Below are 67,694 nucleotides of genomic sequence, written 5' to 3' on the forward strand. Positions count from 1 at the left end.
ACAACACTTAACACTATTTCCATTATTGTGTGATAATTAGGAATGTTGAATTCTTAAGAGTTAAGATGCCACAGGCTACCACGTCACGCATGCTTACATCAAATAAGGGCATCTCTATCTCTCTAAAGCACACCACCCTACCACTTCACTCATTATTATTCTCTAAGAGCGATTACTTGCTCCTTTATCTTAAAAGAATATATGTTGCAACAATATAAATGTTGCTATTAATTGGTATTCAACAAATATTTTCCGTTTAAATATTAAGGATGATTTTCAAGCAAATTCTGACGTCAATTCAATTTAGAAATAATTTCCGTATCCATTTTGTTTAACTATAAATCGAAGCCAACTGCATGCCAAATTCTTTGTTTTCTTCTTTTTTTTTCTTCTTTTTTTTTTCCTTTTTTTCACATATAGATAATATATACACTCGATCTTGTTTCCCTTAAAAATGCATAGAGATATGGTTCTCTGTATAGCAACATCATAAATTCGTAATCAACTATAAAGTGAATAATTTAAGGTTTTTTTTTTTTTTTTTTTTGATAATCGGGGTGTCCTAGTTAGCTTATGCGTACTTCAACTAATCCCTGAAATCCATTAAACATCTTACAAACCCAAATGACCAAGTATGACACAATGTTAATATGGTAGGTAGCCCCAAAGTTTGAACCCAAGAATTCAAGGAATTGAGCAAATTTTCTTTACTGTCATGCCAACCCCTTGGGCTTGAATAATTTAAGGTTGGAATATAAAGCTTTGATAGAAAGGGATTGGTCAAAAAGCACTGAATTATTGGTAAAGTTTAGATAGAAAGGGATTGGTCAAAAGCACCACCTTAAAGTTTGGCTACATACTTTATAAAGTGAAGAATTTCACAATGGCGGTGACTGGCCAATTAATAAATTATTATCGTAAATTGAGTTTGAGGGAACGGAAGATTGGAATCTGATTGTTTTATGATTTTATCTGCTCAAAACATGAAAAACATTGTTGTAGATGTGCATCTAAATACTACTACAACCAAAAAGTGATGTCAAGGTGGCAAAGTTACTGTTAGTTTTTTACGGTTATTGTTCAGTTTATGTTCAGTTTTTAAGCAGTTTTTTTGCAGTTTTTTTTATATGCTCTGTAACTTTTAAATGCTTTCTAGTGTGAGAGTGTAGTAGAAAAGTGCAGTTTTATTAATGGTGAATTAGTTTTTGTGCAATTAATCTTCTTAATATGCTATTATCTTTGCTTTAATTTTTCTATGCTACAACAAATTGGTATCAGAGCTTAATTCTCTAGGGACTTGTGAGAGGTGTGTGAGTAAGAATGGCTTCTAATTCATTCAATCTAGTTGCTCCACCAGTGTTTAATGGTGAGCATTATCATATTTGGGCTGTAAAAATGACCACGTTTCTACAGGCTGTAGATCTTTGGGAAGCTGTAGAAGAAGACTATGAAATAGAGCCTTTCCCGGATAATCCTACAATGCAGCAGATTAAAGCTCACAAGGAGAGGGTTACAAAGAAGTACAAGGCTAAAACGTGTCTTCATTCAGCGATTTCACAAGGCTTATTCACAAAGATAATGAATTTTCAATCGACTTATCATATTTTGCAATATCGCAAGGTAGAGTTTTAGGGTAATGAAAGAACAAGGAGCATGAATGTGTTGAACCTACGAAGAGAGTTCGAACTCCAAAGAATGAAGGAGTCTGAAACTGTCAAGGAGTATGTAGACAGACTTCAAGGGATTGTCAGCCAAATTCGACTTCTCAAAGAAGAGTTATCGGATAGGAGAATTATAAAGAAACTCCTAGTTACTTTGCCTGATAAATTTGAGGTTAAGATATCATCCTTGGAAGAGACCAACGATATGGCGACGGTTTCATTAGCAGAGCTTTTGAGTGCTTTGAAAGCGCATGAACAAAGATTGACAATGAGAGAGGTGGGCTCTATTGAAGGTGCATTAAAGGCCAAATTACAGATTTGTGATAGCAATAAAGATAAGAAGAAGAAAAAAAAAATGGAGGAAAAATAAAGAAGCTGGTGCTAGTAGCAATAACACTAGCTTTGGCAGATTGCCTCCATGTTGCCATTGTGGAAAAACTAATCATCTAGAAATCAGATGTTGGAGGAGACCTGATTTAATTTGCAAGAGATGCAAAGAGAAGGGTCATATAGAGAGGTTTTACAAAGGCGAAGTTGTGTAACAAGAGAAGTAACGAGGAAATGAAGCTCGAGTTGCAAACCAATAAGAGCCACAAGAGGAAGATCAGTTGTTCGCAGCTACTTATTCTGCTAGCAATAGTTCAAGTGAGTGTTGGCTTATTGATAGTGGCTATACCAATCGCTTACGACAAGGAGATTTTCAAAGAGCTAATAAGTCTTTAATTTCCAAAGTTAAAATTGGAAATGGAGATTTTATTAAAGTCAAGGGGAAAGGAACGGTTGTCATTAATAGTGTATCAGGTACTAAAGTTATTCATGATGTGCTTTATGTTCCTGAAATTGATCAAAATTTGTTAAGTGTTGGGAAATTACTTGAAAAAGGTTTTAAAGTAATTTTTGAAGACAAAAAGTGTAGAATTTATGAAGAGAATGGTCAGGAGTTGTTCACTATTAGAATGAGAGGCAAGAGCTTCTCATTTAATCCAATTGAGGAGGAGCATATTACTTGTTTGAGTCATGTGAGTAGTGGAGAAATTTGGCATAAAAAATGGGTCACTTTCATCATAGGGCTCTTCTTTATATGCAAAGGAATGAGTTGGTTAAAGACTTACAAACTCTGAAAGAGGATGTTCCTACTTGTAAAGCTTGTCAGTTTGGCAAGCTAGTTCAGACACCATTTCCAAAATATGTGTGGAAAGCATCTTAGAAGCTGGAATTAATTCATACTGATCTTGGAGGACAAATAAAGACACCATCTTTGAAAGGAAGTAAGTATTACATTCTGTTTATTGATAACTTTACCAAAATGTGTTGGGTTTATTTTCTTAGAGTTAAATCAGAAGTGGCTGGTGTGTTCTGGAGGTTCAAGGCTTGGATTGAGAATCTAAGTGGTCGTAGTATTCAAGTGTTAAGATCAGATAACGGTAAAGAGTATACTTCAAGGATGTTTAATAGATTTTGTGAGGAAGCTGGAATTGAGCATCAGTTAATGATTCCTTACACTCCACAACAAAATGGAATGAGTGAAAGGAAAAATAAGATGCTTATGGAAATGGCTAGGTGTATGCGCATGAGAAGAATTTGCCTAAAAAATTATGGGCTAAGGCTGTGAGTACAGCAGTGTTTTTGTTGAATAGACTTCCATCAAGAAGTTTGAAAATGAAGACTCCATATGAGGCATGGTACGGGTTCAAACCATCAATGAAGAATTTAAAGGTGTTTGGGTGTTTGTGCTTTACTCGTATACCTAAAGAGAAGAGAGATAAGCTAGATGTGAAGGCTGAAAAAGGTGTTTTTATAGGCTATAGTAATGTTTCAAAAGCTTATAAAATATTTCAGCCACAGTCAAAGAAGGTTCTTGTAATTAGGAATGTTGTTTTTCTTGAAGATGAATAGTGGAATTGGGTTGAAGAAGAGAAGAATGATAGCCCTAAATTCGTTCAGCAAATTGAAGACAATGTTGATGAAGAACCTGTTAGAGGAACCAGGTCATTGTCTGAAATTTATCAACAATGTAACATGGCTGTTTTGGAGCCAGTTGGATTTAAAGAAGCTGAGTAGGAGAAGAAGTGAATGGAAGCTATGAAGGAAGAGCTAAAAATGATTGAGAAGAATCACACTTGGGAGCTTGTTAAGAGACCTCAAAATAGGAAAATTATTGGGGTCAAGTGGGTGTATAGAACCAAGATGAATGCTAATGTTTCTATTAACAAGCATAAAGCAAGGCTTGTGGTGAAGGGTTATGCACAAGTATTTGGTGTAGATTTTTCTGAAACATTTGCACCTGTTGCTAGGCTAAATACGATAAGGATGTTATTAGCAATTTCAGTTCAAAAGAGGTGGATTGTGTACCAATTAGATGTGAAATAAGCATTCTTGAATAGATTTCTAGAAGAGGAGATCTATGTAGAACAACCTAAAGGGTTTGTTAAAAAGGAGTATGAGAGTCATGTATATTAATTAAAAAAAGCTCTCTATGTGCTTAAACAAGCTCCAAGAGCGGCAGGATTGATGAACATCTATTGGGACTAGGATTTGTGAAGAGTCCTAGTGAGACGACTTTGTATGTAAAGAAGGTGAGGAATGAAGTTGCTGATATACTTTTTGTAGCCATTTATGTTGATGATTTGCTTGTGATAGGAGGTAATGAGATGCTTATCAATGAGTTTAAAGTTGAAATGTTGAAGGTTTTTGAGATGACTGATCTTGGGAGAATGATTTTTTTCTTGGGATAGAGGTGAAACAAAGTCAGGAGGAGATTTTTGTATGCCAACAAAAGTATGCTAAGGAGATTCTTAATAGGTTTCAGATGAGTGAGTGTAAGGCTACAAATACTCCTATGAATCCTAAAGAAAAATTCAGCAAGGAAGATGGAGCTGAAAAGGTTGATGAGGGGCTATATAAAAGCTTGATTGGGTGTTTAATGTATCTCACTGCAACAATGCCTGATATAATGTATGCAGTGAGTTTGTTATCCAGGTTCTTGCATTGTGTTAGTGAGGTTCATCTACAAGCAGCAAAAAGAGTTGTCAAATATATTAAAGGCACAATTGATTATGGTATCAGATTTTCCTATTGTCAAAATTTTAAGTTTCATGGATTTTCTGATAGTGAATGGGCAGGTTCAGTAGATGACATGAGGAGTACAATAGGTTTTTGTTTTTGTTTTGGTTTGGGAGTGTTCTCTTGGTGTTCAAAGAAGTAAGAACTTGTTGCACAAAGTACTGCAGAGACTGAATATGTAGCAGCTACAGCAGTAATAAACCAAGCTTTATGGTTTAGAAAAGTGTTAGCTGATTTAGATATGGTGCAAGAAGAAGCCACTCAAGTGTTTGCGGATAATCAAGCTACCATTGCAATCTCTAATAATCCTGTGTTTTATGGTAGAACTAAGCACTTCAAAATAAAACTCTATTTTCTTAGAGATGTACAAAAGAAAGGGTTGGTTCAACTTAAATATTGTAAGTCTGAACATCAAGTAGCTGATATATTCACAAAAGCGTTGTCCAAGATCAGATCTAAATTTTTGAGACTAAAGTTAGGGGTTTGTAGCAGCTTAGATGCAAGAAGGAGTGTTGTAGATGTGCATCTAAATACTACAACAACCAAAAAGTGATGCCAAGGTGGCAAAGTTGCTGTTAGTTTTTTACGGTTATTGTTGAGTTTATGTTCAGTTTTTAAGCAGTTTTTTTGCAGTTTTTTTTTTATATACTTTGTAACTTTTAAATGTTTTCTAGTGTGAGATTGTAGTAGAAAAAGTGCAGTTTTATTAATGGTGAATCAGTTTTTTCTGCAATTAATCTTCTTAATTTGCTATTAACTTTGCTTTAATTGTTATGTGCTACAACAAACATGGACATGCCAATTAGAAAGTTATTATATCATATGGTTTTTATGAGTTTATTTAAAACTTGCCATGCAGGATCCATGCTCCAGGAATATGAACTAACTCTTCTAAGAAAACAGCATATTCTGTTAGAGATATATCAGCTATAGAGGATTCTGTAGTTATAACTTATCAGCAGTATTTGAATTCTAAACATGAGAAGATCATGGAAGTTGATAATGCAGCATCATAACAAGCCATTATTTAGATATATTATAGCTGTATTCTTATCTTCTCAGTAACCACTTTATAAATTCAAATACATGTATTACTTCTATAAATATAATGCAATACACGACTGGTAACATATAGGAAACAGTGAACTTTGCAAATTCGAGAGAACTTGTTGAAAGAAAAACAGAAAATCTAAAGAGTAAGCTTTTCAATCTTTACTAATTGAATGAATGAATTACAAAGTGTGAAACCCTTAAAAGAGAAAGCTATAGAGCTGCTACAAAGAGCTGCTACGATTTGGATAAAGTAAGAGATGGTGAGCTGGAGCAAATTCTTACACATTTAAGTGACACTTAAAACGACGTCACTTTGGTATAAGATCAAGCAGACCCTTGATTCTTTGCCATCTGACATTTTGATTCACATGCCCACTCAAACTGAACTTGGGTTAAGTTTCAAACATACCGTATCCTTGGTTCTTGTCATCTGACCTTTTGATTCACATGTCCACTCAAACTAAACCAACTCATCAGTTTTCATTCAATATTGCAGCAAAATAATCTTCATTTATGCAGCAAACTACACAGACCTCATTAGTCAAACTAAATCAACTCACCAGTCTTCATTCATTATTGCAGCAAGATAATCCTCATTTATGCAGCAAACTACACAAACCTCATTAGTCAAACTAAACCAACTCATCAGTCTTCATTCAATATTGCAGCAAGATAATCTTTATTTATGCAGCAAACTACACGGACCTCATCAGTTCTGCATTCAGTAACCTCATCAGTTCTTCAGCAAAAATAATCTCATCAGTTCTTCATTCAGTAACAGAAATTCCAGCTGCGAAACTCAGTCACAAATATCAGCTGCAAATCACTCACAAAATCCAGCTGCCAAACTCACAACAGCCAGATTTTATTCCCTCATCAACTACACAGAATTCAACTGCAAACCACACATGAATTCCAGAAAATCCAGATTGCATTCTCACAACAAATACACAAATTTCAACTTCAACATAAAATCCAGATTTTCAGAAGAAAAAAATCCAGATTTCATTCCCTCAACAACTACACAGAATTCAACTATACAAATTTCCAGAAAATCCAGATTTCCAAAAAATTCAGATTACATTCCCACAACAACTACACAGAATTCAACTACACAAATTTCCAGAAAATCCAAATTTCCAGAAAATCCAGATTGCATTCCCACAACAACAACACAGAATTCAACTGCAAATCACACAGCAAAACATGCAAATTTCAACTGCAATGCATTCCCACAGCAAATTGCATTCCACTGCAAACACTAAAATCCGGATTGCATTCCACTGCAAACACTAAAATCCGGATTGCATTCCCACAACAACAACAGAGAATTCAACTGCAAATCACATAGCAAAACACACAGATTTCAACTACAATGCATTCCCATAACAGATTGCATTCTCATTGCAAAACACTTAGATACTAGAAGAAATGTAGCTCAATCAGCAATCAACAGAAGTGTCCACATAAATTGAGTCATTTAAGATATTGCAGTAACACAAATACAATCCAGGAAGCAATTAGTTAGGGCAGGAGACAGGAATAACATCAAGTTTCTCTTTTAGCTCTTGAAACTGAGCAGTTGAAAGTGTTTTGGTCAAGACATCTGCTATCTGTAGTTTTATAGGTACATATTGAACCAAAAGTTGTTTAGCCAAGACTTGGTCTCTTATATAGTGAGCATCAATCTCGATGTGCTTGGTTCGAGCATGAAAAACAGGGTTGGCAGCCAAGGCTCCTGCACTAAGGTTATCACACCAAATAACAGGTGCTTGAGGGAAGTTAATACCCAATTCAGAGAAGATACTCTTTAACCAGGATACTTCTGTTGCTGTATGAGCTAATGCTCTATATTCAGCCTCTGTAGAAGACAAAGCCACAAGTTTTGCTTCCGGGAACTCCTCTGAATCAGTTTGGGACCCAGGAATACACAAAAACCACTAGTTGATCTTCTATCATCAAGGTTACTGCCCCAATCTGCATCAGCATAACACTCAACACACATTGATACCGTTGGTCAGAATTGAAGTCCATGATCTTGACTGCCTTTAAGATATCGAAGCACTCTCTTGCAGGCTTGCCACTGAATCTCAGTGGGAGCTTGCAAATACTGACTTAGCTTATTAACAATGAAGCTAATGTCTGGTCTTGTAAAAGTAAGGTATTGCAAAGCCCCCACTGTGTTCCTATACAGAGTTGGATCTTTAAAGGGTTCACTATCTCCAGAAAAAATTTTAATCCCCACAGCTAAAGGAGTTGGACAGGAATGTGCATCTGCCATTCTGGTTTTAACCAACATATCAAGAATATAATTGGTTTGTTTGAGATGAATTCCTTGATTGGTTCTTGTGGCCTTTATGCCAAGAAAGTAATGAACTGATCCAAGGTGCTTGAGAGAGAACTGATCATTAAGATCTTGAATCAACTTGTGAATAAACTCCTTATTTCCACTAGTGATCAAGATATCATCAACATAGATGAGTATATAAGTCACATGATCACCCAACTTTGAAACAAATAAGCTAGAATCTGATACTGAGTTGCTGAAACCTTTAGCAAGTAAAGCTTGCTTCAACTTATCAAACCAAGCCCTAGGTGCTTGTTTAAGTCCATACAAGGCCTTTTGCAACTTGCACACAAAACTAGGAAATTATGGATGCTCAAAACCTTCATGTTTTTCATAAAAACATCTCTGTTAAGGTACCATTTAGAAACGCATTGTTAACTTCTATTTGTTAAATATCCCAGCCATGAGTTATGGCTAAGTTAAGAACAATTCTGATGGTCAAAGGTTTTATCATGGGGCTAAAGGTTTCAAAGAGTCAAGACCGAGAGTTTGTTGAAACCCCTTGGCAACCAAACTTGCTTTGTATTTTTGGATAGAACCATCTGAGTTATATTTGGTTCTAGAAACCCACTTATTTCCTACTATATTCATATCAGCAATAAGAGAGACTAAAGACCAGGTGTTATTTTTAAGTAAGGCAGTGAACTCATTTTGCATGGCTGTTTGCCACTCAAAAGAACTCAATGTTTTTTTAACAGTACATGGTTCAGGAATAATGGGTAGAGATGAGCTAGAGGTAAGTAGAACAGCTTTGGATGGGGGAGGATTGTTGGATTTGGCTCTAGTTACCATGGGATGGATGTTTTGAGTAACCTGTGGAACATTAAGTGCAGAAGAGGACTGCAATGAACCTGTAATAGCTTCAGGACAGTAGGATGAATTGGAGTAGTTAGTATAATCTATGGTTGGGTAGTGAGATCAACAATTAGAGGACAACCTGAAGAAAAACCAGGTTGGCATGGAATGGAGTTGGATTTTGCAGTGAGATCAACTACCAAAGGACAGGTGGGAGGAGAATTAGATGTGTTATGTATTGTGTTTGATGGAGAATCTGTATCAGCTTTTGGAGAGGTCAAATTTGGTGAATCAAAAGCTGAAATTGAATTAGTCTTGCCTATTGCTAAGCAGGGACTAGGACTAATACAAGGGGCTGCAGTAGGACAGGATCCTTCAGTGTGAGTTGTATCAGAAGAAAACGAGTGTTTGACAGACACAAATGGAAAATTAGCTATAGAATTAATAGATTGAGGTGTAACTAAAGGTGTAGGAGCAGAAGTGGACAGATTAAACTGGGAGGCAAAAGGAAATTCTAATTCATTAAACTTAACATTTGGAGTAATGTATATTTTTCCATTTTGACTCAAACACTTGAATCCTTTATGAACTAAGCTATATCCTAGAAAAACACACTTTTCAGAATGAAAATTAAACTTATGCTGATGATAGTCTCTTAAGTAAGGATAACAAGTGCACCCAAAAACTTTCAATGTAGAGTAAAGAGGTAAACGGTGAAACAGGACTTGATAGGGTGAGGCAAACTTTAAAACAGAAGAGGGCATTCTATTAATTAGAAAAACAGCTGTATCAAAGGCATTCCACCAAAATTCTAAAGACATGGATGCATGTGCAAGCAAAGTCAAACCTGTTTCTACAACATGTCTATGCTTCTCTCACTGCTATCATTTTGCTAATGCACATAGGCATGAGAGTGTCTAAATTGAATTCCAGAATTAGAAAGATAAGAAATAAGTCCTCTATATTCTCCTCCTTGATCAGACTGTAAACACTTAAGTTTTGTGTTAAATTGTCGTTCAACTAAATGATGAAACCTGATGAAAACTGACCTAACTTCACTTTTAGTTCTTAAAGGAAAGAGCCAGGTGAATCTACTGAAGTCATCAATCAACTGAACATAGTATCTAAACCCTTCAAATGACACAATAGGAGCTGGTCCCCAAACATCACTGTGAACCAGTTCTAAGGGTGAAGCAGCCCTGGACTGAGAAATAGGAAAGTTATTCCTATGCATCTTTCCTAGGTGACAGGCATCACAAAAAGGAAGTGAACCAGTTTTGGGTAACGAGGATGACACCTTAGGTATATGAGCCATAATTTTGTGGAACACTTCATTGTGAGGATGTCCTAACCTTTTGTGCCAATCTAAAGCAATAGTGCCATTGGTTTTACGAGTTTGAGACACAAGGACTACAGGTTGTGACATATGATCATTCAAAATATCATACAAATTATTACCACGTAAATGATCAGGATTAGAATTCATATGAGCAGAATGTAATACAGCAGGAAAAGTATTAGTAGATAAATTAGCAGAATTCATATGACCAGAATTAGAATCCATAGTATGCATATAATCAGAATTAGAATACATGTGATCAGGATTAAAGGCAGTAGGAAAGATATTAGTAGACAAGTGAGCAGAAATATCACTGGAATGCATATGATCAGAGTTAGTAACAGGATGTGTAAAATCAGAATTGAAAGCAGTAACAGTAGCAAATAAATCTTCAGCTTTATTGATGAAAGAAGAGTTACAATTATTGCTAATAGGTTCAACACTACTTGACTTAGCAACATTTTCAGTAAATGACTTAGACTTGGATTGAACAGAACTTGTTAGAACTATATTACAATCACCACTAGCAATGTTATTTTGAGTTTCATTAAGAGTCCTAAAATGATCAGAATTGTTTAAGGAATTGGTGGACTTAATGGGATTATTAGAACACAACTGAGCAGGAGACTTAAGACAAGCTAAAGAGACATTAACCGAAGAAATTTGTGGAGGGAAAACAGAGACAGGGGATAGGTTCAACTGATACAATCCAGCCTTAAGATCTCCCTGCAGTAGCACTTGATTAGTAACCTTGTCCTTAACCACACAGCAATGAGCAGAAAATTCAACAACATTATTATCCTTAGTAAATTTAAAGATAGTAAGCAAATTTTTAGTTATACGAGGAACACAAAACATTTTTCAGATATAAAGACTTGGATTGCAATGTACTAGGCAAAAGGGAAAAACCAACATGAGAGATATTTAGCAACTCACCATTGCTTACCTGAAGCTATTCAGTTCCATCATAGTTTCTGCTTACACTCAATTGGTTCAGATCAGCAGTGACATTATCAGTATCACCAGAATCCATATACCAAGTTGGATCTTGAATGGAGGTTGAAGAAAAACTAGGGTTTAAACTAGGTAGAGGATGAGAAGCAACAAAATAAGCTTGACTAGGACTTGAGGCTGATGTTTGTTGACTAGGAATTGTGAAAGTTGAGGGTGTATGGTTAAAGTTTGGTACTGATTGCTATTGTTGTTGATAACCACCAGCATTAGTTTCATACTTTTGATGTCCACCAACATTAGGACCAGTGCCACCTGGATAACCTCCATGAACTTTGCTACCAAAAGGTGGAGGGGAATCATTATAGTGAGAATTATATCTGTGGTAACACTGCACTGCAGTGTGTCCAATCTCATTGCACACATGGCAAATAGGTTTTCCTTTTGGATTTCCTCTTCCTCTCCCTCGTCCATAAGAAGAGAAACCAAATGGTCTGAAATGTGGATAAGGCACTCCATACTGCCCAATATTTACTGAGGCATGGAACTGATGGGAAAGTGAATTCCAATGTGTGAGGGATACTGAGGATGCATGAGATGATTGGGAACATTTGAGACAAGTTGAGTATTAGAGGGAAAAGTATTTGAGTTTAGTGTGAGTTGATGTAGAGGAATAGATGATGAGGATACTGATGTTGGTAAAGCATTGCTCTGAACAAAGTGGGATCCTAGAGTGCTAATTACAGCTACATTTATAGAGCTATTAACTGAATTATTCAAGAAATCAGCTGAATTGAATCTTTCAATTCTCATTTCATACTTCTACAACAGGTATTGTGCTTCTTGCAAAGTGACTGAATCAAACTTAAACTCTATCCGTGATGTGAGATTTACAATTACTGCATCAAATTCAGGACCAAGGCCATCCAAAATAAATCCTAGTAAGTCTTCATCAGAAATGACTTGGCCACTTGCAGAGAGACTCTCAGCTACTCAGATTTCCTTTATGAGTATTTTGAAGTAATGTTTTTAAGTAAAGAGCTCTGGATTTAGAATCATTTATAAATTCACTTTCAAGAGTTAACCAAATTGCAGTAGATGATTGAAACTTTGAGATAACTCCAAACATACACTCAGAAATGGATGCTAACAACCAGGTTACTAAGAACTTATCAGTTCGTTTCCAAGAAATGTAATTAAGATTAACTTTTTCCTTTGACCTAATTTCACCTAATTCACTCGATTCTTCATGATCTAAAGCAATTAAAGGTGCAGGACATGGAATCAAACCTGTCATATGATCTTCAAGTTCGTGAGCTCCCACCACTGAAAGGATTTGCGACTTCCAGAAGCTGTAGTTATCTCTATAGTTGTCTCTAGTCAATTTTGGAGTGACAACTTGAAGATTCGTTGAAAAGGCTGAGCAAACAGAACTGGAGGAGTGAGTCATTCTTTCAGAGCTGGTGCCGGAGTGGTTTGTATTTGAAGTCTTTGCCATTGACGCTAGTCGTTGGCTCTGATACCAAGTGAACTTTGCAAATTCGAGAGAACTTGTTGAAAGAAAAATAGAAAATCTAAAGAGTAAGCTTTTCAATCTCTACTAATTGAATGAATGAATTACTAAGTGTGAAACCCTTAAAAGAGAAAGCTACAGAGCTGCTACGATTTTGGTAAAGTAAGAGATGGTGAGCTGGAGCAAATTCTTACACATTTAAGTGACACTTAAAACGACATCACTTTGGTAGAATATCAAGCAGACCCTTGATTCTTTGCCATCTGACATTTTGATTCACAGAAATCCGCCTTCAATTTTCGTTTCTGACTTGGTATCAGAGCTGTCATTAGCTCACGCTTTTCTCCCTTCAATCCATTATGGCCTCAGCTTCCAATAATCCCTCTTTTATCATTCCTAATATCACTCTTTGGTCTCTATTAAACTTGAGGGACCAACTATCTGAACTGGACTACTCAGTTTATTCTAGTTCTAAGAAGTCACGACCTCCTCAGCATTGTTGATGGCTTAGAGGTGTGTCCTCCTCAGTACCTCATTGATTCAGATGGCAAAGTCACCTTTGATATCAACCCTGCCTACCTGGTGTGGTAGAAGAAGGATCAATTCATCCTGGCATGGTTAAATGTTACCCTTAGTAAGAAGGTTTTGTCCACCGTTTATGGCCTCACTACTTCCAAACAAGTTTGGAATACATTGTCGAAAAGATTTACTTCTCAGTCTCACTCCAGAATTTCTCACCTCAAAAGACAACTCCAAACTCTTCAACAAGGTACTAAGAACTGTTCTGATTACTTGCTTACAGCAAAAAATTGGGCTAATCAACTATCTACCGCTGGTAAGCCTATTGAGAATGATGATCTGATTTCATATGTTGTTGGAGGACTTAACCCCATATTTACCCCTTTCATCACTACTCTCAATTTTGCCACCCGTGATCATTCCATCTCCTTTGATGACTTCCAAACTGAGTTACTCAACTTTGAGCAACTTCTCGAGGCACAAAATCAGAATTTACCATCTGCAGGTACTCAAATGGCTTTCTTCACCAATAAACATAAACCACATCATGGCAGAAAACCAAAATTCCTACCTCAAAAAAACCAGCAGTTCACTCGACCAAATATCACTCCAAACACCTCTCCAAATCCTTCCTCTCATACACATAAAACACCACCCTCAAACACCTCCAACACATCTAGTTTTTCAAGCAAATTCCCTCCCTATCAAATATGTGGTAAATCCAATCACCAGGCACTTGACTGTTGCTATCAAATGGACTTCAACTACCAAGGTACGCATCCTCCAGCACAACTGGCTGCTATGGCAGCTCACACTCATACTGTCTAGGAGCCAGAACAGCCATGGTACCTTGACAGCAGTGCTAACAATCACATTACTTCAGAGCTTGAGAACCTACCACTGAATCAGCAACCATATCATGGGAATGATACAGTCACAGTAGGCAATGGAGGAGGTTCAAACGTCACTACCACTAGTTCTTGCTTTCTTTCCAACTCCAAAACAAAATTTTTTCTATCTGATATACTTCATTGTCTTAATGCCTCATCTAATCTTTTATCAATTCAGAAATTCTGTCATGACAATAACTACTACTTTCTTCTAACTGCCACTCATTTTTTGGTGAAGGACATGCAGACCAGGGAAACACTCCTCCAAGGACCGAGTAAAGGTGACCTTTATCCCATGTACCTGCAGCAGTTAAAACTCAATAAGTCAACTCCTAAAGCTGCTCTACTTTCATCATTCACAGCTCTATTAGGCGTCACGGCTCCTCTTCAAGTCTGGCATTCTCGATTGGGTCATCCATCAGAGTCTGTTGTTTCTAAATTAATCAAGAGTTCTGTTTTATCTGTTTCTGGTCCAATAAAATCTAGGCATTTATGTGAGTCATGTCAAGTTGCTAAGAGTCATAAGCTTCCCTTCTCTGAGTCTAATAATAGGTCTATTACTCCTCTTGAGTTAATCCATTCGGATGTCTGGACTTCTCCTATCATTTCTGTTGGTGGTTGTAAGTTTTATGTTATATTTATTGATGATTTTTCAAGATTCACTTGGTTGTTTTCATTAAGGTAGAAATCTGAAGTGTTTAGTTGTTTCATTCGATTTAAATGCCTAGCTGAAAAGCAATTCTCTACGACTATTAAACAACTCCACACTGATAATGGAGGTGAATACTTGTCCACTGCCTTCCAATCTTATCTCTCAACCAATGGGATTTTGCATAAACTTACATGCCTCTACACCTCAGAACAAAATGGAATTTCAGAAAGGAAACACAGACATATCAGAGAAACTGGCTTAACCCTCTTAGCTCAATCCCATCTTTCCTCAACCTATTGGGTTGATACCTTTCTTACTACTACCTATCTCATAAATAGACTTCCTATTCCTGTTTTGGCCAACAAATCTCCCTACTTCACCCTTCTTAACAAGGAACCAGATTATTCACTCCTCAAGACCTTTGGCTGCCTGTGTTTTCCATTACTCAGATTTTATAATTCCCATAAGTTAGCCTTTAGAAGCAAACGGTGTGTGTTCCTTGGTTATAGTACAAATCAAAAGGGGTATAGATGTATGGATATTCAAACTAAACATGTGTACATCTCCAGACATGTGGTTTTTGATGAAATAAGTTTTCCTGCTCAGATCACATAGGATAAAGCTGCTGGATCTCCAACCTTGCAGGAGTGGTCTCCTGTGTTCACATCTTCATCATCATCAGGTAATCTTCCTATTAATCCTATTTTTTTTCCTGCAATTATAACTGATCCAATCTCACAACCTGCTCCTATCACCTTACCTATTACCTCTTCTCTAGAAAACACTCCAACCTCAGTCAATTTGCCTATTCCATATTCAACTCCACAACCTGATAACAGCCCCCTCCCCACTCATGTCTCTCCCTCAGATGACACTTTCACTTCAGCCAATTCCTTTCCTGCCAATAGTCCCTTATCCACTCTTGCCTCTTCACCACCAACCTCTCCCCCACCCTCTTCATTTAACACAGATACACAGCCCCTCCCTCCATCCACAGATCCCACTTCATCTAGAATTATAACCAGATCTCAAACCCATTCCCTAAAACCTAAGCAATTCCCAGAATATCACCTCTATCATTCCACCAAACACCCTCTCAAAGCCCTCTTTACATCCTCCTTACCTATTGAACCCCGGACTTATCACCAAGCAGTGAGGGATCCTAATTGGCTAAGTGCTATACAAGCTGAGTATAGTGCACTTTTAACAAACAATACTTGGACCCTTTGTCCCCAACCCACTCATCAAAAGGTTGTGCGGAATAAATGGGTATTCAAAGTTAAACAGAAATCTGATGGCACTCTTGACAGGTACAAGGCACGGTTAGTTGCCAAAGGGTTTGATCAAGTTAATGGTCTGGACTTCAATGAAACGTTTAGCCCTATTATTAAACTTGCTACAATTAGAATGGTTTTAGCTTTGGTTGTTCACTACAACTGGTGCATTAGACAGCTTGATATTCTAATGCTTTTCTCCATGGTTTTCTTGAGGAAGAGGTCTACATGGAGCAACCTAGAGGCTTTGAAGATCCTAAGCTGCCTGATCATGTCTGTTGTCTTCACAAATCATATATGGCCTCAAACAAGCTCCTAGAGCTTGGTTCTTGCGGCTCTCTTAGGTCCTATTGGAGCTCGGTTTTACTACCTCTACAGTTGACACTTCCCTTTTCACTTTTCATACAGATAGCATGTGTGTTTTTGTGCTCATATATGTTGATGACATCATTATCACTAGCAATGCATCATCTACCATTAAGCATCTTATTCTTAATCTCAAAACTGAATTTGCTGTTAAAGATCTTGGTCCCTTGTCATATTTTTTAGGCATACAGGTCACTCCTACATCTGCAGGTCTTCATTTAAATCAAAGGAAATATGCACCTGATTTACTCTACAAATTGAAGATGGAAGGTGCTAAACCAGCCTCTACACCCTGTACCTCAGGCAGCAAGCTTTCAAAGCTCTCGGGTGACCCTCTCCCTGATCCTACCGAATATAGAACAATGGTGGGAGCTCTCCAATACTTGACACTTACAATGCCAGGCCTCTCCTATAGTGTCAACCAGCTATGCTAGTTCCTTCATTGTCCAAGAACTACCCATCTCACAGCTGCCAAGTGAGTCCTCAGATATCTCAAAGGGACACTTCATTTTGGTCTTCAATTCAGCAAAGGCTCTTTAAACCTTATGCTTTTTGTGATTCAGACTGGGGAAGCAGTCCCGATGACAGAAAGTCCACCTCGGGTTATTGCATTTACCTTGGTCCTTGCCTAATTTCTTGGACAGCCAAGAAGCAATCCGTTGTTTCCAGATCTAGCACATAGGCTGAGTATTGGTCAATGGCACACACAGCGGCTGAGCTCTATTGGCTCAGGATGCTACTTAAAGAACTCCATATACCTCTGCACACTGCCTCTTGCATTTGGATTGATAACATCAGTGCTTTAGCTCTATCATCCAACCCTGTTTTTCATGCCCGAACAAAGCATATTGAAGTGGACTACCACTTTATCCGTGAGAAGATTTTCAATCGAGACATTCAAGCTAAATACATCTCAACAGCTGAACAACCATCAGACATATTCACTAAAGGCCTTACTTCCTCGCGGTTTAGATTACTTCGAGACAAACTGATGATTCGTGATCTTTCCATCAGTTAAGATATATTAGTTATAGAGGATTCTACAGTTATAACTGATCAGCAGTATTTGAATTCTGAGAAGATCATGGAAGCTGATACTGCAGCATCATAACAAGCTATTATTCAGATATATTATAGTTGTATTCTTATCTTCTCAGTAACCACTTTGTAAATTCAAATACATGTATTACTTCTATAAATATAATGCAATACACGACTGGTAACATACAGGAAACCAGCCTTCAATTTCCGTTTCTAACTTATTCATGGTATATTCAATAATTAAATATTGAACAATTCATATGTGTTGAAATATAACCAACATTCATAATACGTTTACAATTATGGCAATGATAGCTTATTAAGTCTCCAACCAAATTAAATTTGGTGATTTACCTCTGATTGATATATAATTGAGTAATTATTTATTTTCCAACTTCATCTATTGGTAATTAAATTATATATAGTTAGTTCAGCTGATTTGTGGATAAACTTGGGTTATATATGTGTATCACGAGCGATTCTCTTACTGTCTTATCAATTCCCTTAAAATTATATGGTGGGTTTTGGGCCTCATCCCAACTGGACCAACAGAATCAATTTGGATAAGGTGGAGGTAGTAATATACCTTACTGTATTCTTGATACTTGAGGCGAAACGATATGTTCTAACCAGATAAACAACTACTCCTAAATATTCCAGATAAATGAAAGGAAAAATATTCCAACTGATTTTTCCACAAAAGACATAATAGTAATCTCCTCCCGGAAACACTGAAGAAACTTACATAAAGTAACACTCCACAACATTTTTAAGTGATCATTTATCTCTGTGTAGTTCGTTAATCGATCTTCCTGCATACTGTTTTGCTTCAAGTTTGATTGATTGAGTCAATGGATTTTCATAATTTGTGCTATATTACTCCCTCTAGCATTTCGGAAATCCTTCTACACATATGGAAAAACTGCAACACTTCAAAATTATCATACAAGAATAATAAATATATGTACATAACTTATCCAACGCCATGTTTGGTAGATAATTAAGCATAGTAAACCATGGAATCAAATTTAAAAAGCATAGACAAAAGAATCAAATCAGCAATTTTTATTAAAGTGTGATATGCGTGGTTAGTTAATTACAAGATTAAGAGATTCAATTGCTACATACTTTTAATTTACAGCTTTATATTCGGAAAACAAGCTCTCACGTTCTCTGAGTTTCTACATCACATACTAAATAGATTGCAAAACAACTAGAAATGCACCCACCTAAAAAGCTAAAAACAAAAGAGGAGTTCAAAGACCGTAAAACTCCTCCCTCCCTCCTAATAGGGTAGACCCCAGTTACCAAGCTAGTTCCTGTAATTGCAAAAGGTTAAGATCTAATGTGTCTATTTGAGTTTATAACCACGTTTCAAAGCATACTTGACCAGCTCGTTGAGCTCCTGCTCGCTTACGCTTATGCATCCATCTCCGTTTGTATCGGCATGGAGTAGAGCTCGCCAAGCTCGCCAAGCAGGGAACTTTGAGCCAAGTTTGCTAAAGGCCTCATTAAGTTCTTGCCTGGTAAGGATGCCGTTATTATCTTTATCAAACCACTTAAACATACCTTGCAACTGATCTTCATCGAAGGTCCTCCTGCAGGCTACGCCCTTTGTGTTCATAGGGATGTTTTTCAGTTTAATTAATTGATTCTAAAAGTGGGAAGTATAGATATTTAAGAGTGTACTGAGACGTTAACATTTATATATAGAGAGAGATGGGAAGAGGGTCATAGATGTTAATGAAATATTGAGTCCTTATCCTTTTCATTTTTTTTCTAGATTAACCAAAAAGGTTCTCCTTATTATTGGTGGCACGGGAATCATTTGATTTTTTTTTTTTTTTTTTTTTTTTTCCTCACCTCTAACCCAAAAAGAACAAATGCTTTCATTACTAATGTTTAAGTAGATAGCTCTAGTACAGGTTGATGAAAATTTTGCTGCAACTGCAGACGACCAAAACTGTGTGATCATGCGATTATGTTTAGAGAGCTTTGGCAATATACAACTTATATAATTGCATGAAACAAGTTTTATACTTTTTGTTTACAGTTTTTAATTATAATTTACAAACTTTATGTTGATGTTGATAGTGTTTGGCCCGCAATAGTGTTTGAGTGTTTGCATTGAATAGTAGTGTGTAATTAGGTAAAGGGTCGTTGTGGTCCAGAGAATTTACTCACTTTTACATTAATTGAACAACTTACTGTTAACTTATATATTAGTCTTGGTCATAAGAGAATGCCGTGGAATAAAGATAAGTTTGGTTGGCCAAATCATTTTATGGATGTTTTTGCAATGGTTGCAAATTTATTGCTCAAAGTGGCAAAATTAATTGGGATAATATTTATATACAAATGCCTTCATACAAACGAATGTGTTTTAAGTTGATCGAGTTATTTTAAATTAAAATAATTAAATAATTAAAAAGATTATTTGACAAACATTTCAGTTTTATATCATTTTATATGAAAAATTTGTATAAATAGTTTATATATGATATCACTCAATATTAATATTGATAAATCATGATATTGTTGAACTACCATAAATAATTGTTTCGAAAGCAAAAGGTATAATAAGAATATGGCATCATATTGGCTGCAAGACCACACAGAATTTGGTACCGTGTGCCCGTGTTGGGTGAAAAAGTTTTGTTTAGCTTATTTATGTTCATTCAATAATTTGCTCATTATCGAATTAATTTACAAAATCTTGCCTTTTTTTCTTTTTTCTTTTTTTTTTTTTTTTTTTTGTGCTAGATTTTTTAGAATTTTAACGGATCAATTATTTTATGACTGAATGCCTTTTTTTTTTTTTTTTTTCTCTCTAATTAACAAACACTCACGTGTCCCAACATTCAACATGCATTTTAATTAGAGAGGAAATGGCCCTAGCCTCCAGGTAATGGCTCCAGCCTCCAATTGAATTGAGTCCTGAAAGGGCGGGGAATTCCTGTTGGCAGCATCTTCTCCTTTCTAAAAGTTGGTCCACAAAGTGTGCCACCATATATAGAATCAACTAGTGAAAGCGCATACCATCTCCTTTTATGTTGTTTATGATCTACCATCTCATAATTAAAATTAATTAAGGGGAACGACTTACACATACCCAAGATTCATCGTAACGACAAGTTGGTATCCAAAAGATTTTGAAATGACAAATAGGTACTTTCCGTCTGTTCTGTTAGTGATTTCTATTTATTACTGTTTTTAATAGTGAAAAGACTAAAATGCCCTTAAAAGTTTGAATTTTAGTTTTTTATAAATTTAAAATTTCAAAAAACCCCCTAAGTTTACAAATTTCACTAATACCAAATATAAAAATTTTATAAAATAACAAAAACACTCCCACCCGCAAGTGCCAGATCCGGCCACCACCGCCGAATCTGGCCGAAAAGTTGCGTTACACACACCCCCTCGGATCTGTGTCGTAACGCGTCGATCTGGCCTTTTCCGGCCAGATCCTGTGCTGATCTGGCCGAAAAAGGCCAGATCTACGGCTAGATCTGGCCGTCGACGCCGCAAAACTCCATATGCGCTCGAAGGCCAGATCTGGCAGTAATCTGGCCTTTTCCGGCCAGATCAGCCACGGATCTGGCCGGACAAGGCCAGATCTGGCTGCTGCTTCGACGGCCAGATCTTGCCTTTTCCGGCCAGATCCGTGGCGGATCTGACCGGAAAAGGCCAGATCGGCACTTTACGACACAGATCCGACGGATCTGTGTCGTAATGCAGTTTTCCGGCCAAATTCCGGCGATGGTGGCCGGAATCTGGCATTGGGGGTGGTGGGGGTGTTTTTGTCATTTAACAAACTTTTTATATATGAGGGTGTTTAATTAAATTAGCAAACTTAGGGGGTTTTTTAGAAATTTTTAAATTTATAAAAAACAAAAATTGAAACTTTGAAGGGCATTTTAGTCTTTTCATTATTAATAAACAAAAATCATTAACAGAATATAACGGAAGGTACCTATTTGTCGTTTCAAAACCTTTTAAGTACCAACTTGTCATTACGGTAAACTTTGGGTATGCATAAGTCGTTCGGCCTTAATTAAGCCTCAAAATGTCTCTTTCTTTCAATTAATACATTTAGCTTACTAGTTATTTACTATTTAAGTGTTCTCTACATATTATGATATTAATTAATTTCTTAACTACCTTTCAAGAGCTAAGTATCTCATAAAGCTTTGGGTATAAAAAAATAGGGATATCTATATATCATACAGATCTCTCTATATGATATCTAATATTATTTTTTAGAACAATAATTATTACGATTTATGTAATTACTTGGAACTAAATCACTGGTTTGGTAGCTCTAAAGTAAAAGCGAAACTAATATGGTATAATTAATTAAGTATTTGAACTAAAAGATATATCCTGGAATAGTATTTATTTGCTTTAAAAACAGATAAAAAGGAATTCATGATTGTATATAATTTGGGCATATCTTCTGAATCGCACACAATAAACTAGCTTATTTTACACTTTTCAAGTACGCAAGCCCGGTCAAAATATTCATCGAGTTTGGAGCTCGTAGAGATCGCCCGACCGCCCGACCGACCTTTATCTTTATCTTGACATGTGTTTTAAGAATTTTATAATATAGAGGTTGTTCCGTTGTTGCTCCGTCAAAAAATCTATTTCAAATATTCTCTCTGCTCAATGATTAAACATTTCCCAGAAGCAGACAAGAATACATTTGTTATATGTGTAATTTACTTTGAAACAGGTGGTTTATTAATGGAAGAGATATAATCATTTCATTAATCTAGCATCTTCATTTTTTTTTTTTTTTTCCTTTTATTTCTGAAATCTTGATACCGCGGTATGTTCTAAATTCATGATTGAAATTCTATTAATTGCATGCTCCCTTATTAACACGACTAAAACTCTTAAGAATTTGTTATCATTGAATGAATTGGAACCACATGAGATTTTTTTTTTTTTTTTCTTATGACTGGGTTCGGATCAATTTATACACACCTCAATTAATCTTCTGAGACCCTAAAACTACTAGTCAGGTAAGAGATTTAATGGTCACTTTTATTAACAACTGTGAAGGCTCGAACTCATAAAATTATGTTTGATCATCTTTCGTTTTTTTACCATCAGAATATCCAGTGGTGGTTACTACATGGAAAAGTTCATATTTATCATATGAAAAATAAAAAATACAAGAGTTATATAGGTGCCAAATTAAAGTCATATCTTCCTTTTCTTCTGTCAGTTATGTTCTCATTCAACTGTCCAAAAATGATTGAAGGAATAAAGGGATACGAAGCCATGGAATCAAATTTCCAACCGATTAAAGTATGGACAAAAAAATCAACTCAGCATTTTTTTTTTCTTTCTTATGTGGATATTGAGTAAAGGCCTAACACATGGGCAACTTTTTTGGTCCTGGACAATCAATTTTGGTTTTTATTCTTCATGGTTATCATGAAAAGATGAGAATAGTCAGAGAGGTTTAATTTATTTTCGCCCATTTTGTTTAGAAGTACGTTAGTCCAGGGGAGAGGACTGGAAAGGGGTGCTTAATAAATTAAAGCTTTGATTTATTGTGAACCTGTTATGCATGCATGTATGTTACTTTTTATATTTGAATTAGAATACATAAAATTTAGGATGCATATTTTTATTCAATGAAGTTAGTTTTTGGTGAAGGTAAGTAGCCAGTCCAAGAAATTCCATCTGTTTCAAAATTTTAACTTGACATGGTATAAGAATGTTTGCAAAATTTACGTAGCATATATTTGTCTACCCTTAATTAACGGGGCACATCAAATTGCAAGTTAGTGATGATCTGACTTTTATTTCCAGGAAAAAATTACCTAATTATACGTATATTACAACAAACTATAATTAATTTTGTGAATAGAGCAAAGGACTAAATTCTTATCAAAACAAATCATGTCTTAAAATATATAAAAAAAGTAGTAGCTAGAGGTGCATGTGGTTATACTTTACACGGTGAGACATGAAATTTCGAATCTTAAATCCTCGGTCATTGTAACGGGCAGATTATAAGAAATTTAAAGCCATTACATCAACACAATAGCGGGGATTCAAAGCTGTCTGTGAACTATTTCAAGTTGTGAATAATGCATAGTGATTGCTGACTCAATACTATTTAATCTATTGGAATTCAGTTAGTTAATTTTGTATGTTAATAAGTGATCAGAGAAGTGAACTTTGATAAAGAGATTGATTCTAAAAGCAAAATACATTATTTTATTTATAAGATCAATTTATACATATGCAAGTACTGCAACTTGCTTTGGCCTCTAATGTCGGGAGACTTGCTACAGGACATGATTTTCTCCTCTGACATTAGACGGAAAACTACAGCTTGTTAAGACTACGTACTAGAACCCTGAAAACAGAGCAGCAAGAAAGAAAGTAATTATGTAGATATTTATATAATTAATTAAGAGTGCCTTCGCGGGATTTAATTAACTTTATAACCCAACTGATAAGCATATTTGACGAGCTTATCGACTTCTTCATCACTTATGTATCCGTCTCCATTAGCATCAGCATGGTGGAGACCTCTATTTGCTCTAAAGCCAGGGATAAGAGCACCCAGTTCTTTGAAGGCGGCCTTGAGCTCTTGCTTGCTGAGGCGGCGGTCCCCGTTCTTGTCAAATCGCCAAAACATGCCTTTGAGTTGTTCCTCAGTGTATGGAATAGGTGCCGGCTTGGGATCTATAATGATCCTCCTGCACTCTTTACCTATACCACGTGGAGTCTGCATGGTGTTTAGAAAGGATCAAAAAGAAGAAACTATATGGCTTAATCTGCTTATTAGCTTGTAGTGATGCGTAAGTATAGCCAAGCAGTAGTGAATATATATATAGAGATCCCCTCAAGTCTTCTTCTATAAGCTGCCTTTATGAAATTCCAACTTATCTTGTACAAGACACACTAACACTATTTCCATTATTGTGTGATAATTAGGAATGTTGAATTCTTAAGAGTTGAGATGCCACAGGCTACCACGTCACGCATCCCTACGTCAAATACAAAGGGCATCTCTATCTCTCTAAAGCACACGACCCCACCACTTCACTCATTATTATTCTCTAAGAGCGATTACTTGCTCCTTTATCTTAAAAGAATATATTTTGCAACAATCATAAATGTTGCTATTAATTGGTATTCAATAAATATTTGCCGTTTAAATATTAAGGATGATTTTCAAGCAAATTCTGATGTCAATTCAATTTAGAAATAATGCAGGGTGCATTTGGTTCATTATTTTATATAAGATTTTGGGGATAGAATTGAATAGTTGGATAGGGTTATGATTACGAGAATATGATTTATAGAATATATGTTTGGTTGAGTATTTTTACCTTGATATTTGTGTTGAATATTTGATTAATATATTTTTTATAAATGATTTATTAATATAATATTTTGTTGAATTTTGTTGAAATAATGTATTATTATATATATAACTTATTAAGTTATAGTTTAATAATACTAAATATTTTATTGGTAATTTTGTCACCCATAGATATTAAAAAACAAAAACCCATATTAATTTCAAGTACTAATCCAACTGTTTAAAAACATCACATTAATACATATATAACAAAAGTACTAACTATCAACCCTTACAATTATTATTACATGTATACTCCATTAACAACTACGACATGGTCCACTGTGCTGCCTACAGTGCATTCGTTATGTTATCCCGTACAGTCGTCATGTTGTCTATAATAGCTTGTTACGGTTGACTCGGTCCTTTTCCATTTCGCTCATATTCTGCCCCGTTTTGACGACCACAATATACTTGCTCATTACCCGTACTATTATTGGTTTCTTCGAAGATACGGTCATCCATATTGTACATTCTGATAAAATTATGAAGTACACAACATGCCATAACAATCTTCCCTTATTTGTCCAACAGGTAATTGTTCATTCCATTTAGAATACGGAACCGTTTTTTTGAAAACACCAAAGGTTCTCTCGATAACATTGCGGAGTGAAGCATGTCTATAGTTAAACAACTCTTGTGGCCCCTTTCGGTTACGACAATAATCAGAAATATGGTAAGCCACTCGCCTATGAGGGGCGAGGAACCCATCTCTATTTGGATAACCCGCATCAACCAAATAGTATTTCCCTGTAATAATATCAGACATTTTATTTGAATTACAAGGTCTCAACAGTGGAGGTAATACGCTAGAATACGTCAAGAAAATACTTATACCTGGTGGAGGATGTGGGAATCCAGAATTAGGATCATCAATAATTGAATTTAAAACTCTTGAATCATGCGCAGATCTTTCCCATCCTGTAATGACATAAGTGAATATCATTTTAAAGTCGCATACAGCCATTACATTCTGTGACATCGATCCTTTGCGATTCCAGTACCTATCGGCAAATTCACGTGGAACTGAAGCATATACATGTGTACCATCCATGGCTCCAATACAGTCCTATAATGAAAATTGAATTTTACTCATATTAACCTACTATAAAAATTAATAATACAATGAACTTAATTATCTACTTATAGCTAACATAATGAACCAGTACCTTAAAGAAAGGGTAATATTTTCTGTTGGCCAATATTTCCCAAAAAGGGTAATATTTTCTGTTGGCCGATATTTCCCATGGAACATCATTGAAGTCAGGTGGTCTGATAAATGTTGCAAACTGCGGTAACATGTCTAGAGATCGTCTCACCTGGAAATCCTCCATCATTGTTCTGATTGTCTCATTTTTTCCAACAATTGTTAAAAATATCATAACTTGTTCTTCCACACTTGTTGTCCTGGTTGGTTGCAATTTGCCTTGATCAGACAAAATTTCACATAACAATGTAAAACAGTCTTTCTCCATGCGACACTTGTCATAGATCCTGTCAGGATGACCGTTGAGTACTTTCAACATGTACTGATGACCAGTTAATACAGATGTATGTCGTCGTTGATGCCCACTTGCTTCTAATGCGGCAGCAGCGCAAAGTGCAATGGCTACATCTGTCATTATTTCTTCTTCGTCCCTCTCATCTGTAGCACGTCGTCTTCTTCTTGTACGGCTAGACGACGTCATTTATACCTACAAATTTGCAAAACATTTATCAACAATTAACAGTTGTTGTACTACTTAGCAAAATATAATAGTCAATTTTTAATTGTAATGACAATAAAAAACGGTGTTTACACATATAATATCACATAAATATGTTCATACATTAGTATTATAAATTGTAATTGTAATGACAACTGCCCACTAACGCATAAAAAATTGTTGCCAAACACTTATGAAATATAGTGTAATCTACTTCTTGGGAAAGTTGATATAAATCCAATTAGCTTTTTCCTCCAGTGAGAGTTTTACGAATATCTCCCGCCACCCTGGATTTTCATATAAGTACATGACAACCGGTAAGTAAAACTGTGTTGGTACTTGCATGGCTGTCATGATGTCAATACAATTGCTCATGGAAAAATTATCAGATGAAGCACTAGTGTTCTCTTCTTCCCTCTCATCTGCACTGCGATTGGTAGCCCTCGATCCCATAGTCCGCTTCTCCGCAAGCTCGCCCCTCAAGCTGAAAATGGCATCTACAATTGATTGTCTCGGGCTACGTCTGTGCCTCCTATTTCTAGCTCTTCCATGGCCAGATGTGTTTGACCGTTTTTCCCCTATCGTCCTGTAATGCCTCCATTCTCATAAAAACATGCATAGCAAAAATACATGTAAAAATGACATAAAAAGTTGGGCCCAAAGTTTTCTTTTATTGAACATATGTATTCTTTATACAAATATATACAAGATTTGTATCATATGCAAAACTATCAAAACAGGATGGACAGTGTAGCCATTTCTCTTCGTGTGCCGATGTCCATCCAACTGTGTCCTCATCTAGAACTTGCAAAAACATAGGGAACAACTGGATGAGTACAAAACAATGCTCAGTAAGTAAACCCATTTACTCAAATATCCCCGTAACTCTTTCTCTAATTCTTTCCCTACCATTTCTATTGACTCTTTCTCTTATACAACTATCTATTTTCTCTTTCTCATAACTCTTTTATACTAACTTTCTTTCTAGTAAGTCACGGCCCCATCTGATCGTAGGCACGGCTGGGACTCGCTCCCACTCCCTATGACTTCTACTCATTCTAGCCGATCGGACTTGGTTATGCATGGATTCGGAACCTTTGGCCATGTGAGTGCATAGAATCTCTCGGGTAAACTCGGGTATAGCCCTCATCCGCATGTACTCTACGGGCTACACCACTTCTCTCTTTGATACTCTTGCCGCTCTCTCTATGCGGCGTACATGCGGGAATACTCTACCCGTACTCACAGGTTCCCCATCGCACAACCTACTCTATTCTCTTATTAAGCACTACTCTAGCTTTTACTCTATAGTGCTCATTCTCTCTTTCTTTGTACTCTTAGAGTAGTCTAAACTCAAAAGTCTCTACTCTTTCTCTACTCTCTTTTCTAGTGCATAAATAAAGCATAGTTAATGCACATAAATGACTCATACTCATTAATGCATTTATGAAATGCAACTATGACATGTAGCAACAATTAAGGCTTTCTACTCTTACTTATGCTTCTCTTGAGCATTTCATCATACAACTCATGTGCATAAAAACTCTACTCTAACTCTAACTTTTCTCTTTTCTTTAATCAACCAAATGGGAGAAAACTCCCTCATAAACTCTAAATTTCCTGTCAAAAGAAAAACACTTCCATAAGCTTGCTCAAAACTTCCTCCAACTTCTATCAAACTCAACCCAACATCAAGCAAATAAAACACTTCTCATAACTCAATTTATGTGTATCACTAAATCATAACTACTAATCTCATTCAACAATTTAATGAATACACATATATATATAACTCTACTCAAAAGAGTTCTTAAATCTCAACTTAGGTTGAATTTACTTACCTTATGGGGAAAAAGCTTCTTTAACACTTCTTCTTTCCTTTGGGAGCTTGCCTTTTCTCTACAACTTAACCAACAACCACAACATGAGACTCTAATCAAAACATAATAAAACTCTCATCTAAAGCAAGAATCCTTACCTTAGGATGCTTTAGATTAAAACCCTACTAAAAGTTACTCAAAAAGGCTCTTGGAAATCCTTGGAAGATTGAAGGAATTTGAGAGAATTTGGAAAATGAAGGAGGCGGTGGAATGGGAAAATGAAGAGTTCTCAAAGACTAAACCCCCTTAAATATCTCTTAACAACTCATTCTTCCCATTTTGCCCTTGCTCTTTCTTAGAAATTTCATCCATATCCTTTGATTCCTTATAAACACACCCCCATACTAACATATTCTCCATGAAATTTCCTTACATTTTACTCCCCACTTTTCCTGCTAATTAGGGGTAAAATGGTCAAATAGTACCCAAGGGAAAACATGTCTAAAACTTAATAAACTTTTCAACCGGCACGTCGCCGCGGCGAAGAATCTTCCTTCGCCGCGGCGAAACTGTCCAACAGCTTCCCCCGTGGCTTTAACACCTCTTCGCTGCGGCGACAAGTATCCTTCGCCCCAGCGAACCCTGTAACATCAAAAACCTTCTAACTTTGACTAAATCCAAGGCAAAAACTCAACATTTCAATACAACCTAAGACCAACCAACCACTATTCACAAAAACCGACTCAATTAAGAGCAAAGAAAGAAACATTAGCAACGTACCTCAAGTGGGCATTACACGTCCGATCAGGATCAGGTTCAAACTCACTGTCATCCATAGGAACCGCGCTGGGATTGGAATTACTGGAGGTCTCCACCGGTTGGGATGTAGATGTGTATGCATATCTTCCAGTAGCAGTTTGCTTTTGAGATATTATTTCATAAAGCTCCTTGTGAGGAAATCCCTTGTGGTAAAATTGTTGCGCTAGTGGGTTTTGCTGGCAAGTTAAAAGAATAATATATTAATATTTAGTAGTCCAAAAAAAATGTGCACATTTACGGTGTCGTTGAATAATATTAGTTAAAAAATATAAAAATATACCTTGACATATTCTTGCCACATCTCAACGGGACACGTTGGACTTTGTGACTCGTGATCCCACCCAAACCCCGTGTGTTGCAGCAATTTCCACCATGCTTGATACACTTTTCGCAGCGGAAAGGACTTAGAGGTTAATTGTGTGACATTGAGTCTCCTGCCAGCCAGTGATGATATGCCGCCCAACATTTCTTGGTAATCAGCTGTTTTTATTGCAGTACCATGCAAAGTTTTGGCCCGCTCAGATAATAGGACCAGAAATCAGTGGGTCATTTTAGCAAACCAGGCCACAGAATCACTCATCTAAGGACGGTACGGTCAGGGACAACCAACATTGGGACACCATACGAATCACCAATCACATTGCAAAATATAATACTCACATGTTAATGTAATCAACTAAACACATATAAACTTATACCTCGTTCGATCCGACACTGCTTGAAGACGTCAATGCAGGGGAAGATAAAGATAATGTCGACCAACAGGGTGTATGACGAACTCCGAGTCTGGAAAAACGTCGAAACTTTCGCCTCTGCTGGAAGTAGTAATCAATCCTACGACGTCGAGACAAATTATACTGACATCTGTGCATATGAGCGTAATTTCTTGTTACAATTAAATCACGATGTCGAATCTATAGAACAAATATATCAATTAGTGAAATCCGAATTAAAATATTAAAAACCTGCCAAACAAAACAAAAATTATCATCAAGCTTAGGAAAATCAAAGTCCGAAAATTCAGCTTTATTAACTGTAGAATAGAATAAAAAAAAAAAAAAGCTTTGCAAAATACTACTTTACCAAAGCTTTTAGGAACCTACTAGTTTGGTTCCGTTGGTACCCTATATTGTTTACAACTCCTTTGTACAACCACACTTTCTTCGATTGATTCTTCTTCTTCGAATCAAAACCTGAATCAACAAATCTTCAGAATCAATCATTGATTTTCAAAACTAAACCCCCAATCTCAAATCCAAACCCATTAACATTGAACCACATTCACCATTTAATGATTATTTAGTTTCCATCATCTGCCAACAACATTAGTTGATTAAAGTAACCAAAAAAAAAAAAAAAATTCAAAGATTTTGTAAAAAATATGAGTAATTATCAAGTAAACATTGCGACAGAAGGACTAAATTTTAAAACCCCCAATTTGAACCCTAATATTCAAATTTATTCGCACCACAAACACCAAAACTACCACCGATTCGCCACCAACACCGCATACCACATCATTAATCACTCTATTATCACAAACATCCATGACCATTAAGTTCAATACCACCAATTACAACAATTTCTACACACGAAGTCAAAGAAATAGAAATAAAAAACTGGAAAATACTTTCGCCGAAGAAAATTAATCAACGAACTTTGTATAAAAATAGCCAAATGAGAAGAGAACAATGGCATGGAATTGAGAGAGAAATCAGCTTCACAGCTTGCGATTTGCGAACGTGAGAAGAGAAGTGATAGATCTGGGTTCACGGTGGCTGGGGAGCTGAGGTGGGTTCACGGTGGCTGGGGAGCTGAGGTGGGTTCACGGCTATGAAGATGCAGTAGTTGAGGTGGGTTGACGGTTGGGGAGCTGCAGTAGCTGAGGTGGGTTCACGGTTGTGAAGATGCAGTAGCTGAGGTGGGTTCATGGCTAGGGAGCTGCAGTAGGTGAGGTGGGTTCACGGCTGTTGCGATGCAGTAGGTGAGGTGGGTTCACCGCTGTGAAGAAAATGGTGAAGAATGCAGTGAAGAAAATGGTCCACGCCTCAGTCAGATGCAATGCAGAAAATGGTGAAGCAGTGACAAAAAATGAAGAAAAATGGTGAAGAATGCAGTGAAGAAAATGGTTTAATTTTCTCAGTCAGATGCAGCTGTTAGAGTAATTAAAGTGACTCTATTTTGGTGATAAAAATACCTCATGTGTGATTAAATTGAAGTATATTAAGACAATTAAAGAATTTATGAATTTATTCACGAAAATTGCTTCCTAATATTTTTCTTATGAATTTAACGTGTTTGGAATGATTTTGGAAAGGATATGAGTTGATATTAGGTTGTGGTTTATGGATTAGAAGTGATTTTGTCTCATTTATGCTGTTTAGGGGGTAAACTGTCATATTTATAAGTGTTGATTTGTTACTTTTCAATTATGCAAGGACCAAAGTGAGATTTTACAGTTTGTTCTATAAAAGAAAACGAAAAGTTGCAGATCAGGGGAGGCTGTTCACCCAGTTTTCCGACGACCCTTCGTCTCCCTTCGGCGACCCTTTGTCTCCCTCCGGCGACAATCCATCTTCCCAAGCACTGATCCACAATCAGCCACCGCAAGCCGCCACCGTGAAACTCCACACAACACTGCGACGATTCGACTTCCCACCACCACGTCGTTTCGTCTTCCCAGCCAGTTTTGGTCGTTTTTCGGCGACGTTCCAGCTCCCCAACGGTAGATCTTCATTCCCCACGGCCGGATCTACATTTCCCTTGCTTCAGCCGCCGTGAAAACCGCCGGAATCTGTGATTTAGCCGCCGCGACTCTTCATCTTCTAGGCCAGATCCTGCTCATTTCCGACGACTTCTCACCTCCCCAAGACCTGATCTAAACTCCCCATCACCAGAGCTTTCCATTGGTACCTTCGGATCCCATTTCTGCCACCGTTTTCCGGAGACCCGTCGGAAAATTAACGTTTTCCGGCGAACCGCGGCTGTTCGTATTCCGGCTGTCCGTTGGTCGTTTTCGGCCCTTCTTCGCATCATATCGCTATCGGTTACCTCCTCTTCACCATGATCAGCTCTGTTTCCACTGTTTCAGCCTCCGTCATCACCACCATGAGCGGCTGAGTTCCCGGTTGTCCGTTACGGTGTAGGCGAGATCGAGATTGACTCCACTGATCTCCTCATCAGCTCTCGACTAGTTGGATGAGCCCGAATGTTGGATATTTGGTTAAGTTTCTTGTATTCAGATTATATTTGTTTTCGTTTCAGTTTGTTTGCGATACTTTAATATTATTCTGATACTCGACGTGTTGAATTGATAATGTCCATTGAGAACGTTTATTGATATATAACTTTTTGCATAATTGAATGTCGGTTTGAGATTATTGAATGTTGATTATGACTTTAAATTGCTTCGGTACTGATTGCAATCAAGTTGTAGTAGCGTTTAATATCTTTCTACTAGGAATGCATTTATTGTGTAATTAGTTGATGGGTGGTGATACGGTTGATAGGTTGTACTGTTAACATTGTACCAATAGTGGTGTTTAAGGGTTTAGCATTTTTCGGTTAGTCAATGATAGTCTTTAACCAATCAATCTGTAACTAAGACGACAGGGAGACAGGATAGATATTCTAGATTGACGGGAGATATTCTATTGATTTGCCTAGCCTGTAGGATTAGGAAATTGAAGAGCGAGGAGAGGAATCGTGAGAGTTGGTCTTGAGTCAAACCGAACCCGTAGCGACAACACTTTTAATATTGAGTTTTAGTTAGCAATTTATTTAATGCTTTTAATTTCCTGCAAGTAATTAGTTTCCTTAGTTTTAATCAATCATTCTGCCAATTTCTCTTTCGTTAACTCAATATACATTAGGTCATTAGTCTTGTCTTGTGGATTTGACCCTGCTTACCGCTAACTATGGTATTTAGGTTTAATTTTGACCGTGACGAACCGGCTAACGCAGCACACGAAAATGGTGAAGCAGTCACGAAAAGTGAAGAAAAATGGTGAAGAAAATGGTTCACGAAGTGCAGAAATGGTTCACGCAGTGCAGAAAAATGAATAAAAAAAAATTGAAACGGTCAAAACCTGAGAAAGCTGTGAAGATGCAGACAATTCAAACTGTGTCAGGATCATGTTTTGGGGATAGAGTTTTGGAAAAAAGAACCAAACATTATTTAATAATCCGATCCTGAATAGGAATAAAAATAATGAACCAAACATGCTGTTCCATATCCATTTTGTTTAACTTAATAGAAGCAACTGCATGCCAAATTCTTTCTTTTCTTTTTGTTTTTTTTTTTTTTTCCTTTTTTTCACATATAGATAATATATACACTCCCCTTGTGTTTCCCTTAAAAATGCATAGAGATATGGTTTTCTATACAACAACAGCGTAAATTCGTAATCAACTATAAAGTGAATAATTTAAGTTTTTTTTTTCTTTTTTTGATAATCGGGGTATTCTAGCTAGCTTATGCGTATCTCAACTAATTATCGGAATTCATTAAATATCTTACAAGCCCAAATAACCAAGTATAACACAATATTAATGTGGTAGGTGATCTCAAAGTGTCAATCCCTTGGGCCGAATAATTTAAGGTTGGAATACAAAGCTTTGATAGAAAGGGATTGGTCAAAAAGCACTGAATTATTGGTAAATTTTAGATAAAAATGGATTGGTCAAAAGCACCACCTTAAAGTTTGGCTAGAGACTTTATAAAGTGAAGAATTTCACAACGGCGGTGACCGGCCAATTAATAAATTATTATCGTAAATTGAGTTTGAGGGAAAGGAAGATTGGAATCCAATTGTTTTATGATTTTATTTGCTCAAAACATGAAAAACAGGGACATGCCAATTAGAAAGTTATTATATCATATAGTTTTTATGAGTTTATTTAAAATTTGCCATGCAGGATCCATGTTCCAGGAATATGAACCAACTCTTCTAAGAAAACAGCATATTCATGGTATATTCAGTAATTAAATATTGAATAATTCATAGATATTGAAATATAACCAACATTCATAATACGTTTACAATTATGGCAATAACAGCTTAGTAAGTCTCCAACCAAATTAAATTTGGTGATTTACCTCTGGTTGATATATAATTGAGTAATTATTTATTTTCCATCTTCGTCAATTGGTAATTAAATCATATACAGTTAGAGCATCTCTAATGGTGCTCTTTATTTTAAAGAGCATCTTTCATATAAGAAAGAGCATTTTCATTAATTTTTAAATATAAAGAACACCATTTTTATTTAAATCCAATAGACTCTTTAGATTTAATGAAGATGCTCTTTATTTTTAATAAAGAGACTTAATGGGAGAGAGAATTAATAAATAAATGTACATAGGAACTTGTAGTTTATTAATTAAAATTAGGGTAAAAAAGTAAAATTTGACTATCTAAATGTGAAAAGTCAAACTCACTCTCTAATTTATATTTTAAAGATAAAGAATAAAAAGTCTATTAGACTCTTATTTTTATGAATAAACTCTTTATAATAAAGTGTTTGGATCATATAAAAAATCATTTAGAGATACTCTTAATTCAGCTGATTTGCGGATAAACTTGGGTTATATATGTGTGCCACCCGCGATTCTCTTACTGTCTTATCAATTCCCTTCAAATTATATGGTGGGTTTTGGGCCTCATCTCAACTGGACCAACAGAATCAATTTGGATAAGGTGGAGGTAGTAATATACCTTATTGTATTCTTGATACTTGAGGCGAAACGATATGTTCTAACCAGATAAACAACTACTCCTAATTCCAGATAAATGAAAGGAAAAATATTCCAACTGATTTTTTCACAAAAGACAAAAGACTCCTAGTTAGTAAATATAGATACGGTAAAAAAAAGTATGTAAATTTTATGGGTATGATACGATAAATGGTAAAAAATATATTTATAAAAATTCGGTCATAAAATTTAGATACGAAAAAAATACGATACAGATATATATGGATTTAATACGATATATCGTCAATAATATATTTAAAAAATACAACAATATTACTTTTGATTTTAACACTTTTCATAATCATTAAATCAATCCTCCTTTGTTTTTTGTTATAGGTCTATGGTTTATGTTTTTGAATTATTATATTTTAATTTATAAAAAATTGCATCATTTGATTCATAATTAATTACTACAAATGTTGTAGAAGTCGATTGGTCCAGTCAAATCCGAAAAAATCAGTCTCTGTAAGACTGCTGCCGTTAGGGAATTCTAGAATGTGTTAATGCTNAAATTTGTAATTAAATGATTGTTCTTATGGTGAGTTTGGATAAATTTATTCATTTTAGGAGAGGTTTATGAGATTTTTTTGATGAATTTGGAAGCTAATGGGGTCTTTATGTTAGTGATAAATTTTTTACTGCTAAGCAAAAGCATCTATTTTTTTGTTTTGTTTTGATTTTTGGAATGAAGTGATTGTTTTTATGAATTTGTTAATGTGGTTTGTGCATGGTATTTTCAATGTTTCTTGCAGTTGTTCAGTGTTGAAAATCGGGTTTAGTTTGTGATGATAGTAGAGCTTGAAAGTTTGAGAGTGAGAGAGAGGCAGAGGGGTTTGTGGGGATTGTGATGTATTGTGGCGGAGGGAGAGAGGGCGAGCTATGGGATTGTGGAAAAGTGCGGGCAATGAATTTGCAAAGAATGGGTTCAATTGTACGCGATATTGGAGATCCTTGCCTTTCACAATCGCCTATAAAGGTTGTTTTGTAAGATGTTTTCTGAACTGGATTTTAATTACTTCTGGCACTTTCTGAATTTTTGATACTTAAATACTGCTATCAAAATCAAATCAGTCAGTGAGTAGTGTCTTTTTGTCAATTATGCTGATGATGCAGAATTAAGGTAATTGTAGAGTTGTCCATGTGCAAGATCATTTTGTGTTTCGATCTTGTTGATTAATACATGTAGTTTGCTGCTGCACTTGCATTTTATGTGGGATAGTCTCACGTTAAAACAACAGATAGATAGCAATACAGGAATAAGGAAGGATAAGATAGACATTAAGGTGCTGCTTACAAAAATATTGAAATTAATAGCAATAACCTTTTAGGGTGTTTTTGTGACCATCAAGGCATTACTGGGGTCCTGCTTCATGTATGTTGGACTATTTGGAGCCAAATGATGTTTACATGTCATAAGATTTATGGATGGAGTTTGGAATAGTATTTCTAAGAATACCTATCATCTTATTGTATATCTTGTTTTATCTGCTAATAATTTTGGGAAGTCATGTCTCTTCATTGTGTGTTTACCAATTGATTTAGTGTTATATATCAGTTATTTTCAGCAATCCCTCATTATTGGACTTGGTTTATACATAAGAAAGGTTGAAGGATTTCTAGGTGATATGCATACATCAGTGATTTCAATGATTTTCTGAAAAAGTAAAACTTGATGACTGAGGTAATGGTGCAACTTGTATGAGCTGTTTGGGTAAATTGATTTGGTTTAAAAGATGCTTTTTTGTTCCAATTTTTTTAGGTGTAATTATAACTTGTTATTGTGCTTTTATTGGTGTCTGAAATCATATTATAACTTCTGATATATGTTATTGGTGCAGATATCTAGAATGCTGAAGCCGGAAAAGTGGCAGGCAACTTTTGATAGTGATGGCAAGGTTTCAGGTTTTCAGAAAGCACTCAAGTTGATTGTTTTGGGGGTGTGTTGTTTCACCATTGTTATGTATTCTAAATTCTGTTAGTTGATGTTTTCATGTTTTAATGGCATTTTGTTTCAATATCCTCCTTTTTATGAAGTTAAGCTGGTTTTTTCTTGTCAGTGTAAATATGCTTTAGCAATTGGGATTTATGATTATGATATGAAATTCTAACGGTTAAGGCTAGTCTCTTTGTCCAAACATTTGCAGGAAGTATTAGTGTAGACAAAGAAATAAAAAAATAGGGGCCCAAGCTGGAAAGTGTGCTATGTGTCATTTTAGTTCGCCTGTGCCCTACATTATTCATTTGCCATCTTACTTTGAAATTCAAATCTCATGTCACCTAATCTGGTAACTTAAGAGAAGCAAGCATGTCTGAACATTCTACATTTGAACTTTTAAAATCTTTGGCCTTTCTCTCTGTAGATATATTAGTACTACATCTCACCCTATCATCATATGGCTCTCACTGAGCTAGGATTTAGGGTACATTCTCATCTTGGTTTTACTTCAGCTCCATGGTTTGATAGGTTTTATATGTTTGTGACCAGTGTGGTTTTAGATATTCTCTTCTACCGGTCAAACATTTTGAAAGAGATGTTTGACAGTCTCATATTGAATCCTAACATGGCCTTGCTGCAGTTTTTGCATTCTCAATTCTGGGTCAACATATAGGATGGTTATATTTTCAATCTTGAATTTTGAACTAGCCAATTGAAATTTGATTATTTTTGGATATATAATCCTTCTTAATTCTTTTTAATGTGTAAGTTTTTATACTGTGTTAATGTTTTATTTTTCAAATTTTAGTCATTCCATGTTGTATGTTTAGATATTTGATGAATAATATTTAGTTTGCATTTTGAAAATGATGATTTGTTGATCCAAATTCCTTCGAAAACTTTCTGCTTTCTTTCTTTCTTTTTTATTTATTTTATTTAAAGGTGACATTGTCAGGATGCTCCAATTTTTGTTACTGTTGTGCATATTATATACTGCATTGTAGGGTGTGGATCCATCTATACGGCCAGAAGTTTGGGAATTTTTACTTGGTTGCTATGCACTGGGGACTACTGCTGAGTACCGAAGGCAACTAAGAAGAGCCAGGAGGTATGCTGTATATTTCCTTTCAAGTGCTGATTCTTGGGTTGCTGTGCTTGCAAATAAATCTAAATATATATTTTTGGTTAGTTGAATACATGAATCTCATATGTTTCTATATTCAGACAGCTTTTAAATTGTCTGAATAATTAGTACCATTGATCATCCTGTCCATTTTTATTTGTTGGCCTGCTTCTTTGATCTAATTGTTTATGGTTAGGATCTTACTAGATTGTTGGAATTGAGGATGAATTCTTCACATGAATTGTTTATCTTTGGTATTTTCGATCTGGATGGTGTTGTATCTTTTGAAGAATAATTCAGTCAAGAGGTGGTGAATACTCCAGCTTCTGATTCTTTTGCTGGCCATCTGCTCTGTTTGTTAGCCTTATCATTTAGTTGAGTTTAATCAACTGCAAAGCTTTTGATTTTTATAATCCACTTTGTCCTGCATTACCATGCTGCTGTAATTGGTTTAGTAACTGATGACTGGATTTTGGGTTGCCCAGTAAAATAAAGCACGAGAGAGTGACTGAAAAAGTTATTAATGCGTGAACTGCAACAATGTGATACTTCATTTACTTGAAATAATTTAAACCCTTTTGCCTGGATGGAACTATCATAAAACTCTGTACTTTAAATTGTGTTTGCACTGTGTTCATGTTTATAGTATGTTTTCTACTACTGAACAGTTTATGAAGCATCTATTTTGTCGAAACAAGTATGCATGTATGTCAAATCTTTGAGATCATGATGATCATTTATTGTTCATAAGAACATCTTTTTGAGACTTGTTTTTCAGGGAACGTTACAAGGAGTTGATTAAGCAATGTCAAATAATGCATTCAAGCATTGGAACTGGATCACTTGCCTATGTTGTGGGGTCCAAGGTTATGGACATGAGAACATCATCCAAAGATGACGGGAGAAAAGAAGATAAAGTTGAAAGTAGACAAGCTTCTATTGATAATACTAACCAATTGGAGAATTTTTGTGATTTGAGTAATAATTGTACAGATACATCATATGCATGCAAAAGGGAAAGTTCTACTGATTCGGCAGAGCTTGTCAGTGTTTGGGAAAGCTTGGATAGTGCAGCATATGACTCTTCTTGTTTTGTACCTACATCTGATCCAAACAATTGCAACACCCCTAATCCGGGAAGAGAAAGTAATGGATCACAAGTTGTAACTGAAAGTTATTTTGATTTTCCTCATTTACCAGTCACAAATTTGTTTGAGACGAGTGGAAACAATGATGAAGAATATGGTGTGTGTGAAGATGAACCATCTACGCAACAATTGAGATTTGAGGATGACAGAATGCACAGTTTTCAAATTAGTAATAATGCAGAATTAATCATGGAATCAAATGGTTCACCATCTAACAACATTTCACACCCCATGAATTCAGAAATTGAAATGGCTTGTTCTGGTTCCCATAAACCAGAATTGTGGTCCAAAAATCTGGATTTTGAAACAGAAATAGTTAACAAGTTGAGAATATCAGATGTTCCAGACACGCCATTGATGAATGCAACCACATTACAAGGAGCGGCTGTCAGTGGAGACAGGGTTTCTGAATGGCTTTGGACTTTGCATAGGATAGGTACTTAGTTTTGGTTTACTTAGTTTTGGTTTTTCTATTATATTTTTTTGTAAAGGCTTCTGTTTATGTCAAATTTGCCAACAACTCACAAGATTTTTTTTTCTTTTTCAGTCGTTGATGTGGTAAGAACAGATAGTCATCTTGAATTCTATGAGGATACAAGAAATTTAGCTAGGATGTCTGACATCCTTGCTGTTTATGCTTGGGTTGATCCTGCCACTGGTTATTGTCAAGGTTGTAGTCCTTAATTTTATCCGAGGTCTTTAATTGATCCTCATGAGCCACATGATTGCTATTTCTCTTATTCAAGCTTTGGAGGATTAATTTTTACACTTAAAAAATTTATATTTTGTACTGATTAAAATTCTGATTATAGGTATGAGTGACTTGCTATCTCCTTTTGTTGTTCTCTTTGAGGACAATGCTGATGCATTTTGGTGCTTTGAGATGCTTCTTAGGAGAACGGTAATTCCAATCTTGTTAAATATATTTAGATAGACAATTATATGATCTTTTAGTTACATATACTTTTCACATCTCTGCAGCGTGAAAATTTTCAAATGGAAGGTCCAACTGGAGTTATGAAGCAGTTGCAAGCATTGTGGCATATTCTGGAACTCACAGACAGGGAAATGTTTTCACATCTGTCAAATATAGGTGCTGAAAGCCTTCATTTTGCATTTCGAATGTTACTGGTACTCTTCCGTCGGGAGTTATCTTTTAATGATGCTCTTCGTATGTGGGAGGTTAGTATATTTTCAGTAGTTATCTATTATCAGATGTGGGAACTAGTTTATAAAAAATTGTGGTGTCATCTATATCATAATGCCAATATGATGCACAAAACTAGGAGTATTATTTCCCAGGATTAGTATGAGTCGTATTTCTCAATACATTAATAGATGAGCTAGTCTCATCTTAACATGGAAAATAGTGGTACTGATTAGTTGCCTGCTGTCATTATTTCCTGTTGCTAATTGCAAATACCTTTGCTAAGACCAGATTGTTTGGGGAAGCTTATGAAAGTTATCCCTTTTGGAGGGCCATCAATCCACTATTATTGCATATTCTTTTTAGTAGTTAATGTAGACTTGCTCACAGTTTAGTCCTTGTCTAGTTAGGGAATATATTTTTGTTTGACTTTTTTATCACCTCTTACAGTTTTAAGTCTGTCTAGCTTTTCTGTACTTGCTCATAACCTAGGTGGACTCCTTTTCTGAATGAATAGTACATATATAGCCGAGCTTCTGGGGAACATATCAACTTTTTGGGATGCATTTGATAATTTTGTAACTTTGTTTTCTTGGAGATGTACATACTTATTGTATTTTATTCTATTTTTAATAACTCAGCTTCACTTAGAATAATGATCCTTGATGCAGATGATGTGGGCTGCTGATTTTGACATGTCTTTGATCAATAATTTGGAGGAGAACTGTCTGGAAGCCTTGATTATACGGTTACCAAGGGAGTCTGATGCAGAAATTAGAGAAGAAAGCACAGAAAATGGTGGCGGTACTGATTTAAAGGGTGGCTTAGAACAAAAAAATGGAAATGTGGAGGGTTCCATGCCTGACAATGTTGGAGTGAAATCAGCATCAGGTCATCCATTTTGTGGCTTGACAAGGAATCTCTGGTCAAGAAATCATCACTTGCAGAACTGCACTGTAGTCTCATCAACTGGAAGTGGAGATGACGAATTGCCTGTGTTTTGTGTGGCAGCAATTCTTATATTGAACCGTAACAAAATTGTGAAAGAAACACGTTCAATTGATGACATGATAAAGGCAGGTGCATTGCTGACAATTCATGTGTTTTTCCTTCTAGCTATAAAGTACTTGATTGTAGTTCAATTTTCTTCTAATGCAAACACTCAGTATTGCATGCAAAATAAACAATAAAATTATAAAGAAAAACTAAATAGGGGAAATGTTTGGTTGTTATGTATGAAGGAAAACAGCAAGAGTTCATAACAAGTTGATAATTATAAGTGAGAATTGTCAGAAGGGGAGGGGTAGTGTAGTGAACTTATGAGGTGGGTGGATCAAACTAAAGCTTTAATGCCTCAATCACCACATCATCCATCTTAAGGGACCTCTAAATTAGGCTTTAGCAGGGCCTTTGTGGATCTAACATTTTCTTTTCTCTGTCTTTCTGTCACTTTTTATTTTTGAGATAGAAAACATGATTTTTCTAAGATTTGAATAATTAAATTGCTATCATAACATTATTAATCTTAAATGTACAATATTTTATTAGGATTTTATATGTATTATTCCAAAATTCATGGTTGAAAAGCACCTGTAGTATTTCTGGTTATTCTATGACGGGTTTCTGTTATTTGATAGGGAGAACAGAATTAGATGTAGTCTTCCCCTCTTTCTCTGAACCCTTAAGACCCTAATTAAGGCAGGAACGTTTCCTGGGTCAATGGTGGAACCATCTGTAGACATCACGGCATGGGCTAGCTAACAATGTAGGAAATTTATGTTGTACATGGCCAATAGAGTTGTCAGTTGGGTATCATCTCATTGTTTAGAAGTTTATTTCTGATTTGATACATTGTTGCCTTCTATGATTTGCTTGCTAAGTGGAGCTTTCTTGATACTAGAAGAAGCTTCTTCTCCAATAACATTCTGTAGAGATGAAGGCCTTTTTCTATGATTGATGGTCAAAAACTGTCTAGCCAGATTTAATTTATTCATTAAAATTAAAGTTGAGTAATATAGTAGGAAAGTGATTTGTAAGCTGTAAAATGCAGACATCTTGCTCTGCCTTTTAATTAGTGACTCAACTGCTTCTTTATTCTGATCTGTACGTGAAATTCTCTAAAGTTTGTTTTGTGTTAAAATATTGACACATTGCAGATTTTCAATGATAAGCTGCTTGAGATACATATAAAAAGATGTATACGCACAGCAATCAAAATTCGGAAAAAATACTTTTACAAGGTAAGGTGCTCGTACAATTATTTCATCGATCTCAAAAGTACTAAAACAATGGGAACTTTAGAGCTTATATTTCATAAACTTCAAGCTTGTTCTTTTCCTAGAAGCATGTGCCATTACTTTACCAATGGTGGCGCCTTACATCATAGTAAACCTATTTATGATGAGACAATAGTGAAGCATGTTTTTATTGTCAATGACTGCATTTGTTATAGTCATTGCATTTGAAGCAACATGGAAATAACATCTATTTTCCATGGATTTTTGAGGCACTACCATGTTTAGTCACCATTATGTGCCATAGTTTTCTTTGATTGTTGCATTATGTAAACTGAAGTTTTCTTTGAATCAGTTGATAAAGATCAAGAGTCATGCAGTGCGGAATGGTGAATAGGCTATGCTGTTTCCTGCTTTCTATGGGACAAAGTCATGGTAATGGAACTCGAAGTTCGTGGTCTGACACTTGGATTCCAAGATTAAGTGTGGCATGATGGAATTTATTATTTAAATCTTTCACAATGGAGGAGTTCAGAGAAGTGCTTTGCAGGATGAAGGTCATGCCAGTTGTTTGTACATCAGTATCTCATCTCACATCTTCAACAAGGTAGTTACTGTCTCACTCTGCCTCCATTCCTCTATGCAATGACAATGTTTATTGTAAATGAATTGTATAAAATTCACAATTTTGGTAGCTGTTTTTGCTGAGCTAATCTGGAATTTCTGACAGGCTGAACTTTTATGTATTAGTTTATGGGGGTTACATTGGAATCGCAAAATGATAATATTTGGCTCTTACACTATTCCTGTAAATAGTGACTAAATGTCAAATTTTGAATTATTTATAATCTGTGGTTCAATAGTGGCATCTTCAAGTAAATTCAGTTTGCTATTATTTGTAAGTAGAGTTGGTTCCTGGCCGTTGTTTTGTATTAAGTAGCAGCATTATTTTCTCTGAATCTGAAAGAATACAAGTCTTATATATGATGATGGGAAAACTAAATTACATAGATCAAAAGTTGCCGTTAACAATTGGAAAGACTGTAGGATAAAAGATATCATTTCACCAATTGTTCTTATGTGACTTGTTTCTTCTCGAACACGTGCATGCATAAATGTCTATGATAGAGTTTTGAGGTTAACTGTTATCCTGTAAAATTATTCTGAATGCCATATGCTTTTACACCAACAAATTCATCTAAAACCAAATTTCTTGAACTGAAAATAATTTATAGTCTTGTTCACTTTGATCTCGCACCTGCCACTTGTTCTTTAAATCTTGCATGCTAAACTAGAGTACATCTAAGTTTTATGCTTTCATGTATCACTTCTTTATGAATGATGAATGTATGCGCAAATGTTATTAAAAGCATGATTAAAGTTGCCCATATTTGTTTAGCTTCTCATTTATGCCATAGTTTATGCTGTTTCCTCAACTTTTTCCTCCATCTTTAACTCAGCGGAAGGATTGACAATTGCAAAGAAGTTCGTTTTTTGGGGCAACCCCGGTCTTGAGCATTTCATATAGCTACTGTGGACAACTCTTAACAGGTTAGGGGAACACAATTTGTCAAATTTTTTTTTTTTTTTCCTTTTGTTTTTATTATACAATACATTTGGAGAGCAAATTGTACGGGAAAAGAGAATAATTAGATGAAAGGCATTAGATAATTCGAAAAAGGTAAAGAAGAAAATAGTTGTCATAGTTGAAGATTTTGTCATGACAGTTTATTTGTGAATATATAAATTGATTTTTCCTCTTTTCTTTATTTATGGATTACTCCAGTATCCTAGCACAAAAACAATTCCATGTAAATGAACTTATATTTTGATTTTATGATGATAAATCCGACTTGATCATCGAGTCACTGGACTGGACTTATTAATTTTTATTTATGACTCGACAACTTTTGCGGATCTCTCCTTGCTTCCCGGTTAAAACATTAATGCTTCCCATCCGGCTCATTGATAGAGCAAATGATTTCCTAAAATCTTCGAAACCAGCAGCAAATTCTTTAACGATTGTAAGAGTGTTGTTGTTCCCATATAATAGCTGTTGATCAACTCCTAGGACAGCTTCTCTGGATAAAACTCTAGAGTAGTAGGTGTTGGAGAAACTGTAACTTTTACCTGAAGCTGGATTTAGATAAACCAGTGGGTCGCTTTGGCCCTTTTTAACTCTGGGTGGACAGAGGGCTTTCAGCTGGGTTGCGATCGTTTTGTTCATGCTTGGATCTTGCTTTCCGGTATTATTGAAATTGTACAGCCGGTCTACCACGTGTCGGCAATATGTTCTCCCCAATGAGTGTGCCCCTGAAATAGAGTAAGAAAAGTTATTGTCAGTGAAGAAGACAGATGAATATGTTGATTTTCCTTGCTATGAAACCCGGCAAGCCGTTTTTCAACTTGCTTGGAAGAGTTTTGGTTGAAAAACATGACAATTTTGGAGTTTAGGCAATTCTTTCTTTCTTATTTTCTTTTCAGTTTCTTAATATGCTTTCAGGATCTGCAGTGCAGCAGAGATTCAAACTGTCCACTGTCAAGTTTCGCCATTGAGGTAAATTTTCAAGGTTTGATCTATTTACCGGCGAATTGTTTAGTTCGGAAACTTAGCTAAGCTAAATTCTGATCTAACCAAGGGAATTTATCTGTGTTTCAATGAAATCTCCTTGAAAAAAGACATTATTTCATGATGTTGAAGCATCTTACCTAGGAGAGTTACCATGTCCAATAGATCTAAGCCCTTGGATTTGAAGTATGACAAAGTTTCATCGAATGAAATGGACGGCGATGGGAGGTCCACAGAGTCGCTGTTTGAAGTCATACCGTCTCTTCTGCCTGTGAATACAGGATAAGCAGGTGCACCCGCCTGTTGATTCATTAAAATATGAATCAGTAATCAACTCTTAAATGGCAAAAATAGGTGAAGAATTTAACAATCTAGAAATATAAGTCCTCTTCTAATAAATAAATGTTACAATTGTTTTACACGGAAGGCTCAAAACTAACCTAAATCAAGTACAACAATTTGGTTGATGAGGATTTTGCAAACCTATTCAATATTATCTCTTAGGGTATGGATATGCATTCGTATTGTGTTCGGAAATGTTATCGGATCAGTAATTTAACATTTCATGTATATATTTTTATGGGTCTAATTTATTAAAGAAGAACTTAAAATAAAATAATTAAGATGTTAAAAAAAAAGTACCATATGAACGGCATCCCTGGTGGCAAGGTGGAGGATATCAGCACAAGAAACAACTCCAGGGCAGCGGTCTTCCAGAACAGTTTTGATATCATTAATTAACTCGAATCCTCCAAGTCCCCAATTTTGTCTTGCGGTTTTCTCTGAGTAATCCCCATCCAGGAGAATTGACGCATCACATCCCTGCATATAAAATTGATCACACAAGTAAGAGTGTCAATCAGAAAGGTATACAGACAATTCTCGTCATATGATATTTGAAAATGAAAGAAGACCAATCCATGAAATATTTTTATAAAAAAAATGCCAAATATTTTTTTTTTTTTGAGTTTCTCGTAATTTGAATGTTAAGCACGTGGATTATGGTTATGTTATTAAGAAACTCTTGAGAGATTTGGTTGCTTGACGTACACGCTAAAGCCATATGCTTTGTAAATTTATTGGTGTTGACATTTAAGTCATGCCTGCCTAAAACCGTAAAAAGTTTGCATTAATTAATTGGTATTCAGTATTCACCTGAACATCAAGCTTGAATTAAATTCACTAATTATTTTGTTTAAACATCTCTTTAACTATTTCCTCCAATGAACTTTGTGGAATGACGATGAAAAAAAAAAGGTTCAGGACTCAGAATACTTGTTCTACCTACCCATATAAAAACACTAAAAAAGAATTCATTTTTATGAAAAATTTTATGTGCAAACGTGAAAATAACAACCACAGATTTTTGAAAAACTTTGTCGGTTCAGAGTTAAAAATAAAATAAAATCAAATCAAATCAAAACAAGAAGGGTTCTTACTTACTTTCTTTAAGTGATATAAGCTTAAAAAATGTGAAATATCCACTTAGCCTAAAAGTTAAAGCCCCACACAGAAACTTAGATATATAAATATGAGGTAGTTCTTACAGAAGAAATTCTGAATGGAGAATGATTAAGTACTCTAAACAGAAATGAGAAGTAAACAAATAAAGAAGACAAGAACTCATAAATTAAACACATACAGTGACAAAGCAGTCGGAATAGAGCAACCGGAGGAGCTTGGCCGGAAGACTTTTATCATTTTTATACACCAACTCCACTTGGTGCCTTACATAAACCTCGGCATCGCGACACGTGTTCTGAACCCTATAATAATGCCATTCCAACTTCACCGGCTTCGGCAACGACACCGCTGCATCCGCCACCTTTGCCACACACAAGCTCAGTGCAAGAACCACCAGTGGGAGAATGAAAATAAAAAACCTTTCATCACTTCTCTCCATTTTCGTTTTCCTTTTCTTTCTCCCACAATGAAACCCTAATTTCACCAATTAAATTATATCACAATCTTGCACATATCTGAGCTTAGCTTTATATAGACTAGGGTTTTAGGGTTGGCCACGAACCCTGAGCTGGAAAAAATTAGAAATATTAATTATTTAACAAAGTTTGAAAAGTTTGCTTGAATTTTGTTCAAGTTACCGAGTGGCGGAAGAAGAGGTTTATGAGGCTGTTCACATGCTTCAAGGTGTTTTCAACATTCTTTTTTAAGTTATATTAATCTGAAAATGAAATTGATATTGACAAGCAACGTGCATGCATGTGATTTCTACATTGGCATTAGGGTTTTCTCAGTTTTACCATGGAAAAATAGTTTGTGATCGATCCAAGGATTTTTAAGTATCCAAAGTTCATGTATTATATGAGAACTCGGTAACCAAGATGTGAAAAGGGTATTTCATTATATATATATATAGCTTAATTAATTAATTATCAGCATTGGATTTTGTTCATAAATCCGAGAGATTAATTATCTTGTAATCATCAGAAGATGATCGATTTGTTATGTCAAGAAAACAATTAACAAGTTGCAGCGGTTTCATCGGTTGTCAAAAGTGAGTTTATGAATTTTTTAGAGTGTTAATTATTCATTTATTCAACTTAATTTGCTTACTAAGATAAGTTTTCAGTTTGCTTCTCATACACCCTACAAGTCCGGCGGATCAAAATAATTGCATAAATATGGTAGGTATTAACATAATACTCTCTGGTTATAGTTGACTGCAGTAGTTAAAGGTTTTATCATCCGACTATAAGGATAAAAGTTTAATAAATTATATTTTGAGGAAGGTATGAAATTTTAATTTAATCATACGGATATAAATATGATGTGATAATTGTGATACAAAAATTATAAAGAAAGGATATTAATTAGTGGGTTCTTTGGAAGTATTCATTTTTGTTTCTTTAGGGTTTTGAAAACACATGTGCTTTAAGATCTATTAATTGGTGTATAATTAGAAGACATGAATTAATCTTTTGTGGAATTATAGTCTTAATCTCATTTCTAATACGACATAATTAAAGATTTGTTGTTAAACAAACTTTTAATTCTCATACATTAAGGGACAAACTAAATCTTTTAAGATATGCAGATGAATATATAATAAGTACTAATATTTCACGTTGTAATTTTTTTAATTCTTCAATTTTTAAAGCTACTTTTAATCGTGTATTTAATTATTGAGATTGACGTAAACTTTAGATAGTATGATCACTCCATAAACTAAAATAACTTTATATTAACACTAAGCTTTTTGCATTAACAAATAGAGCAATACTTGACATACGCATGCTTCAAAATTACTTATCCAGAGAGTTAACAAAACTATGTTCAAAATTTATGGGTAGTTTAACAATAGAAATTATTATGTCACTCATTCAATAACATTATTTAGTACATGAAACAGTTGGAGATTTATTGAATCAGCACTAAGTTTTTTTTTTTTTTTTTTTTTGCCAATCTAATGTTTCATAATGTACTCATCTAGTAAACACCTTTTTTTTTTTTTTTTTTTTTTTTGTTAATCGAGATGTCCAGGCCATTTGTGCATACCTCAACTAATTTTTAAGTCCATTGAACACTTTTAAGTCCAATGAGTCAGATAAGTTTAAATATGATAGGTGATCTTTTGTGGGACTTACTTAAACACAAGATCTCTAGGTAACTCACACTAAAGTCTTGTCATCTGGCCATACACCAAGTGATTAGTAAAACTTTTTTTTTTACTAGTGCATTACATAACCATTTTATAGTTTAAAAAATTATTTGATTTAAAAGCTTAAACATTTATATTAAGTCTAATAACCTCTTTGCATGTAACACGAAGGAGACACTTAGACAGATCAAGCCTCTAACCCTTGATTTTTAGGATTTTCAACTCGACAAAACTGGGTTTTTCCGAATATCCAACCCAATAGAAGTTTTGCCATCCCTATTTCACCTTGCAATTCGATTGAATTGATCTCAGAAATTATTCAATATTATTTTGCATACTGAACAATAACAAAAGTAATAAGAGTCTTTGTCGGTCCCAATCATCAATATCATTGTGTCATTTTTTCTAATATTTGATCATGAAGAGACCTCAGCTCACCCCACTTGCCAAACTGTCCAAAACACAAACTGTAAAGCAATACAAATTGTGGCTTAGCTTAGCTTTAACTGCTTAATTAATGTTCAAGTATTAACAAAAAACATTTAACAAGAAATTAGTAATAGAACAACGTGTTACCAACGACCGCCTCGGGATTTTTTCTTTTTTGTGTCTCAATTAATTAAATTTTGCCATTTTATGCTTTGACTAACTAGCTATAACTTCATTCTTGCATACGCTATATTAATGTGTACAAACTACTAAACTTTATCCAACATACGCGATACGCTTATATTAAGAAAATGTTATATGAGAAATGTTGTAAAAGATAATTTTGTAATTTCTTATAACATGAAATTTCATAGACTTTTGTATTTTGACGGTTTTTCTTATGTAAAAAACTTGGTCCGGATTTAAGAAAAAAATATAAGATATTTGTATCTAAAAAATTTCATTATATATCGATGTATTATGTTATCAGATGATAATAACTATTATATATAAAAAAAAACAAAGGGTTATAGTTTATTTATGTAATTGAAAAATTATTATGTTATAACAGTACTTAATTAGTATCAGACAAGTTCTATTACGGGTCCTTGTCTTAGCTCGGTATTTAATACTCACAACGTAATAAAATCTTAAAAAAATGAAATGATGTCAAAAACTTTTACTTATTATCGATGAATTTGGATATGTAAACATGTATTGGTATATTAGATTAAAAACAATGTTTAAATAATTATAAAAAGCTATTAAAAAACACATTTACTTACACTATTACTTGTTCGAGTTGGATTCTTTGAAAACCAGTTAGAGCATAAAACATGTATTTCAATTTGGTTTAAACAAATTTAAATTCTTGAAATAAAATTCATGAACTAGATATTTTACAATTATAATATGATATTAATAAATACAGCTACTACAAAGTTTATGAACAAAAATATTTCTTTTGTCTGTTTAGTGATATATATTTACTCAATAACTAGAATCAGATATATAAATTAATAAGTCTCTCCTCACAAGGCTCCATATAAATATTTAAATTCCTAAAATATTATGTATTAATTTTTCATAAATAATTAAGGTATTTGTATTCTTTATTTCTGGAAACCACGGTAATACTTTTATTGTTATTATTATATTTATTGAGAATTTTAAGATTGAATTGTACATTCTAGAGTAAAAGAAAAACTCTCTTTTAATTACAACTACATATACTTGCTTTCTCATTGCATTAAAATATGAGTCAATAACATTCACAATTTCTTTTAAATGCAAATAAAATAAATACAGCTACTACAAATTTAATGAACAAAATATATCTTTTTCTGTCTAGTAATATATATATTAGTCAATAACTAGAATTAGATATAATAAATAAATAAGGCTTTTCTCACAAGGCTTCATATATAATCCTAAAAACTATATGTATTAATTTTTCATAAATACTATTTCAGGTATTTGTATTCCTAATTTCCGCAAACCACGATAATACTTTAATAGTTTATTGTCGTTATTATATTTATTAAGAATTTTAAGATTGCATCTTACAACCTGAGAGTAAGATAGAAAACTCTCTCCTACTTTACAACTATATATACTTGCTTTCTCATTGCATTAAAATATCAATCATATAACATTCAAACAATTTCTTTTAAGATAAAGAAAATATATTTTAACATTAAACAAAATAATTGAATCACATTATCGAATAATTAAATGACAAATATCATTAAAATAAAACACCATTTCACTCCTTAAACTTGCAAAGATAACTGTTGATGCGCGATTTTTATACCAACGAAACGCAAGTGTAAAATGTTGAGCTGACCCAGAAGACACATGAATATAAGGAAAAGAGAATAAATACAATGAGAAAAGCGTTTTTAAAGTGGTTCGGATGCTAAGGAAGCAAGTCCTACGTCTACTGTGATTTTATTAATGATAGGGGTTAGGTCGCATTAGCTGACTGATTTACAAATGATAGTACAAGCGAGTGAATGCTATAAATTATAGAGAGAGAGTGAAAGGCTAATCAAGAGTAAAAATAAGTGAATCCCTTGAATGAGAGATGAGCTCTCAATTTATAGTGGGATACATTGAGCTAATGATTACTGAATCTGTGAGTTGGTGGGATTATCCGTGCAAATCCTTCTTTATGTCACATTGCCCACCTTCTAGAGTGATTTACGCGATTTGGAGCAGGGATGGGACACGTGGGATCACCACAACTTCTGGCTGGTCTGGCGCGCACCTACTGTTCTGACAGAAGCAGGCTACCCCTTTCCTCACGTGACTCGGCAGTGGGTGTACCCATGCTCTGACTTTTGCACGCTAACTAGACCTTACGTCAGCCCTATATTTTTCAGGCATAACAGAAGTCCCCTAGTTTTTAGGGTTTGAGGATCGAACTTTGGAAACTATAAGTCATGCCGCGATTGGATGATTTCTGGAAATTCTGGCGATTCCGACCTGTTTGAAAGTAGGTCGGGTAGCACTTTTTGCAAACACAACCTCACATGGTCATTGTTTGTAGAGGATGAGCGACCTGACTTCGTCAGGCGTTACCTGTTGTACTTTAGGTATGGGAGCATTTAATGAATCAGCTTCTGCGCTGACAGATGTGTCCTGTGCATGATAAGTGCCAGCCAGGTGCATTAAATGTGTTGTATGCTGACACGGTACCACTTTATTAGAACATTAAATGTGTGACATGCTGAAACGATAACCCTTATCACAGCATTAAATGCATATTGGGGCACAATTAATGCTGAGAGAGAGAGAGAGTGCCGCCACTTGAGTTTTTCAACGGAAAAGATGAAGATTTGATTTTTTCTTTAATCGTGACACTCACTCTTCCTCACTGATCTGCGACATGTGGTCATGATCAACGGTAAGAAATTTTGCCGCCCAAACGTCGTTTTGATTCCGAGAAAAACAGGCGTCTTTTCATGCGCTATAAAAACTCAGATCTTTCTCAAGCAATGTCACCACACTCGTCTTTTTCACAGAGAGCAAGAGATTTTCGCAAGCTTGGAACCTTTGCCTTCAAACCAACGTTTGTCCGATATTTGAAGCAGAAGCTATTTTCGTACTCCGAGAGGTAAGAATCTTTCTCTGTTTTTGTTTTCTTATTCTCCATGGTTGATAAATGGCATTAGTCTTCCAGTAACTCATCGGAGACGAGACGCTGATGTCGGGTTCGAGCCATGAATGGCAGCTCGAATCATGTTGTTAGGGTTTTCTCTAGGTTTTATGGAGTTTGTTTCCTTCCACATCATCGTACGGAACTGCGTATGATGGCTAAATGACCTTCCTACTTGCCGCTTTTGTAGACCAACAGAATGGACCCCTCAACAACCAGATCCGAGGAAGGAACCAGTTCGTCCTCGCAGTGTGCTCCGAGTGTCACTCCTGAGGTCTATTCGGTATTCACTGGGGAAGAGTTCGAGAGAGTGACAAAGCAGTATGGTATCGAGGTGAAAGTTTTCCGCGATGTGGCCCACTCATCGCGAGACACATCAAGCGGGATGGCTGCGATCTCCAAGGAGATCATCAAGGGTGGGGGATTGATCCCCTTCCACCCTTTTATTAGGTCACTTTTGGATCACTTCGGGATCGTGCCAATGCAGCTCATGCCAAACGCGTATGTGATCGCTGTTGCCATGTACATTGCATGTCGCGAGAACGGGCTTGGCAAACTGACCACTGTGGAGCTCGGCTGCTCGTACTCGTATTTTTTGAAAAAGAGCAAGGACAAGGATTCTTATTACTTGTCCAAGCGACCTACTATAGAAGCGGGGATACACAGTTACCCTAGCAATGCGGGGGCCTACGAAACGAATTTTTTCTTCTTTCGTTACGACGGCCATTGCCGCTTTCAGGACCCGAGTAGGTTTTTTTCCCTTGGCGAACTCATAAAATTTGGAATGCGTTCTCTTTCTAACGACTTGTTTCTTTTCTGGCAGTTAACAAGTCGACTGACTTAGGGCTGCTCTTCGATCCGGACATGATTGTAGCTTTCGGCTTCCTGCCCGAAGCTAGTCGCAATGCGAAGAAGCTCATGACAACCGCGAATCTGCGAAAATATGGTTTCTTCAACGTAAGAGCATCTTTAGAGCCCCCATTGCGTAAGTCTTGCTAACTAGGTCTTTTCTGGTCGTGCAATGAATTATTTTTGCTAACGATGCTCGCATGCAGCGACCATGCCTCCGAAGGTGTTAGAGCTGACGCGACGAAGGCAACTCAATTTCTTGTAGTCGAAGACCGCCAAGGCGAAAGATGCGGCTCCTGCCGATCCCCCGACTGAAGGCGCCCAATTAGGCCCCCTGGTACGACCTGCTAGAACTTCTCAGGATCAACCTTCGGAGGACATACCAATCCGATATTTGAAGGTTACCCAGCCATCGGCTGTTCGCCCGAGGCTAAAGACAACGGCTTAGCGAGCAAAGAAGAAGATAAGACAGATTCAGGTAGAAGAGTCGGAGATCGAATCTGAGGGCGATCAACCTGGGAGGTCGCAGCCCGACATCGGGAAAAGGTCAGGTAAGGAACCGATAGGCGACACGACCCCTGCGGAAGGCGCGAAGAAGGATACTCCAGTGCTCGGCTTGTTGGGGAACCTGTAGCAGTAACTGCAGCTGATGGTCTACACTTTGCTGGAGTATGAACTTTTGGAAGCATTCGAGCAGTTTGTAGGTTCCAGTGATGTGGACCTAATGTCCATATCGGTCCAGTACTTAAGCAAGGTAAACGAGCTGTGCTTGGCGAGAACCTCCCTTAGTTCCTTTTGACAAACTCAACTTGCTATTTTTTCTTGTTCGTAGGCCCTGCTTTCCATGCAACTGTCCTTGGAGAAGGTTCGGCTGGGAGCTGCAAAGGGGGAGGTCGCACTGAAGGAGGAGAACGCAACGCTCAAGCGAAGCCTAGAAGTCGTCGAAACAGAAAGAAACCTATCCTCTGAGTCAGCGAATCGGTATCTAAACGAAAGAGATGCGTCTCTTCGCATGGTGGACTTCCAAAAAGCCGAGCTTGAGAAGCACGGGGAGGAAATAAAAGAGCTTCAAAAGACCATAGCTAGACTCTCCAAAGAGGTTGGAGAGAAGGACTAGGAGCTCAAAGTGACCTCTCTGCGGGCCTTATGAGCAGAACAAGAGAGGGATGCCTCCGAGAAGCACAGGCAAGCTCTCGAGGCCGAACTTCAAGTAAGTCAGGGAAAAGTTGCTTCCCTGACCGAAGAGAACGGAGGTCGAGGAGAAGGCCGCTGAATGGGCGATCAAATCCATCTATGCCTTGTAGCCGAAGAACCCGCATATTGATATGTCCGACCTCCTAGAGGATTGGCAGGAAACTCTCAGGTCCATGGCGCGGCAGGATGATGAAGCGACGGCTACCTGAAGATCCCTAGCTGACCAGCCTTAGGATGATGAGGTTGTTCCTCTAACAGTTAGATCAGGGCTAATAGTCGTACCATTTTGTCTGTTATACTCTTCACATTAATGAAATACATTTTGCTTTTATAATTTCTGTTCGCTTTATTATACATGAGTTTACATTCTGATTGCTTACAGTATTGGAACAAGTCTATGCGAACATAACACATTTATATGAACAAGATTACATGCGAAGACTGTTACAAGCGAACAGAATAATACTTTACAAGGAAATAATTTGCAAAGATCAAAAATTAATTTACAAGGAAAACTAAGTTCGGAATTACTGATAGTAAGGTCGAAGATGCTCAACATTCCAAGCTCGGGGTACTTTGGAACCATTCAGCCTTTTGAGATGATAAGTCTCCGGTCTTATCACTTTGTCGATGCAGTATGGACCTTCCCAGTTCGGTCCCAACACTCCGGGACTTGGTTCCCTAGTACCGAGAAGAACTTCCTTCAATACAAGGTCGCTGACCTGGAAGTCTCTTCGTCTGACCTTAGAATCGAAGAACCTCAGAATCGAAGAACCTTTTCGCGCGTTGCTGATAGGCTGCTATCTTTAGCGAAGCCTTGCTGCGATGTTCTTCAACAAGGTCCAAACTTGCTCTCATAAGCGCTTCGTTGTCGGCCTCATTGTACAAGTCCCTCCGAAGTGAACCAGTTCCTACCTCTACAGGGATCATTGCTTCGCAACCGTATGCTAGCTAAAAAGGGGTTTCTGAGGTAGAGGTTCTAGGAGTTGTCCTGTACGCCCATAAGACTTCAGGGAGGTCGTCGGCCCAATTCCCCTTGGCTGTGCCAAGTTTGGCCTTTAGAATGTACTTGATGGTTTTGTTGACAGCTTCAACTTGACCATTTGCTTACGGTCTTGTGACTGAGGCAAATTTTTTATGGATGCCCAGCTCGTTGCAAAACTGCTTGAACTCCTCATTGTCGAACAACTTTTCGTTATCCGAGATAAGGGTATGAGGAATTCCGTAGCAGCACACAATATTCTTGAAAATGAAGTCTTTGAGCTTTCTGGTCGTGATCGCGGCTAGCGGTTCGGCTTCCACCCATTTGGTGAAGTAATCTACCGCGACCATGGCATATTTGACTCCCCCTTTATCGACTGGCATGGGACTGATAAGATCGATTCCCCACATGGAAAATGGCCAGGGGCTAGTCATTGTTATTAGTTCGTAGGAAGGAGCTCGCGGTATGTTCGCGAACAGCTGACACTTGTCACACCTCTTGATAAGGTTATAGGTGTCTTCTTGGATTCGGGGCCATTAGTACCCTTGACGAATAACCTTGTTCGCGAGAGATCGTGCGACGGTGTGATTACTGCAGATCCCTTCATGTATTTCCCTCATGATGTAATCTGCTTTGTCGTTGGTTACACATCAGAGGAAATGAGCACTAAACTCGCGCTTGTATAGCTGGTCCTCGATGAAGGTATAATGAGCAGATCTTGTTCGCAGAACCCTTGCCTCGACCTTGTCGTCAAGCAAGGTCCCATCCTTGAGGTATTGGAAAATGGGAGTCATCCAGGAATCTGATTCTGTTACATTCACAGCCTGTTCGATCGGGCTGATACTAGGGGCCTCGATGAATTGAACATGAATGCTATCTGGTGCTTCTGAGTCCAACGATGAGGCTATCCTCGCTAAGGCATCTACCACAGAGTTGCTATCTCTAGGAATCTGGGAGATCGCGAAGTGCTTGAACAGCTCAAGTGTAGCCTTAGTTTCCTTTAGATAGCGGATCATATTTTCTTCCCTGGCTTGGTACTCTCCTAAAATCTGGTTAACGACCAGCATGGAATCGCTGTGGATGCTGATCACGGTTGCGCCCATTTCTCTAGCCAACCGCAATCTAGCGAGCAGAGCTTCATACTCGGCCTCATTGTTGGTTGCCTTAAATTTGAACCAGAGGATACCGTGAACGCGAGCCCCTTCAGGACTCAAAAGGATAAGAGCTGCACCAGCCCTCTTTCTGTTCGATGATCCATCGACGTAGAGGCTCCAGGTCGATAGATTCTGAGCAGTTTCCTGGATGGCTTCGCTGGGCTGTTGCTCCGACTCACTTGGAAGATAGGAGAATTCTGAGATGAAATTAGCAACAGTCTGCCCTTTGATAGTCGATCTTAGCTTGGATTTCAGATCGAACTGACTCAATTTCATGGCCCATTTAAGCAATTTACCCAATGTCTCTGGCTTCCGGAGGACCTGCTTGAGTAGGTAGTTGCCATTACATGGATAGTATGGACGTGGAAGTAAGGTCACAGCTTTCTGGAAGCGATCAGCAGGGCATAGCCTAATTGTTCCATTTTCGGATACCGCATCTCGGTATCCAACAGACGCTTGTTCATGTAATATACTGGCCACTGAACCTTTTCCTCTTCCCAAACTAAGGCTGCACTAACCGCGAATTGAGAGACGAATAGGTATAGGAGCAGGATCTCTTGCGGAAGAGGCTTGGACAGGAGAGGTGGCTTCCCAAGGTGTTCTTTTATACTTTGGAATGCCTGTTCGCACTCAGGAGTCCACTCGAACTTCTTATTGGCCTTCAGAACATTGAAGAACGGTAAACAACAATCTATTAGCCTTGATATGAAATGACTCAGTGTCGCTATTTGCCCATTAAGGCTCATGACCTGCTTTTTGCTGGTCAGGCTTTTCTTATCGAGGAAAGCTTGAATTTTCTCGGGGTTGATCTCTATTCCCCGTTGGTTAACCATGTATCCTACGAATTTTCCTGAGGATACTCCGAACAAACACTTGAGAAGATTCAGCTTCCTTTTGTATAGTTGGAGGATATCAAACATCTCAGCGAGATGCGCTATGTGATCTGAAGCGACATGGGATTTGACCAGTATATCATCTACATAGACCTAAATTGACTTACCGATCTGGTCGGAGAACATCTGGTTAACCAATAGCTGGTAGGTCATGATAGTGTTCTTGAGGCCGAAGGGCATAACTCTGTAGCAATACAGTCCCCAATATGTAATAAAAGATGTATGCTCTTCGTCCGGTGTGTACATCAGAATTTGATTATATCCCGAGTACGCGTCCATGAAACTTAGCAGCTCGTGCCCCGAGGTCGCATCCACGAGCTGGTCGATTCTAGGCAGGGGGAAGCTATCATTAGGGCATGCTTTGTTGAGGTCGCTGAAGTCGACACAGGTTCACCACTTGCCATTGGGCTTTTTTACTAGAACCGGGTTGGCGACCTAGATCGGGTAGAGTGCTTCCTGGATGGACCCGTTTCGGAGGAGGTTATCTACCTCTAGCTTTAAGGCGTCATATCGCTCCGGATCCATCACTCTTCTTTTTTTGGTGAACTAGCTTGGCTTCGCTGTCGATGTTCAGCGCATGACAGATGATATCAGGGCTAATCCCGATCATATCTGCATGCGACCAAGAGAACACATCGACATTTTCCTTGAGAAAGCTGATCAGCTCGGAGGCAAGTTGGGGGTTGAGATTGCTCCTAATCCTTAGGATTCGGCTCGGCTCGGCTCCTTCTGGTCGACCGATACTTTGGACAAATCCTTAACTGGCCTACTAGAAGGGCTTTCCTGAATTCGAGGATTCATATTATCCTCGGCTGAACCAGGCTGTGGCTCGATTCGGCTGATCGCCATAGTCTGGTGGGGAATGCCACGCAAGATACCCTTCCCTTTGCATGCCATCTGCACTGCTTTTATGTAACAGTCGCAAGATGTGCTTTGTGATCTGCTAACTTCCCCCACCCCGTCGGGGTGGGAAACTTCATCTTGAGATGGTATATAGAAGTGACTGCCTTGAAGTTTTTTAGTAGAGGTTGCCCCAAGATTCCGTTGAAGGCAGATGGGCAATCCACGACTAAGAATTCAGTAACCTTAGTCACTTTGTCATAGTCACCCAGCGTGACTGGAAGTTGAATCGTTCTTTTGGGGATCAGGTGGTCCCTTGTAAAACCATAAAGAGGGATCGATGCGGGCTTCAGGTCGGCCTCGTCCAAGTTTATTCTTTCAAAAGCGGTTTGGAACAGGATGTTCACAGCACTTCCGTTGTCCATTAGCATCTTGCGAACGTTATGGCGCCCTATGAGGGGCGTGATCACAAGAGCGTCGTCATGTGGATGATGCAAATGGGCTGCATCCTTTTTAGAGAAGGTGATTGGCTCCTCCTTGCGAACCTTTTGTGGTCGCTGTGACATGCACATCACACTGATTGGGTCGTGATAAGTCGCACAAGCATATCTTTCTTGGGCACCTCGCGTGTTCTCCGCGAGGTGCGGCCCCCTAAAGATCACGTTGACACTACAATATCCTATGCGATCACGACACCTTCTTCCCTGCTCCCCTTGACTTTTCTCTTGTGCGGGAGCGGAGTCGTCAATATACTCCTTGAAATGCCCATTTTTGATGAGTTCTTTGATTGTCTACTTGAGAGCTCGGCACTCATCGGTGTGATGCCCGTTATCCCGATGGAAGCAACAGTACTTTTTATTATTTCTAGCTAACTCGAGAGTTTTCATGGGCTCGAGCTTTCCGAGCAGGCTAGCTTCTTCTGATTTATCAAGAATAGCCGATACGGATGCATTCAGAGGCGTATATTGGTCTCTATCGCGATCGCGACGAGAGACAGAAGCATAAGAATTTTTGGGCTCATAGCGAGGCTTCTTTCCTTTGCGCTAGTCGTCAGAGGCCCCTCTACGATCAGCTCTTCTACTTTCCCCCCGACTTGATGTACTACTCGAAGCACTGGGGTCGTGACGGCAGAGAGCCGCCAATGAATTTTCAATCCGGAGGTACTTCTCCGTAAGTTTATAGAATCGGGTGAGGGAAACATCATCCTTAGCCTGTAATTCTTTTCACAGGTCAGTTTGTGGACGAACTCTTGCTATGATGAGAGTCCGAACATACTCTTCGGGAGTATGAGCCACCTTGTTGAGTTTTCTGTGGAAACAGTCAATGTAGGACTGGAGGGATTCATCACTTTCTTGCCTTATATTGCTGAGGTAGCTCAAAGGCATCGAGAACTTTCGGTTCACTTGAAAATGCCTTAGGAACGTCACGCTCATCTGAGGCCACGAACTGATCGATCCTGCTAGGAGCGACCTGAACCACCGTTTAGTATAGGAGGTTAAAGTCACTGCCAAACAATGACATTTTGCTAGATCTAAATTCATATAAATGATCATGCGGATCAGCATTTCCATCAAACGCCCGCATGTTGGGCATCCTGAATCCTGGTAAGAGTGGAGCGGCTAGCACTTTGGGAGAGAAGGGGGACACAGACACGACCTGCCCTTGCTCATTTTGCTGAGCTCTTAGTCGGTCTAGAGCTCGCTGCAGCTCCTGAATTTGTGGTAATGGAGCCACTTGGGGATTGCTTTCACCCATGCGAGTTCGACCCTCGCGATTATGCTTGAGAAAAGTCTGGAGGTTGAGTTCCTCTTTGCCTCAGTCGGTGGTTTCGGCCACTCTTGACACACGCTAGCTAGAGTTGTGTGATGGAAATGAATGGTGCGGGGTATTTTCACGACCTTCGCGGTGGTAAGAACTGCCCCGCAAAGGGTGGGACCCTCTCGCATAGTGACGATCAAGATCGTTTTGCTGGTGGTGATAGGAATCACCCAGCCTAACACTTTTATGGGGGTGTACTTGCGACGTGGCATGGGACAGCTAGGGCTGTAACACCTCCTCTTTACTACTATTCTTATAATACATATTATGCAAATTATAGATATACACAGCGTATGGAAAATAGTAGGCTCAAATTTTTCTTTACTTATAAAATATAATTCTTTATAAATACAAAAGACTATGTATTTAAAAACTTTCTAATTAATACAAAATATCATAGCTGATGGACAGTGGTGCCAATACTCTTCGCTCCTTGACATCCATCCGACCGCTGCTCCTATTTCCTGCAAAACAGAGAAGAACAACGAGGTGAGCACAACAATGCTCAATAAGTAAATCCTCTACTACCTGTCCCTACAACTCACTCTTTGGTTCTTTTCTTACTCTGCCATTCTTCTATTTCTAATTCTCACTGTTTTTCTCTTTCTTTCTAATAGTATTCTCATTTAACTATGTTTTGCTCTTTTTACTCTTTCTTTCTCTCTATTCTTATTCTCTTTTCTCCTTCTCTTATTCTTACTCACCATGAAGGACAATCATGGTTCTCTCTTATTCTCATTATACTCACCATGAAGGAAAATCATGGTTTTCTCTCTCTCTTATTCTCGTCATACTCACCATGAAGGAAAATCATGGTGCATGCTTGTATGAGCTGTACATGCAATTATCTACTCTCTATTCATACTAGCTCAAACTCTCTCATTCTTTCTCATACTCTCTCTCTCTCTCATTCTATCTCATTCTTTCTCAAGCTTTCTCATTCTTTAATTCTCTCTATTATCTCATTCTCATTTCTGTTTCTCTCTCTCATAATTCTTTTCACGGCCTCATCTTACCGGAGGCACGGCCGGGACTCACTCCCGCTCTACGTGACTTCTCCTTATTCTAGCCGATTGGACTTGGTTATGCATGGATTCGGAACCCTTGGCCATGTGAGTGTACAATCTCTCTCTCAGGTACTCGGGTATAGCCCTCATCCGCATGCACTCTCACGGGCTATACCACTTCTCTTTCTCATACTCATGTCGCTCTCTCAATGCGGCGTACATACGGGAATACTCTACCCATTACTCACGGATTCCCCATCGCATAACCTACTCTATGCTCTTATCTCTCTTTTATTCTTTCTTATGTTTGCTCATCTCTTTCTCCAGCTAATACTCATAAGATAGCTTAACTCTTAGCTTTTCTCATCTCTGTTCTTTCTATTTTTGTTCTTTCTCATTGGAATGTCACAACTCATCTGACCGGAGGCACGGCTGGAACCTCATGTTCCACTCTACGTGATGGTCACGGCCTTATCTTATCAGAGGCACGGCTGGGGATCACAAAGCACCCACTCTCGTGACTCTCGGGTGGAGATCACAAAGCACCAACCCATTTTTCACAACTATCGGGTGGAGATCACAAAGCACCATCCCGCTTTTCACAACTATCGGGTGGAGATCACAAAACACCTACCCGTTTCTCATGACTTTCGGGTGACGATCACAAAGCATCAACCTGTTTCTAATAACTATCGGGTGACGATCACAAAGCATCAACCCATTTCTAATGCTTTTCTCATTCACTCTAGCACTTCTCATTCTCTCTACTCTTAGAGTAGTTGCATTCACAAAGTTCTCTACTCATAGAGCAAGTGCATACACAAAGTTTTCTACTCTTTCTTAAGTCACTTCTCAATGCACAATTAATGCATAAGGATGGTTCATCTCCACTAATGCACTTATGAAATGCCAACATGCAATGTTGCAAGAATTAAGGTTCACTACTCATTCTCATGCTTCTTTTAGGCATTTCATCAAACAACTCATGTGCATATAAAAACTCTTTTGTAACTACAACTCTATTTCTCTCTTTAACCATCCAAAATTGGAAGTAAACTCTCTTCCATGGGTATAATCCCTACCATAGAAGAACACTCCCAAAATACATAATCAATCTCATCTAACTTCATCTCAAATCATCACACATCTACACTCCTTATAAAGGAGAAGTATCCAACAACTCAGCATGAATACTCATCTCAATTTAATTCCTCAACAAGTAAGCATATATCTCTACACAATTTCTCAAAAACATACATGTTTATCTCTACTCAATTTCTCAAATACTTACATAAAACATGCATACATCATTTCTACTAAATCTCTACTTAAAAGAATTCTCAAATATCAACTTGGGTTGGGATTTACTTACCTCATACTTGAGTACTCTCCACTAAAGCTCTCTACTCTTGTTGGACCATAGCTTTCCCTTATTTCCTAAGCATAAACTTAGTAAGAACTTAACCCTTACAAGAATAAAACTCATCTCTAAAGTAGGGATTCTTACCTCTTCTTGCTTAGGATCACTTCTTTGTCAAATTCCAACTCAAAATTCTCAAAAATCCCTTGGAAGATTGAGTGAGGAAATTGAGAGGAGATGGGAGATGAAGAGGCGGTGGAAATAGGTGAAAATGAATGGGTTAAGAGAATTCAACTCTTATTAGCTCATATAATATACACTCTTTCCCATTTTTCCCTTACTCTTTCTTGAAATTTCCAGCTTTATCCTTTAATTCTTTACAAACTCACCCCCATTTTACACTATTCTCCATGAAATTTCCTTGCATTTTACTCCCCACTTTTCCTGCTAATTAGGGATAGAATGGTCATTTTACCCCTATGGAGAATTCTCTAGAAACCTCAAGAACTTTTCTGTCGTCTCTCACCGCGGCGAAGAACTTTCTGTCGCCTTGGCGAAACATTCCAGAACCGACACCACTAACACAGAACCAACGTCGCCGCGGCGAAGCTTCTCCCTCACCCCGGCGAAGACTGCAACTCCAAAATCTGCCAAGACTTGATCAATTCCATGGTACACACTCAACCAAACCCAAAACATAAACTCAACCAAACCCAAAACATAAACTCAACCAAAGGCCAACCAAACAACATGAATAATATACAAACTCATTTAGGGGCAATTCAGTAATCCTTTAGGCCATACCTTAAACAGTGACTACGTATCTCAAGTGGGGTGTTACACGGGCTGTGTCTTTTCACCGAGTCTTAACGAGACTAGTATTCTACTCGGGACACGGTCGAAGTTCGCTGGCCTTTTGGAGCCCGTAGGCCCTTTTTTTGCCACTTGCTTACCCTTTCGTCGACACGCTGCAGTGCTTGCGACACAGGCTATTTCCCTTTGCCGAGCTTTAGCGAGACCTGCAGCCGTTTTTGGTGGTTGCACCTCCCCAACTGATTTGGTTGGCACGCCTTGGTCCAAACGGTCCAACCTTCAGTTGACCGTCTAGAAAGTATTATCGAACCTCTCCAGGTAGCTTCTAATGGTCAGATCAAGTTGTGAACTTGATGGGATATCCCCCGTGACATTTTGCGGAACTGAAAGTATTTTAGAAGAGGTGTCCCCCTGGACTTAGGGGATCCCCTCGGCACCCTGGTTGGTTCGCTCAAGTTCAGGTTGACGGGCCATTTGCTATTGTAGGACTGGTAAGTTAGAGATTCTCTTGATAAAGGATGAACACTAAATCAGGCCCTCCTTCTAGCGTCAAACTGTTGATGCATGATTTTTACACCAACGAAATGCACGTGCGAAATGCTGAGCTGGCCTAGAAGACACACGTGAATATAAGGAAAAGAGAATAAATACAATGAGAAAAGCGTTTTTAAAGTGGTTCGGATGCTAAGGAAGCAAGTCCTACGTCCACTGTGATTTTATTAATGATAGGGGTCAGGTCGCATTAGTTGACTGATTTACAAATGATAGTACAAGCGAGTGAATGCTATAAATTATAGAGAGAGAGTGAAAGGCTAATCAAGAGTAAAAATGAGCGAGTCCCTTGAATGAGAGATGAGCTCTCAATTTATAGTGGGATACATTGATCTAATGATTACTGAATCTGTGAATTGTTGGGATTATCCGTGCAAATCCTTCTTTATGTCACATTGCCCACCTTCTAGAGTGATTTACGCAATTTGGAGCAGGGATTGGACACGTGGGATCACTACAGCTTCTGTCTGGTCTGACGTGCACCCACTGTTCTGACAGAAGCAGGCTACCCCTTTCCTCACATGACTCGGCAGTGGGTGTACCCATGCTCTGACTTTTGCACTCTAACTGGACCTTACGTCAACCCTATATTTTTTAGGCATAACAATAACTATAAAATGAATAAAAAATATTTGATTTCAAATGTAAAAAATAAATATAAAATTAGAGATCTTATTAATCTAGAAAGAGTAAACAAGTTTTTCCTACCCAAATAATTGCTTAATGATATTTTTCCACTCATAAACTTTTAAAATATCATTTTACTACCCAAATTTATATTTCGTTTTCTATTCTGGCATCCTTGTGACACCACCCCACCATCATTCTCTTACCCGATCATCATTCACCAAAACCCCTAGAATCCTACTCCTGCCGACCCCACCAATTGTCAGCAATCAAGCGATTAGGGTTTGCGCAGCCACTCCTCCCAAGTCAAATTCCAATAAATCCCAACTACCAAAATCTAACATTCCACCACCAAAAGACTTATCGGCCTCCCCTCTTCAAAAACCCCACAGTCTGGACCGAGTTTGTTCTATATTCACTGTCGGAATATAAATTTAGATAGTAAAATGATATTTTAAAAATCTGTGGATGAGAAAGTGTCATTAAACCATTATTTGGGTGGGAAAAAGTCGTTAACTCATCCAGAAACTATAATCTTATCCACTAAAAAGATGCACAAGCAGTTGAATGATAACAAAGATTTAATCAGCAGATAATTAATTTAAATTTTAAATTTTAAATTAAACCTTCATCTAATCTTATTTAATTTGCTCTATATAATCTCATAAACACCACCATCAAACTTCACTGTACTCAAGTTAATCAAATTTTGGTTTTTATATTCGACCATGAAGGAAACAATCATTGCCATCTTGTTCATCCTTGTTGCTTTATTTGGAGCCAATGTCTCTAGAGTCAGTGCGCGGTTCATGCAACCACTTCAACAAAAGATCCATCATGGTGAATATGGATTCCTTGGTGGAGGTTCCCGTACCACCCAATTTCCCACTGGCCCTACCATCCAATTCTGCCTTCCCTGTCCCCATCAAAATTGGCGGTGGATCCTGACATTCGGAAATTTTTGGGAGATCTTGCCAGTGCGAGATCATGCTTCCATCAAATTTCTGAGTCATATAAAACTGAAACAATTTCTTTGAGTCAAGGGTGTTATATGACTATCCAACAATAGAGTGCTGATTGCTCTTCAATCGTGTTTTCCAAATTCAACAATCCCTCTTTGGAATATGCAATTAAGCAATTTATATTAAAGTATGGATCATAGTAAAATGTATTAACTAACTGACAATCCAATTTGTTCCTAATTAATTGATTAATTAACAAGCCAAAGATCTAAACAATTTTTAATTTTAGTCTTTAAACTATCACCTTAGCCAACAGTTTTCCCTAAAGTTTCAATCTCAGCTAAATTAAATCAAACCATTTAAGTAATCAACAAGTTTAATGTGTTAAAAAGAGTTAATTAAAAACAACAAAATTTCATTTTATCCTCCTTGATTATTTACTCTTTTAAATGAAGCGTGATAAATAAACCAAAAGCCTGATTTATATATACGAAAAATTCCAGCCTTTATTTAGTTAATTTTACATCTAAGTTTGAAAAACAAGTTTGCTTTGTTTTGAAGCTAAAATTATGGAATTGAATCTTTTGAATATTTGGATTTATTTGATTCCTCGAATATATACATCCTGTTGACTTGCTTTTTTTTTTTTTTTTTAAATATAATTTTAATTTAAAAATTATTGTTGGGAGACAATTACAGGTGTTAGACACCTGCAAATTCCATCCAAACGATGTTATATTAATTTTATACGCAAAAATTATTAGACTTATTATGGCCTATGAATAAGAAAGGATGGATTCCCCAATTGACAAACATGCAACTCAAAATCGAAAAATTAATTGAATGAAAATGCAATAAATTTGTTGATATTTGATGAATAAGAAAAAAAAAACACTCAGTTATGCTAGCTAGCTACATAGACATAACATTAATGGAAAAACCTTTTACATTTCTAACAATACATAAAATAAACACGTTATTGTCATAAGTTTATTATCTAATATTATAAAATTGCTTTTTAGTATTACAAGAATACACCTTTTTTTTAAGAAAAAAAAAATATAATGTTATATTTATAGAGTCAAATCTCTGCTGAAGACATTCTAAAGATTTACGTGTAAAACAAAGGTTGGTTTCACAAAATACAAAATCAAAATTAACGATAGATCACTAACATTTTATCCACACGTAAAAAAAACCTCATGATATGTACACATTACAATTTTCGTGTACATACAAAATCAATGTAACCCATATTCAAAATTTGAGAAAAGATAGCTTGAAAGTTAATTAGTTGAAAAAACCAAAAAAAGAATAAGAAAATTAGATCTACATATCAAACTGAAAAGGAATCTTTGAAATAATTAACAAAGTCTAATTAATAAATAATCACATAATAATTAAATTAAATACTTGAGTCTGACATGTAATGTAATGAAAAAGATGCCAAATTTAAATAAATCAAATTAAATAACTTATCATTTGTCTTCAACTACCAAAATCCATTCAACTGTTGTTGTAATCTTCAAGCATTATGCCAAGACTCGAAAATGGTCATTGAATTAACAATTAATTCAATCACAATATACATATATATTAAAAAATATTATATAAGATGTATTATTAAGAGATTTATAATATGATATAAGATGTATTAATCTCACTTAGATGCTACCTAAGTTTACAATAGAATAAATACAGTATTTGATAAATCATTTAAAGGTGTCTTCTGAAAAACATGGATGTTTTTTTTTTTTTTTTTCCATATAAATATTATAAATTTACTATTAATTTTAATGAATTCAATATTAATCGTCATTTAAACAATAATATTGTTTACTATTATAAATATATCATTTTCTATTATTAGTGACCATCACTGTTAAGTCTATCGTAAGAGGTTACTATTTACACATTTTTTGTCACAAAACGATTCTAATTTTATAAAAATTCAACGATAAATTTATAAGTATCACATCAATAACTTAGTGCAAGGTCATCAAATGCATCATTAAGTGTATTATTATTTTAAATTTGGATTTAGTTACAATATTATTAAGAATACTATAATATATATTTGTAATATTAAAACAAATTATAATTTGTACATGCATGTACCATTTCATTATTTGATGTGGTACACCTATTTAATCACACGTTGACGTGTGGAATCACATGTAATTAAGTATTAAATTGAGATTAGTATAATTTAATTATTATAAAAGTATAGTATCTACCTGAGTTCTATTATTGGACATTTTTTAGTTTAAAATTAAATGATGCTCATACTGTCATACAAATATACATGATAATTAATAAAT

General features: G+C 36.7%; 3 protein-coding genes across 4 annotated transcripts; 2 read left to right on the forward strand and 1 right to left on the reverse strand.

Annotated features, from left to right (window-relative positions):
- Positions 1-16,470: 16,470 nt before the first annotated feature.
- On the forward strand, positions 16,471-16,857 carry LOC116129788 (uncharacterized mitochondrial protein AtMg00810-like). The gene has a single exon (XM_031415522.1). The coding sequence runs from the start codon at positions 16,471-16,473 to the stop codon at positions 16,855-16,857; it is 387 nt and encodes a 128-aa protein (XP_031271382.1).
- An 18,856-nt stretch (positions 16,858-35,713) lies between these two features.
- Positions 35,714-44,153, forward strand: LOC116129889 (small G protein signaling modulator 1-like). 2 transcript variants are annotated; one of them, XM_031415626.1, is made up of 11 exons: positions 35,714-35,933; positions 36,796-36,894; positions 37,898-38,001; positions 38,795-39,600; positions 39,712-39,834; positions 39,977-40,065; positions 40,146-40,346; positions 40,983-41,387; positions 42,468-42,551; positions 42,901-43,152; positions 44,006-44,153. In XM_031415626.1, the coding sequence occupies exons 1-10, from the start codon at positions 35,805-35,807 to the stop codon at positions 42,940-42,942; spliced, it is 2,082 nt and encodes a 693-aa protein (XP_031271486.1). In that variant the 5' UTR covers positions 35,714-35,804; the 3' UTR covers positions 42,943-43,152; positions 44,006-44,153. The 2 variants fall into 2 exon arrangements, with proteins under 2 accessions (XP_031271486.1, XP_031271487.1); XM_031415627.1 differs by lacking the exon at positions 44,006-44,153 and having other exon boundaries at positions 40,983-41,391; positions 42,901-42,965.
- A 74-nt stretch (positions 44,154-44,227) lies between these two features.
- Positions 44,228-47,051, reverse strand: LOC116129890 (probable peroxidase 61). Its single transcript, XM_031415628.1, has 4 exons — positions 46,757-47,051; positions 45,757-45,936; positions 45,255-45,414; positions 44,228-44,858 (listed from the first exon to the last, which is right to left on the reverse strand). The coding sequence occupies exons 1-4, from the start codon at positions 47,015-47,017 to the stop codon at positions 44,428-44,430; spliced, it is 1,032 nt and encodes a 343-aa protein (XP_031271488.1). The 5' UTR covers positions 47,018-47,051; the 3' UTR covers positions 44,228-44,427.
- Positions 47,052-67,694: the final 20,643 nt, after the last annotated feature.

Source organism: Pistacia vera, unplaced genomic scaffold, assembly GCF_008641045.1.
Source record: "Pistacia vera cultivar Batoury unplaced genomic scaffold, PisVer_v2 Contig214, whole genome shotgun sequence".
Classification (NCBI taxonomy): Eukaryota; Viridiplantae; Streptophyta; class Magnoliopsida; order Sapindales; family Anacardiaceae; genus Pistacia; species Pistacia vera.

What these genes read in the sequence shown, in the direction of transcription:
- LOC116129788 (XM_031415522.1), top strand. Translation starts at nt 16,471, where the DNA reads ATGTGTGTTTTTGTGCTCATATATGTTGATGACATCATTATCACTAGC.
- LOC116129889 (XM_031415626.1), top strand. Translation starts at nt 35,805, where the DNA reads ATGTATTGTGGCGGAGGGAGAGAGGGCGAGCTATGGGATTGTGGAAAA. An exon ending in TCAAGTTGATTGTTTTGGGG is followed by an intron (nt 36,895 to 37,897) that starts GTGTGTTGTTTC and finishes ACTGCATTGTAG; the next exon opens with GGTGTGGATCCATCTATACG. An exon ending in CAATTGATGACATGATAAAG is followed by an intron (nt 41,388 to 42,467) that starts GCAGGTGCATTG and finishes GACACATTGCAG; the next exon opens with ATTTTCAATGATAAGCTGCT.
- LOC116129890 (XM_031415628.1), bottom strand. Translation starts at nt 47,017, where the DNA reads ATGGAGAGAAGTGATGAAAGGTTTTTTATTTTCATTCTCCCACTGGTG. An exon ending in ATTCCGACTGCTTTGTCACT is followed by an intron (nt 45,937 to 46,756) that starts GTATGTGTTTAA and finishes TTTTATATGCAG; the next exon opens with GGATGTGATGCGTCAATTCT. An exon ending in CCAGGGATGCCGTTCATATG is followed by an intron (nt 45,415 to 45,756) that starts GTACTTTTTTTT and finishes ATGAATCAACAG; the next exon opens with GCGGGTGCACCTGCTTATCC.